Here is a 72,089-nt window from a genome sequence, read left to right on the forward strand (position 1 = left end):
GATTTTTGAATCGCCTAAGGGGGAAGATGCTCACGAAGGGAACTGAATTTTCTGAGGGCAGTACAGTTCCATTTCTAAATTTTTCTTCTTTTTGACGTTGGTTCCTAGAAAATGTAAAAGTGGAACGTGATTGGGCACAACAGTGTGTAGCCACTGCATGTGATTTTTCAATCGATTGAAAAATCGCTGTGTAGCCAGGCACTATTGTTATAAGAGTTCTTAACTCACTCTTAGTAGGAGTTTTGAGGAATTTTTTAAGTTGAGAGAGGAAATGAAAGTTTTGAGGGTTTTCAGTTTTTAGTCTCGTCTAGAGATGAGCAAAAAATCACGACCTGTGATTTTTAACCTGTGATTGACAAATCACAATCACTACCTGTGAACAGTTCTCAAATAACCTGTGATTTCCTTAACCGTGAATTGTATATTTACTTTTCATTTTACTACACTTCGCTCAAATAGAGAATTCACCCTGAATGTCATTTTCGACAAGTTCGTTTAGGATATGGCGTGATCTCATAGATCAATCATAAAAAAGATCTCTATGTTTTAAGTTTACACTTTACACTAGAAGTGAGGCAAAAATGTTTGTCAAAAGTAGATGTCACAGGTCAAAAGTCATTTTCAATGCGTTTTCGTGAATTCCGGGAAAAATAATTCACGTTTACACTTGACCTGTAGCAAAAAGTTATTTTTTCCAAAATCACAGGTCAAAAGTAATTTTTAATGCGTTTTCTTGAATTCCGCGGAAAATAAATCACGTTTACACTTGACCTGTAGCAAAAATTTATTTTTTCCAAAATCACAGCTCAAAAGTCATTTTTAATGCGTTTTCGTGAATTTCGCGGAAAATAATTCACGTTTACACCTGACCTGTAGCAAAAAGTTATTTTTTCCAAAATCACAGGTCAAAAGTTAATAATTCACGTTTACACTTGACCTGTAGCAAAAAAATATTTTTTCCAAAATCACAGGTCAAAAGTCATTTTCAATGCGTTTTCGTGAATTCCGCGGAAAATACCTAATTCACGTTTACACTTGACCTGTAGCAAAAAGTTATTTTTTCCAAAATCACAGGTCAAAAGTCATTTTCAATGCGTTTTCGTGAATTCCGCGGAAAACACCTAATTCACGTTTACACTTGACCTGTAGCAAAAAGTTATTTTTTACAAAATCACAGGTCAAAAGTCATTTTCAATGCGTTTTCGTGAATTCCGCGGAAAATACCTAATTCACGTTTACAATTGACCTGTAGCAAAAAGTTATTTTTTCCAAAATCACAGGTCAAAAGTCATTTTCAATGCGTTTTCGTGAATTCCGCGGAAAATACCTAATTCACGTTTACACTTGACCTGTAGCAAAAAGTTATTTTTTCCAAAATCACAGGTCAAAAGTCATTTTCAATGCGTTTTCGTGAATTCCGCGGAAAACACCTAATTCACGTTTACACTTGACCTGTAGCAAAAAGTTATTTTTTCCAAAATCACAGGTCAAAAGTCATTTTCAATGCGTTTTCGTGAATTCCGCGGAAAACACCTAATTCACGTTTACACTTGACCTGTAGCAAAAAGTTATTTTTTCCAAAATCACAGGTCAAAAGTCATTTTCAATGCGTTTTCGTGAATTCCGCGGAAAATACCTAATTCACGTTTACACTTGACCTGTAGCAAAAAGTTATTTTTTCCAAAATCACAGGTCAAAAGTCATTTTCAATGCGTTTTCGTGAATTCCGCGGAAAACACCTAAGTCACGTTTACACTTGACCTGTAGCAAAAAGTTATTTTTTACAAAATCACAGGTCAAAAGTCATTTTCAATGCGTTTTCGTGAATTCCGCGGAAAACACCTAATTCACGTTTACACTTGACCTGTAGCAAAAAGTTATTTTTTACAAAATCACAAGTCAAAAGTCATTTTCAATGCGTTTTCGTGAATTCCGCGGAAAATAATTCACGTTTACACTTGACCTGTAGCAAAAAGTTATATTTTCCAAAATCACAGGTCAAAAGTCATTTTCAATGCGTTTTCGTGAATTCCGCGGAAAATACCTAATTCACGTTTACACTTGACCTGTAGCAAAAAGTTATTTTTTCCAAAATCACAGGTCAAAAGTCATTTTCAATGCGTTTTCGTGAATTCCGCGGAAAACACCTAATTCACGTTTACACTTGACCTGTAGCAAAAAGTTATTTTTTACAAAATCACAGGTCAAAAGTCATTTTCAATGCGTTTTCGTGAATTCCGCGGAAAATACCTAATTCACGTTTACAATTGACCTGTAGCAAAAAGCTATTTTTTCCAAAATCACAGCTCAAAAGTCATTTTCAACGCGTTTTCGTGAATTCCGCGGAAAATAAATCACGTTTACACTTGACCTGTAGCAAAAAGTTATTTTTTCCAAAATCACAGGTCAAAAGTCATTTTCAATGCGTTTTCGTGAATTCCGCGGAAAATACCTAATTCACGTTTACACTTGACCTGTAGCAAAAAGTTATTTTTTCCAAAATCACAGCTCAAAAGTCATTTTCAACGCGTTTTCGTGAATTCCGCGGAAAATAATTCACGTTTACACTTGACCTGTAGCAAAAAGTTATTTTTTCCAAAATCACAGGTCAAAAGTCATTTTCAATGCGTTTTCGTGAATTCCGTGGAAAATAATTCACGTTTACACCTGACCTGTAGCAAAAAGTTATTTTTTCCAAAATCACAGGTCAAAAGTCATTTTCAATGCGTTTTCGTGAATTCCGCGGAAAATAATTCACGTTTACACTTGACCTGTAGCAAAAAAATATTTTTTAGAAAATCACAGGTCAAAAGTCATTTTCAATGCGTTTTCGTGAATTCCGCTTAAAATAATGCAAGTTAAAAAATAATTCTTTAAATATTTATGTGTTTTCTTTAATCAAATAAATATACCCAGAAATTTAGTCTTGGAAAAATATTATTGTGGTCCGCAAATGCTTTGCAATTTTTGTAACCTGTGATTTTTCAAAACAACTTTTGCAACAGTTCTTTTGTAAACGTGAAATGTACTGACAGAATTTGCGCAAATGCTTTGGGTTTTTTTTAACCTGTGATTTTTCCCAAAACAACTTTTGCAATAGTTCTTTTGTGAACGTGAATTGTTTTGACCGGAATTCACACATTGTTAAGGATTTTTTTAAACCCCTGATTTTGTTCAAAATAACTTTTGCACCAATTCTTATGTATAAGTAAATTATTTAAAGCAGAATTCACAAAAATGCATTGAATATTACTTTTGATCTTTGATTTTGGAAAAAAATAGCTTTTGCAACAGTTCTTCGGTAAGTGCATTGGAAATTATAACCTCCCATTTTTCCCAAAACAACTTTTGCAACAGTTCTTGTTCTTGTGTAAACGTGAATTCACTTCAAAAATGCTTTGGAATTATTTTTAACCTGTGATTTTTCCCAAAACAACTTTTCAACCGTTCTTGTTCTTGTGTAAACGTGAATTCACTTCACAAATGCTTTGGAATTATTTTTAACCTGTGATTTTCCCAAAACAACTTTTGCAATAGTTCTTTTGTAAACGTGAATTGTTTTGACCGGAATTCACGCAAATGTTTAGAATTTTTTTTAAACCCGTGATTTTGTTCAAAATAATTTTTGCACCAATTCTTATGTAAACGTGAATTATTTAAAGCGGAATTCATGAAAATGCATTGAAAATGACTTTTATTTTGGCCAAAACAACATTTTGCAACAGTGTAAAAGTGAATTATTTTAACCGGAATTCACGCAGATGCATTGAAAATGACTTTTAAGCCATAACTACAATACCTAAAAAGTGAAAAAGTGGGAAATTTACAAAAGTAAATTTTTTTTATTTCTTTCTAGCGCTATTTGTTTTTGGAAAAAACTACGAAAATTGTTTTTTAAACCAAAAAATAAGCTTTCTGCATCATTATTTTTAATTTTGTGGTCAGAAAAACTGTCAAAAAATGAGTTTGAAAATTTTCACTTTTTGACTTTTTCCAAAAAGTGGCCGTTGTAGTTATGCCTTTAACCTGTGATTTTGGATAAAACAATTTTTTTTGCAACAGTTTAATTGTAAACGTGAATTGTTTTTACCGAAATTCACGCACGTTCGGTAAAATTAATGTTTTGTTTACCCCTTACAATAACGTATGGCTCCAGAAGAATCACGGTTTGCACCCGAATATTTGCTGTGAAATCGCAGGTTGCCCTGACTAGAATAAGGGGTTTCAAAGTTACTTTTCCCGTGAAATAATAAATTTCAATTTCCGTAAAATCAAGAGTCGCTTACACAAAATAATGTTTTCCCCAGTATAATCAGGGATGGCTTTGGTAAATCGCGGATCTATTTGCTTAAAACAGTTTTCCTTGTAAAATCAGCTCCATTGTTTCAAATATACTCGTATTTGAGCTTCATTAGTACTTTCTACGTATGTAAGTATCATACAGAAGGTGTATTTTGGAAAGTACAAACGTTAAAAATGCTACCTGTAATGTTTGCTTTTTTTTTTTTTTTTTTTTGGGATTTTCATAAAAAAAATTGAAATCACGGTTAAAAATCACAGGTTAGAATCACCGTGAATTAAAAATCACAGTCACAGGTATACCTGTGATTGAAAAATCACGACTTAGCTCATCTCTGGTCTCGTCGGATCTTTTTTGTTCGACGTTTTTTTTTCACTCGGTTTTTTTTTTCACTCGGTTTTTTTTCGGTTGCTCGGTTTTTTTGCAAAAACCGGTTTAAACCGGGAGAACAAAAAAACCGAAAAAAACCGGTTGACCGAATCAAAAAAACCGAAATCGGTTTAAACCGGCTGGTTTTTGGATTTGATGAAATCCAGATGCCAAATCTAATGTTGTGAAATATTTCGCATGACTCAGTTGGTCAAGGATTTCACTTATGTTTGGTAGTGGATACGAATCTCCTACCGTGACATTATTGAGTTTTCGGTAGTCTATGACTACTCTCCATTTTTTCTCACCTGAAGCACTGGGCTTCTTGGGGACATCCATAAAGGAGCCGACCATGGTGATACTGAAGGTCTAATGATACCTTGTTTAAGCATTTTAGAAATTTGACATTTCACTTTATTTTTGTGAACTTCTGGATACCTGTATGTCTTTGCGGAAATAGGCACATTATTTCCAGTATTTATTGAATGCGTAGTAGCATCAGTACATGTTAAGAATTCACCATCTAAGTGAAAGATGTCATTGAATTCTTCGCATAACGCGTTAACTGAATCTTTTTCTTCTTTATTAAGATGTGAAACACGTAAATTGCTTCTTAATGTTTCTAATCGTTTCGAATACGAGGGTTTATTGTTATTTAGACTTAAAGCGAATGCAGATTTAGGTAGAGGTTCAAGATTTAGAGATAATTGCTTAACTGCACATATTTTATTAGTTTTATTAAGAATTGAGGCATAAGCTTTATTGAATTTGTTTACTTTTGTAATGGCTTTAGATAAATAAACACAAACACAAATTTCCGTTTCAGGTAATATTCCTTCAAATATATGAGGGTTAGCTATATCAATTTCTACTAGGGTTTCACTTCTAGGACTTAAAAAATACATTGAACTTGGATATATTTCTAAGCAGTTGGTTTCTCTGAAACATAAGGTATTATTATTGTAATAAATTTTTGCATGATTTCCTCTTAAGAAATCGTTACCGAGAATACCGTCATGTGGTATGTTCGAACTTTGATTTAAGATATGGAAATTATGTCTTATTTGAATTGGAAGTGGATCACTAATATCTAAGATACAAGATCCGATCGTGTATATTGTATTTCCTATGCTAATACCATTGAGATTTAATTTATTATTATTATCGATATTTACATTTGGTTTAAGAACGTTATTTTTTAAAATTGAGACACTAGCACCAGTGTCTAATAAAAGATTTAAGTATTTCTTATTTGCCTGAGGGCAACTTATTTTCACTATTGGTAACTTATGCAAATTAGATGAAAAGAAAATATTTCTTTTTAAATATACGTTGCCATTTGGGGATCCTCCAGCAAGGCAACTTTTACTGGAGTATTCAGTTGGTTTTTTTGAAAGTTATTCGGATTCTGGTGATTATTGTAACCACTTTGATTTCGGTTATTATTGAACTGTCGCTTATGACATTCTTCTATATTGTGACCAATTTTCTTGCAATACTTGCAACACTTAATTTCTTTGGAGTTTGGAGAAGATTTTTGAATATTCGTCGAAAAAGCAACGTTCACACTTCGTTTTTGGTTCCTGCAATTAATAGTATTATGCGTATTGGTTTTACATGTAGAACAATACAAACGTTTATTATTACACATATTATTAATTCGTTCTTCTGTCAGAGCAGAAGTTATGGCTTTATTTAAATTTTTTGGTTCCTTCATTCTTAATGACTGCGAGGTATTTGGACTTGAAAAATATACTAACCTATTAAGAGCTATCTCTTGAAGCATTTCAATTTTACCTGCCAATTTAATTTGATCTGAAGTTGAAGAGTTTGTAGAGTTTATGCATCGTTTAAGAGCACTTTCTCTTGGTGCTTGTTTACAATTAATTAATTCAAAAATTAATTCCGAATGATGTTTTGAGTCTTGATATAAATCTTTAAGAAAATTTTTTAAATCGTCCCAATTTAAAAACACTCTATTAACACAAGCAGTTTTTGCTTTCCCAGTAATTTGGGTTTGGATGTAGTCGAGGAGTATGTATTTTTGCGTGGCTGTAGCCAGTGCGAAAGCACGGTTACAATCGCTTATGAATAATGACAGTTCTTCGCGATTGCCATCGAAGGGTTTTATAAATTTTATCAAAATATTAATTGGGATATCTGGGTCTTTAGGAGGGGTTAGGGAAGATTCTTCTTTTGAATCTATTAATTCTTTTGAATCTTTTGATTCTTTTGAATCTTTTTTATCTATGTTGTCGCCCGTCATTGTTAGGTATTTTTTTTTTTACAATATAAAAATATAAATTTTAGGATTTTTTTTATGGCTACGATTACAAATATTAGTATTTAAACACTAGTTACGTTTGTACTTATAATTACGTTAAAACGTTCTGGAGATAGAAATTTAACTTCTGACACCAATGTTATATTATGACTTTGATTGAAATTAAAGAGAGATGATCTTGTTTGGTTTACGTTCAGCACAAGACTGACTCTTTATTGAAACTTTTATTATTGAAAGAAATAATAGAGATAGGAAGTCTGTTCACTGACGCTGTGCTGGACTGTTCTAGGCAGAAAAGTACAGCTTTTTGCTGTTCATTGAGATTTTTTCTGTGCTGAACTGTTCTAGTTTCCTGTTCATTGACAAAACTAGAACAGTTTAGAACAGGATTTTCTGTTCTTGGTTTTGAGTCAGATCAGGTTAGAACAGACTCGTGAGAAGTGTCAAAAGCAAAGCTGTCATTTTTTTCTTTTTGTTTTGATTTAATTGTGCGAATATTTCTCGGGTGCTCGTGGTTTTTCTAACTAAAAACAATTTTTAATTATATTTTCCGCAGTAAAAACTCAAAAAATAGATAAAACTAACGAGAACCGATAAGCAAAAAATTCATATAATTTACAATTTGTTTTTTTTTTTTTTTATTTTGACAACTGACGTTTAAATGACTGCTCTAACTTGATCTGACGTTTCTCACGAAACTGTGCTGTCCTGTCCTGTTCTGATCTAGAAAAATCCTCGCTGAACAGACTTAGGAAGTGGGAAGAAAAGTGCAGATTTATGCATTTAGTGAAGATTGTTGTTGCTTGTGTGGGATGTGGAATTTAATGTGTGAAATGAAATAAGATAAGGATGGTAATTTAATGTGGAGTGAAGACCACACGTAAGTGTTATTATAAGATAAGGGTATAGAGGATAGTATAGAGGATGTGTACATAACATTAACATTAAGACAATTATTTAAACGAGACCCGTCAATTTGTGACAACAATGAATTTAGTTTTATAAAATCAGTCTTTTTAAAATTGAAGGAGTAATAAAATTATTATTGTCAGATATTTTATTATTTGAACGTTGAAAGTTATTATGAAGTGAACAGATTAATGATGGGTGATGTGATGGTCATCTTCAGGAACCAAAGGCTCAGTTGACTTTTTTAGCGTAATATCTTCTTCAAAAGTAGTAAAAACGAGATCAAGCATTTTTCCATTTGAATTTAGAACATCGTTCAATTGAAAAAGTCCAAGTGAAGTAATATCGTCAATTAGTTTGGCGTCATTAGATCGAAGATTTACAGTTGGTAGCATAAAGTTTGTGTCTTGAGAGCTTAACCAAGCGATATTTGGAAGGTTAAAATCTCCAAGACATAAGATTTCATCGTGATAATCCAATAACTCATATATAAAATTGAGAAATTCAAAAGCTTTAGAATAAACCTCTCGTGAGCTACCAGGAACAATGTATAATCACAGACAATTATATACAGATATCGCATTCCATAGAAAAAAATTGTCATCAACATTTTTTCCAGCCGACACGTTTCAGCCGACAAGAGCTTTTTAAATCGGAATCAAAAAGGAGAAGAGAATTTTTCAGCCGACAAAAAAGCTTTTTTTTTTAATTTAAAAAGAGAACAATAAAAAGGATCTCTTACGACCATGATATTACTCACTCTCCCGCGAAAATAAAAAAAGGAGTGCAAGTGGGTAGATAGACGTGATTTCAATTCGTCTTTGACTTTCTAAGCAATCAGCTGCTGTGAAATATTTCAAATAGGTATATATCGTCGGCGTAAAGCAAAATTGTTCTAAGTACATAGGATTCCTTAAGGACTAAGAACAATTTTGCTTTACGCCGACGATATGTACATAAACTGTATGTAATTGAAAACATTTTATAAGAGAGTGTCGGCTGATTTTGAGACATATAGACATTAGACATACATATGAGGTGCAGAGTGTTGGTGAAATATGAACATGAGCATAGTGTGCGTATCTGATTATACATTAAGCCGATGTCGTAGGGCGAAATGACGTCTGCGTGCATAAGGCGGCCCATAGACAAGATACTTGTGTGTTCGCTCCGGTGTGCACACAAGTGTGGTGTCTGGTGTGTATGCGTCGCTTAAATCTGTGAAAATTTTGGTAGATGGATAGGTAGGTAAGTTCTTAGATGAACTTTATTTTTTTGATGGAAGCAAGAAAAAAAAGCAGGGTTGTAAAAAATCTTTTTTAAAACAAATATTTACTGCAACTTGATATTGTTTCGCATTAAAAAAATACTATCTTTATTGACAAAAACAATATTTTGCCTTAAAAAAAATTGTACCTACTGCAAATAAAAAAAAAATTCTCCATACAAAAAACAAATCAATGCAAAGTGTGGGGGTGTGGGCAATAAATAGTTTATTTTTAATATTCGTCGAACTTCTCACAATTTTAGTTGCAATAATTATTTTTTTTAATGAAAATATTTTTCTGTTGTACCTTATACAATTTTTTTTATTGATGCAATTTTTTTCAGTTGCAATAAACGTTTTTTTTTCAATTAATTTTTTTTTCCAAAAAATATTCTTTTAAATTTAAATTCATTTTCTTACTTGCGGTTTACGATTTACGGAAAAGTTAAGAATTCGTAAAAAAATCGAACTCGAGATAACAAAAAGCGAAGATTGGGTCTCGCAATAATTTTGACTGTCTGCCTCTATCTCGATCTGTAGCGATTTTCCTACTTGAAAATTGGTAACTAAGAGTGATTCCATAGAGGGAAAATTTGCTTTAGGACCAAAATAAACCTTTTATAGAAAAGGTCGGGTTTCTGAAAAATTTTTGAATTTTTTTCAAACTTTTTTTTTATTCATATTCAACTATACAGGGTGATTCAGGAGTAATGTGCCAAAAAGCTAGAGCGTGTAGGTTAGGTCGAGACAAGAAAAAAATCGTATGGGAGGGGGGGGGGGTGTAACACAATAACGTGTTACACCTTTTTGTAAAGATAAAAAAAGAAAGCCATTTTATGGCACAGTTTTTGAAAAATTAATTTTTAAAATAAAAATTTCGGGACCAGTTTGTCAATTTGTTAGAAAATTGCTTCTGCCGCTTTGATAATGTATTCAAACAACTCAGGCAATCTTTTCATATCATTTAGGAATTTTTTTTTGAAAAAAAAATAACCAACAAAACACAAATTAAAGTCTTAAGTAATTAAAAGTTTTTGAAAAATTAATTTTTAAAATAAAAATTTGGGGACCAGTTTGTCAATTTGTTAGAAAATTGCTTCTGCCGCTTTAATAATGTCTTCAAACAACTCAGGCAATCTTTTCATATCATTGAGGAACTTTTTTTTTTTGAAAAAAAAAAAAATAACCAACAAAACACAAATTAAAGTCTTAAGTAATTTAAATTTTAAAAGCAAAACGGAAGCAGTGCAATTTTTCAAGCAATTTTTCATAGAGACAATAGTATTTTTAAATAACCGACGTTTGTAAGAAAAGATCATGAATAGGTATCGGATCTGTTTCCGCCCTTTACAACATTTTTTAAATTCAGTTACTCCACTAAATAATTTTATTGTTAAATTAGTAATTTTCTTAACTCTACACAAACGAAACAACAACAAAATTAGAATGTGTAATTCCTTTCGTTTATCTACAAGACATGAAAAATAAAAGAACTAAATAAAGGAGGAATTTATTTCCTTTTTTTCCATTTTAGTAGGTAGTAAGGTATTTAATTTGGTTCTGCAATATGGATCAAAGACAAACCAGACATTTGAATGTTCTCCGTTTCCGCTGTTCTTGATTTATAGATAACACTGGTCAACATGTTACAGACACCAAGATATACTTTTCTATAGGTTTTTTGGGTGCTGAGTTCGAATCCGAAGTCAAAAAAAATTTTATCACATCACGTTTTTGAGATAATCCCGTTAGAATATCGAAAATGCCGCTTTTTATCAGTTTTCGAGGTTATTTCTTAGCATTTGTTTATTTGTTATAAATAAATTTGTAACGGTTTCTAAAATAACTAAATTTTGTCTTTCTAAATCCGTTAAACCTCTTATATATCTCTTTTCTTCTTCGAAAAATGTTTGTAGTATTGTAATTTTTTTGTATGCAGCGGTGCCCCTTTTTCATTTTGCCACCCGGGCCCTTTTGCCCCAGTCCTACTTGTTTCACCTACCTAATTAGATACTCATGATTTCATACCCCAGTTCAACAAGACAAAAAAAACACAAACCAAATCAATGCGCAAACAAATAAAACTGTGCATGCATTCTTTTTTCCTTGATTTCCAAAAAATATCCCAAAACCAGATCTCATTTGTATATTCCTAACCCTAATAGCCTTTTCACACCAAACCCAAAAACGCGGTTTATGGTAAAAAGTTTTCAAAAACCTGAAAAGCGTTCACACCACAAGTTTACAGGTTTTTGTTTGACGTTTAAAATATTTTGACATCCAAATGTCAAGTTTTCGATGAGATTTAATTTTTGTTGTTTAAATCAGCTTAAGTGTTACACATGCCTCCAATAAAAATATCATTTAATAAACAAGTTCATTGCACTTTGCAACGAACTACATAATAATGTTACAAATATCAATTATTCCTAGAATTTTGCATTTTATTTTCCATTCACACAATTTATAATAATTATTCTAAGAAATATTTTATTTCAACATGTGAATGCAATCTTGCACATTGTTAATGCAAGCTTGCATATCACACGTTGAAAACCGTAGTATAACGAACAATAAAATTAAATACAAATGTTAGTCTTAAGATAGATTCCGAATTGAACAAATAAAAATTATTTTTTAAATTTCAATTTTGATAAAATTATTACTGGCGCAGTCGGTGACGGATTGTGGTATATTGTTTTTTTTTAAGAAAAAAGAAACAATAGTTCGTTTTTACGTTTGAACCGCAAAACCTACAAAACAATTAGTGTGAAATGAAATGATAAAGATACATTTCTAAGAAACAAAAATACCTGTCAATAAATTGTTCCGTGAAAACATATTAAAATCTAAAGTCAAAAGAAAAAAAAAAAAAAAAAAAAAAAGACATAAAACTGTCTACATTTACCCACATTGAACCTATATCATAAAAAAAAAAAAAATTGAAAATTGAAGTTTTTAAATTAAATATAAAAAAATAAAAAGAATCATAAACTAAGACTTTTGAAAAACAATCAAAGGAAAGAAGAAAAATAAAAGTGGATTCAGTGAATTAACCCACCAACAATCATCTCAACAAAATCAGCTCATCTCTAAATCAACAATCATCTCAACAAAATCAGCTCATCTCTAAATCAACAATCATCTCAACAAAATCAGCTCATCTCTAAATCAACAATCATCTCAACAAAATCAGATCATCTCTAAATCAACAATCATCAAAACAAAATCACCTCACCTCTTAAGCAACAATCAACTAAATTTTCAACAACAAGGTTTAACTTTGATTATTATTATTTTTATTATTTTTATCATTATTATTACTATTTCTATTATTATTAATCCATTTGATTTTTTTTTTATATATAATTATGACCTATATTAAATATTCTTTTACTATTCAAATAACATGTCTAATACAGGAAATTTAGATGAAAATATTTTAGAAGAAAATAACGAGATAGCAAAACACATAGAAGATTTAAGAGAAAGAAGTAGTCAAATTTCCGATATATTAGGAAATTTTTTCTCAGAAAGAACAGATAATAATAAAGAAAAAATGCTAACATTAAATATAGATCCATTAAAATACATCTCAAAACTCCCTGATTTCAACGGAGATTATAGAGAACTACAAAATTTTATAGATTTGGTAGACAAGATCCACCCTGTTTTGGTCAAATATGATCAACTCTCTCAAAGTATCTTTTCTGATTACTTAAAATCAAAAGTAAAAGGTAAAGCGAGGGAAGTACTAGAGATAAACTCTCATATAACTTCATGGCCTGACATAAAGGCAACACTTATTAGCAACTTCGGTGACAGACTTACACTCGAGGAGCTATTTGACGAACTTAGGTCCGTCCAATTTAAAACAAACAGCGTAGACTTCTTTAATGAAATAAAAACTACTTTGAGACGATTAAATATAAAAACAAAACTTATTTTTGAAAAAGAAGATCATACAATAATCGAAACAAACATAGAAAATAATAAACATTCCGCTCTAGTTATTTTTAGAAATAAAATTCCCGAACCAATGCGTTCACTGATATGTTGCAGGAATCCGCAAAGCTTAGAAAGTGCAATCACTATTCTACATGAGTGTGGATACGCACATTATAATCCTTATAATAAATCCCTTACTCCTAAACTTAATACACAACAACATAAAGACACTGACACTGCTATACAAAAGAAAAGACCAATGAACCCAAACACATCTTGGCAACCTAGATCATTTAACCACCAATACATGAACCCATCATTTGAGTCTTATAGACCAAACAATTTTAATACATCGTGGCAACCTAGAACAACAAATAATAATTATATAAAGCCCCCATTCGATCACTATCGATCAAATAATACTAGTTATAATGCAAATAGGCAACCTAATAATAATAACTACATAAAACCACCGTTTGAGCATAATCGACCCCATCCAAATAACTATAATAATACCCAGCACTACAACAGTAACAATCAGAATCAAAACCCTTTCAGGAATTCTAACAATTCTAATAATCGTAACACTCAAGAACCTATGGAAATAGGACTTGCTCAAAGAAGGCAAGATACTAATCAAAAAAATCAAAACTATAATATAGAACCCTCAAATTTTCACTTACTAGCCTCGGATACAACCTACCCTATATAATAGTGTCATCTAAAACTAGACCATTAAAGTTTATAATCGATACTGGAGCCACCCATTCAATTATAAACCCAGAAATATGCCACCCTAAATGGCATATTGATTTAGAAGAACCACTTAATCTTAAGACACTCAGTCACAATATTAAAATAAATAAAAAGGCACAGATTCCTCTATTTAGCGAATTAGGTGACAGCAACATAAGAACAGAATTCTTAATTTGTCAATTCCATACCGAATTTGACGGATTAATAGGAAATAACATATTGACACCTTTAGAAGTAAATATAGACTATAAAAATAAATTGATAAAAACAAAAGACAAAATCATAGAATTGCATTTTAATAATAAAGTCCCTACATCAGTTAAACTTACCGAAATAGATGTACCTGTTAAACAAGAAAAAGGACTGGGATATATAAATGAAACCATATTAGGAGATAACTTAATAATAAAAGAAGGAATTTATAATATAGACAATTATGTCATGATTGCAAATGCAGAGGTAATTGGAAGTAACACAGATTTGATCCCTTTTGAAGATAAAATGGACATTGAAAGTGTGGATTCCAAAAATTTCAAAATTATAGACGAAGATTCAGAAAATTTATCTTTCTTAAAACAAATAAGAATAAGTCATTTAAATAGTGAAGAGAAAAGAGAGATATTAAAATTAACCAAACAATATAATGATATTTTCTATGAAGAAAATACTAAACTATCGTTTACAAATGCTATTAAACATAGAATAAGAACGACAGATAACATTCCTATCCAGAGTAGAACATATCGCTACCCCTATATACATAAAGAAGAAGTTAATAGGCAAATCCAAGAAATGTTGGATAGCAAAATAATTAGGCACAGTAATTCTCCATATTCAGCCCCCATTTGGATCGTCCCTAAGAAGGTTGACGCCAGCGGAAAATCAAAGTGGAGAATGGTGATCGATTACAGAAAACTTAATCAAGTAACTGTAGATGACAAATATCCGATCCCGAATATTGACGAAATTTTAGAAAAACTTGGCAGAAGTCAATACTTCACCACACTGGATCTTGCAAAGGGATTTCATCAGATTGAAATTCACGAAGATGATATTCATAAAACTGCTTTTAGCGTCGAAAATGGCCACTATGAGTTTCTCCGTATGCCATTCGGATTAAAAACAGCTCCAGCCACGTTTCAGAGGCTGATGAATGAAGCGTTAGGTGATTATATAAATAAAATCTGTCTCGTGTATATGGATGATGTAATTGTGTTCTCTACTTCATTACAAGAACACATTGATTCATTAAAGAAAATATTCAAACGCTTAAGAGAAGTAAATTTAAAAGTACAAATGGACAAATCGGAATTTCTTAAGAAAGAAACCGAATTTCTTGGCCATGTTGTTACCCCTGAAGGCATAAAACCCAATCCAAAAAAGATTGAGTGCATAAAGAAATATCCCATACCAAAAACCGCTAAAGAAATTAAACAATTTCTAGGTTTAACCGGTTACTACCGGAAATTTATTAAAGATTATTCTAAGATTGCTAAACCTATGACATTATATTTAAAAAATGATGCTAAGATAAATATTTTAAATCCAGAATACATTAAGGCCTTTGAAACACTTAAAACTCTCATTACTAACGATCCAATTTTAGTTTATCCGGATTTTTCCAAACCCTTTACTTTGACCACTGATGCTAGCAATTTTGCTATAGGCGCTGTCCTATCGCAAGACGACCGTCCCGTTTCATTTGGTAGCCGTACTTTAAACGAACACGAGATAAATTATAGTACGATAGAAAAAGAATTGTTAGCTATCGTATGGGCCACTAAGTATTATAGACCTTACTTATTTGGTAGAAAATTTATAATCGAAACCGACCATAAACCTCTAACATGGCTCTTCTCAATAAAAGAACCTAATTCTAAACTTATAAGATGGAGATTGAGACTATCTGAATTCGATTTCAAAATAATATATAAAAAGGGAACTCTTAACAGCAATGCTGATTAGCAACTCGAATTAAACATTTAAAAGTATTTGATAGGAATCGATGTACGATACATTTAAAAAACTTGGATGAACAATATGCCATAATATTGTTAAAAAATCATTTTAAACCTAATGGTTTAAATGCAATTCTCATTGAAGATGATCAATTTTATAATATCTTTGAAAAAGCTTTTCAAGATAACTTCTCAAACAATGATAAATTTAAAATTATTCGGTGTTTTCAACTGTTAGAAGATGTAACAGATGAAAATAAACTAGCAGAAATAATAGAGAAAGAACATTTAAGAAATAATCATAGAGGTATAACAGAAGTATACAAAGAAATAAAATTAAGTTATTTCAACCCAAAACTGCTTAAAAGAATAACACAATATATAAACAACTGCGATGTGTGTAATATTGAAAAATACGTAAGAAACCCTCCTAAGCCGTTATTTAAAATTACGGAAACTCCAGAAAAACCGCATGAAATAATCCATATAGACGTATTCTATACCTTAGAAAAGTCACTATTTTTAACTATAATAGACAAATTCACAAAGCACGCTTGTGCAATCAAAATTTCTAGTAGAACGTGGATAGAATTTAAAAGAGCTCTTTCTTACTATTTTAGCCAATTCGGAAAAGTAAGAACAATTATAGTAGATAATGAACTGGGATTTAAAGCAATTCCCATGAAAGAATATCTAGAACATTGTAACGTAGAAATCCATTATACATCCAACAGCAACCACACATCAAACTCTGACGTTGAAAGATTACACAATACTATTAACGAACATATCCGACTTCTTAAACATGATGACAGAACGGAAGACGATACAACCGAAGACAAAATCTTAAAGATTATAACATATTACAATAATTCAATTCATTCTACAACAAATCGAAAACCCATAGACTTTGTTAATGGACAAATACACCAGGACGAATATAAAGACATTCATGACACCATTCTAAAGAAAAAACAAAAAGTCATAGACAAACTAAACGAAAACCGACAAGACGAAACTCTAGAAAGTGGAGAGAACTTTATAAAGGAAATTAGAGGAGGAAAAAACCATACAAAATACAGAAAACTTAATACGCAAAAGATAGATGAAGACCATGTTATTGATTTAAAAAATCAAAATAAGTATTATAGAACTCATATTAAATCAAGAAAAAAATATCAAACATAGACGAACCAACAACGAAATATAACTCATAATTTATTTACAGGAAATAAAGATGACTGCACTAAAATGGAATTCAATACCCATATTGCTCATGATATTGACCATATTTTGTTATGGTCAAGACATACAAATTACTGACCTCAACAACAACAACGGACATATAACAATAAATCTGGGAGAAATTAAAATATTTAAAAATTACGTAAAGGTACTTCATATAATTAATATTACAGAATTCGAGACTACTAAGGAACATATACATAACAACATTTTAAAACTAGAAGACAAAACAGAATTATTAGGACCTATGTTCATGACATTAAAACAAAATCTTTTACTTCTAACTGCAAAAATTCAAAATATTAAACCGCATTTCAAAACCAAGAGAGCACTCGTAAATATTTTAGGCACAGGACTAAAATATATTGCAGGCACGATGGACCAAGAAGATGAGGTCCAAATTAAAGAGAAACTTAATCAATTAAATTCCGAAAATAAGAAACTTATTAATGAAAATAATAAACAAGTTATCATAAATAAGTTGCTGACAGAACAAATTACTAATGTTACGAACCACATTAATAAACAACAAAAATCAATAGAAACTTACCTAAACACATACAACCAAAAACTAATAGGAACAATACAAACAATCGAAACCGAACTTGAAATAATGCAATACTTATATCAGATAAACAACAACATTTTACTCCTCAGAAACCACATTGACGACATAGAGCAAATTTTATTTTCAAGTAAACTAGGAATCTTAACTAGAAACATTTTGAGTCCAGAAGAACTAGCTTTAGTTCCGGACATAGAAAACTTAGCAGAAATCAAGCTAACCGTTGCAACATATCAAGACCAAATTATTATCATATTACTACTTCCACAAATATCTGATCATAGATTTTCTCAAATAGCTATAGAACCACTTTCGGATAAAGAGAACATGGCGGTGATGTTCAAATTTAAGAAGGTCCTGTTAGATGAAGATAACAATATTTTTGAATTTCCTGTAAAAGACAATATAAAAAGAAATCTCGTCGAAATTTCGGATGAATATTGTATTCATCAAATATTTAAACCTAGAAAAATAATTGAAACATGTAATAAAATGAAATCAAACACATCAGAAATTAAAGAAATAACAACAGGTATAATACTGTTAAAAAATATAAAAGAAACACAAATTATTCAAAACTGTAATAAACAAAATATAATATTGAAAGGAAATTATCTAATAAAATTTCAAAATTGTAAGTTGAACATTAAAAATGTAACTTATCAAAACTTTATTAAATCTATTCATGACAAATTTGTTTTGCCAAATTTCTTCATTAAAGTTAGTAAAAATAAAACTATACCTCAATTAAATATTGAAGAATTATATCTCAAACATATTCAAAATAGAGAAATAATACAAGAAATAAAAAAAAATAATGTAACTTTTAACATCACATCATTAGCTTCAAATATTTTCATGATATTGTTTTTTTGTATTGTAATTAGTCTTTTAATAAAACACAAAATGCAAAATAAATCAAAAGTAAAAATTTCGTCGGAGCCTCAATCTGACGGTGGGGGTGTTACACATGCCTCCAATAAAAATATCATTTAATAAACAAGTTCATTGCACTTTGCAACGAACTACATATTAATGTTACAAATATCAATTATTCCTAGAATTTTGCATTTTATTTTCCATTCACACAATTTATAATAATTATTCTAAGAAATATTTTATTTCAACATGTGAATGCAATCTTGCACATTGTTAATGCAAGCTTGCATATCACACGTTGAAAACCGAAGTATAACGAACAATAAAATTAAATACAAATGTTAGTCTTAAGATAGATTCCGAATTGAACAAATAAAAATTATTTTTTTAAATTTCAATTTTGATAAAATTATTACTCTTAAGCTCACAAAATTGATCAAATAAAATGAACTCTGACAATTTAAATATAATTTTAATTCATAAACAAAAAACAGAGTAATATATAAAAGTTTTACAAAGCTTCTTCCTCTTTGAGACACCAAATACAAGAAAAAAACGACTTCGAAGCATCCAGATAGCTAAATTGGTAAAGATGAGAAAAGAGATTTTTGATGAAATAGAAAAACTCAACTCCCAGAGGACCATTTGGACAAAGGTTAGCTTTTTGTAATTAAAAAATACGAAACAAATATTGATAAACATAAATATATTATGCAGATACGTACCAGCACATTCTGGGAAGAAGAAGTTATGCAAAACAATAATGAACATTTTAAGCAACACTTTAGAATGTCTCGGGATACCTTCGAAGTTCTATGCAATGAAGTCAGAAACTTAGAGAAGCACGACACACGTTACAGGAAGTCTATTCCACTGAGAAAAAGAGTAGCCATAGCTATCTATACTCTTGGCTCATCTGCGGAGTATAGAACCATTTCGGCTCTTTTTGGTGTAGGCATATCGACAGTTTATATTATCTTAAAAACTTTTTGTAAAGAAGCCTGGCGTGTCCTTCACCCTAAATATCTATGTGCTTATCCACTCACTTCAGACATTATAAAAGAAAATGTAGATGGCTTTCAAAAGCTTGGTTTCCCCCAATGTTTTGGAGCTATAGGTAAAGAAAAACATGTTTTATATGTACCTACTCAATTATTTATTAACACTATTGTTTTTCCAGATGGTTGTCATATAGAGATTCAACCCCCTTCACAAGATGCTGTCGATTATTATAATTATAAAGGATGGTACTCGATGGTTTTATTGGCTATAGTTGATTATCGGTTAGAATGATTGTACACAATGGTTATGATTTTTTTTAATAGATCTCATTATAGCTATAGATTCCTTTACATAAACGTTGGAAGTCCGGGCCGCTGCAATGATTCTCAAATTTTTGAAAATTCATATGTTAAAGAACAGCACCAACAACCAATTCTTAAAGAAATGTCGAAGAATCTTTGCGGTGTAGATATTCCTGTTTTACTTCTCGGAGATTCAGCATTCAGGTTATCTGAATATTTAATGAAGCCGTATCCTTTTAATACCACAGCAACAGAAGCAGAAAAAAATTTTAACTATGTTCTTTCGAAATGCCGAAGAGTAGTTGAAAATTCTTTTGGTCATCTTAAAGCAAGGTTTAGAAGATTAGGAAAAGGTCTCGATAACCGCATCGACAACAGTACATTGATAATCAAAACAGCTTGTGTTTTACACAATTTCTTGAACGTTTTTAATGACGACATAAATATTCAGTGGTTGCAAAATGCAAATAATACTCTAGAGAGAGAACAACCTGAAAATATTACCCAAAGAGATGACTTTCTACCAACGCCTTCAATTATACGAAACGCTATCACCATGCATTTAGGTAACAATACTCATAGTTATTTTTCGCCTCAAACATGTGTAGGTATATCTTCACTCACTTCCACAATGTCTTTCTTAATTCTTAAGGCTTAACTACATACACCACTTTTTGAAAAAGTACAAAAGTGAAAATATTTTTTTTCTCGCTAGCGCAATTGTTTTGTGAAAAAGAGTATACAAATTGTTTTTTAGACCAAAAAATAAGCTTTCTACATCATTAGTTTTAATTTTCCAGCCCGAAAAACTACACAAAAATGCATTTGAAAATTTTCACTTTTGTACTTTTTGAGCCAATGTAGTTATACCTTTATTTAAATCCTGAAAACAAATCCTGAAAACCACATTCAATTCAAACTAACACAATCAAAGATTATGAAACCATTATTTTTAGTTACTATAATTATTTATTTTTTCGTAAAATGTCAAGTACAGATGCATTGAACTTTTTTGCATCAGCAACAAACTCTTTAAAGCATGCAAGTTTTTCTTCTTCAATTCTTAATGATTTTTGTGATTCCTCTTTACTGTGTTTTAGAAGCTCTTCATCAATAGCCTTTAGTTTTTCACCACATATTTTTCTTTTTTTTGCTTTAGATGTGGATGCACCCTCATCAGGCGATGGAGATAATGGGTTTTCTTTGTTGGAGCATTCTGAATACTCATGGTCCTCTATCACCGTGATAATGATGAAACTGCAGCCGTAGACCCACTTGAATTGGAAATGGACTCTGAAAGAATATAAAATAGAGTGTGTAATGTATTTACATACATGAATTTTGTTAAAATTATAATTTTACCTGAAGGACGACTGTCTTCCACAACAAACTCTAAATTGTGTATCCGGTGTCCTCCAAGAATGCTGTGTACTTTATTGTATAAAGCCCATTCGGATGGGGAACCTCCGGATGGACCAATGATTTGTTTTTCCTTCCTGGAAATTAAAGATTAATAGGCTATTGATTATGTCGAAAAAAACAGGGTAATAAGGAACTAAGACGTTCACGGGTTTTTATTGCAGGAATCGTTCAATGGGTTATAAAAGAAGATAAAACCGCGGAGTGCTATTAAATGAGAGGGTGGAAACTGAAGATAGGGGTGCAAAAGCCCCCTTTTTGGTTTTTTCAATATACCTCGTAAACCAAGCAAAATTTTGATATATTGTCTACACAACTTTTAGTAGAGAATTAAATTTCAAATTGGAATAATGTTTTTTAAAAATATCAAAAAAAATTTCCATACCAAAATAGTCGAAACAATCATAAAAAAAATATCAAAAAAATCGATTTTTTGAGATTTTTTGCTTTTTTAGTTGTACATTTTTTTTGGGTTGAGATAGACATAAGCATTGTTCTAAAGAAAAAAAGAAGATTAAATTTCCTTCAAAATGCTGTACTCACTAAATTTTTTCATTGAAATTGACCAAAGTATGGCCATTTTAATATATCGTTTTTCGCATTTTTAGTTTTACTTAAGTAAAACAGAAACATTTGAGGGGAAAGTACGATTACTTAAGCACCAAGAACTGATAATGAGACTTTGTAGAAGGGTTAAATACAATCATTGTTTACTATGGGAGGGAGGGTCAATGTCCCCCCGTTTTGGAGGGAGGGGCAATTTTCTAAAAAAAATACTTAAAATTAAAAAAAATTATTAAAAAACAACGGCAACACTTACAGTTTTGATTGATACTTTTTTCAAAAGCTAGAATTATAATCTTAATATTAATTTTAAAATTAAGTTATTTTAATCAATTCTTTTTGAAATAAACGAGTGATTCCGATAAAGAAAGTATTTTGTCTATTTTTCAATTTTCTCAAAAAGTAGAAGGCATAGGAACATTATGATTTTCATGATTTGATAAGAAATCAATTAAGGCAGTTTACTTTGTCGTATTGAAGTCCACAGTCTTTGTGAAAATTGTACTCAATGTGCTTTTTAAACATTTTTTTTACAAGTTTTGACTTTGAAATCGGGTATTTCAAAAAGAATTGATTAAAATAACTTCATTTTAAAGTTAATATAAATTTTATAATTCTAGCTTTTGAAAAAAGTATCAATCAAAACTGTAAGTGTTGCCGTTGTTTTTTAATAATTTTTTTTAATTTTAAGTATTTTTTTTAGAAAATTGCCCCTCCCTCCAAAACGGGGGGACATTGACCCTCTCTCAAATAGTAAACAATGATTGTATTTAACCCCTCTACAAAATCTCATTATCAGTTCTTAGTGCTTAAGTAATCGTACTTTCCCTCAAATGTTTCTGTTTTACTTAAGTAAAACTAAAAATACGAAAAAAAGATAGATTAAAATGGCCATATTTCGGTCAATTTTCAATGAAAAAATTTAGTGAGTACAGCATTTTGAAGGAAATTTAATCTTATTTTTTTCTTTAGAACAATGTTTATGTCTATCTCAACCCAAAAAAAATGTACAACTAAAAAAGCAAAAAATCTCAAAAAATCGATTTTTTTGATATTTTTTTTATGATTGTTTCGACTATTTTGGTATGGAAATTTTTTTTCAATTTTTAGAAAACATTATTCCAATTGGAAATTTAATTCTCTACAAAAAAATGTATAGACAATATATCAAAATTTTGCTTGGTTTACGAGGTATATTGAAAAAACCAAAAAGGGGGCTTTTGCACCCCTATCTTCAGTTTCCACCCTCTCATTTAATAGCACTCCGCGGTTTTATGTTCTTTTATAACCCATTGAACGATTCCTGCAATAAAAACTCGTGAACGTCTTAGTTCCTTTCTAAACTACATAATCAATAGCCTATAACAAACAATTTTGTATGTACATAGATATATCAAGAAAATAATGAATTTGTTCCTACTTGTATTTGGTCGTTAAATTATGGAGTTTCATTTTTATTTCCTCCGCAGAATAAGACATTGGCCGCCCCTCAAATTCCTTGGACATTTCCTTGTATATATGTCCGTTTTTTCGGCTGCCTCTGAGCTGTGGCTCAGAGGCAGCCCAAAGTTCCAACAGGAACTCTTCGTCATCAGTTCCCCACATCTTTTTTTTATGTTTTTTTTTTCTGCTCAGCCATTTTCTATAATTAAAAAGAAAAGAAATTTGATTAATTATAAAGAATATTTTGTTAATGAATAAAAAAATATTTCTTACCAGATACAAAAATCAACAAACTGCAACTGTAAAACAACTGTTATTTTTGCCTGTCAGTTCTTTTTTTTTTTTTTTGTCTGCTGTCAGTTTTTTTTTGTCTGCTGAATTTGTGCTGAATTCTTCAAAAGGTTTGTTTGGTTATTTCGTTCGGAGTTGAATGTTTTCATTTTCAGGTTTTTGGCGAGTTTAATCAAAAACTTGTGTTTTACGAAAACTTGTGGTTTATGAAAAATGTATGGAAAAACTTGTGTTTTTGATATAGGTTTTTGGGTTTTTTCACAAAAACCGCGTTTTTGGCTTGGTGTGAAAAGGCTATAACCTATCCTATGAAAAAATATTAAAGAACAAAATTTCATTCATTGATCAGGTAGGTAGTACTATGTACCTACCTTCTTTCTTAAAATGCATTCACAATCCTTTTGCATACCTACACACAATTACTCAATCGCGCCATCCAAGGAAACAAAAACAAAACTAAATTGCAAAAAAAAAACAAACAAACAAAAACAAAAAACCAATCCAAATATGTATGTAGATACTAGTACATATTCCTTATTCTTTCTTTCTCTTCTAATAGATCTTTTGTGAGTAGGTACTGAACTACTGAGTAAGTTTTTTGTGTTGTTTTTTTAATGAATCGTTCTCGTTGAGGCAGACTGACCAGCGTCAACCGTATATTCTTTTGATAGAAAGAAACAAAAAACGTGCGCCAGGAAGACTCGATACTCGAGCTACAAGGTCTACTTCTATGGACAGAAAAAAAAACACATATGTGCACAACGGGCTTGAGTTGTAATCGTATCTGAGTACTATTTTCTTTTGTGCTCTTATACTTCAAATACGACGATTTTCTGTTTGCCTTTCCATTTTTTTAATTGACAAACAATATTGCAACACCACAGATCACCTCATATTTTTATTCCTCATCTCAACCTGAACCTAGCTTATGAAAAAAATATTAGAGAAAAAAATGCATTTATTGCTCAGGTTTTTATTTTTAAATACGTCCACAATCCATCTGCACACACAAAGCTCTATTTTTCTTCCAAAAATCCCGCCTTAAAAAAGAAACAGTTAAAGCGCGATTTTGCAATGCAAAAACACAACAAGAATACAAGAACAAATTTCAGAGATACAGAAAAATAACGATTCCAACTCAAGAGTCAAGACCGATATGCCCATAATTTTTTTTCTTTTCTATCCATACAAAAAGATCTTCTCGCTCTGTCTCAGGCAGAGCCGTGAAAACACATGATACTCATGGTATAAAAAGACAAGGTATGATCATTAGAGCCGCCATCTTACAAAATGGGGTAATAAGGTTTTGACGTTTGGCATGTGGCAAAGTCAAAAGCAACAACAATTTCCAAGATAAATTTGTTTACAACAACAATTTCAATGGGCTGGGCTGTCAAAACCTTAAGTAGCCATAAGTTTTGACAGTTCTCGATACTGAGTTCTTTCTAATGATCATACCTTCTCTTTTTATACCATGCATGATACTCACTCTCAAAGACCACGTAAAAGAGAATCAGAGAATAAATAATCAAAATTCCAAAGAGAAATAAAAGCATTTTAAAATTTTTAATTGAAAAGAGCTTTTTTAAAAGCTCTTCATAGTGGTGATCATAAACAAAAAATACCAAGACTGGAAACTCGGCGGTCAACTGACGTTTGCCTACAAGCTGCGAGGTGTGGTGAATTTCGTGAACTTATCGTTGTGTTCGTGTCCGATGTGTGGTGGTGTGGTCGTGAATCTATAAATGTGTGCGTGTTAACGTCATTTACCAACGTGGTGGCTTTCACATATATTCACAGACAACACTGTACACAAAAGGGTTTTGGGGGGAAAGACGTACGAAAGTTTCCAGTCTTGGTATTTTTTGTTTATGCTTGAGAGTCTTATAGCCCTTCAAGCAAACAGGTCCGACCTCGGTCCGAATCCGCTCCGCCTGAGGCGGAGCTGAGTCCGACTTCGGATCAGAAACTGGTCCGAAGGCGGCTCAAATTAGTATGGAAATTATAATCACCGCGAAGTCGATTGCATATGTATTGGTGTGGTGAAAATCTCCATTCCGAGAAAACGGAGCCGAAGGCGGACCTGAGCCGGAGCAGCGAAAACCTACCAGAAAGAGGAATAAGAAAGGGATGACATTTCGCATTTGCGACCAAAAAAAGAACAAGATTTATTTTTTTTTTTCATTGAAACTGTTTTATTTTTTATTTTATTTTGGCAAACGAAATTTTCACAATAAATACAATATAAAATACAATACATTTTTTTTCATTTTATTTCATTTGATGCTGCTGCTGTTGTTGGTGTTTTTTTAGATACCCAATCGCATGTTTCACCTTCTAGATTCTTCTTCATTAGAGATTACATCTACAACACAAGAAGAAACAACATTTTAACCCAAACACTTTGAGCGATATATACAACATACCTTTTTTTGTTTCCATATTGTTTATAATTTGATATTGTTTATAATTATACTAATATTATAATAACAACGACACGAGACACGACGCGACGCGACTATACACTTCAACGAAACATAACAAAATGACGCTTTTGTTCTTGTTGGCTATGTCTGTTTCACTTTTTTTTCCATTTCTCACTTTCCACCACGATTCTCGTTCGACTTTGTGTTCATACACAAAAAGTTGCAAGTGTGTGAGTGCAACCCCGCTTTTCTCGGTCGGAGGTCGGACTGTCTTTTCTGGACTCCGTTTTCTTGCTTGAAGGGAGATGACGAACATGACGATGAAGTTGTTGATGTTGATGATGTTGGTGTTGTTGATGTTGATGATTTTGGTGTTGTTGATGTTGCAATAGCTGAAGATTTTGATGGTGGATTAATAGCATAAGTTGATGTTTTAATGGGCGATTCTGAAGGTGATGTTAGTTTCTTTGTCTGTTTATGTAAAGGTGTGAGAGCGCCATTTGCTCTTTTTAAAAAATTTCATCTTCGGAGATGATAATGACCCAGTTTTCCTAATGTTGTCATTTTTGGATTTGGGTGGAATATCCTTAGTTGTAGATAAAGCGATAGGTGCTCTTTAATATAAGCAACCGCGTCAATAAGTTTATCAATTTTTATTTCCAAGCAATTAATATCTGCTCTCAAAATTTCCATATTGAAAGTTTATGTTTTTGGATTATAAAAATAATTTCTTGAAATTTTTTTTTTTTATGTTTCTGTACAGGTATTTTTGATCCAGACTGTACGTTTACAAGTTGGTTGTGTTATTCGTTGATGTGGTGAAGTTGAAATAACAAAAGTTAAATTGGTTTGTGTATTTGGTAAAGGTGAAATTCGTTATGTGATGAAACGTCGGTAGAGTAAAGCAGCTTTCCACAGATGATCGTATCAAAGTAGTTGTAAACAAAAAAGAAACAAGAAGGTGCCGTTTGTATAGTCTCTGTATTGAAGAACGGCAGAAAATACACTAAAATTGTACTCACCGGGAGGGGAGACAAGAAATATGTTGAATAAAAAATATCCGTTGAGAGAGAATTATAAAATTTTTATGATGATGATTATTTTAATAAAAACTTGGTAACAATTAGATATCTAGAAGTTAGATTAATAAGATAGCACGGATTTATTTAAAATCAAAAATTTTTTTTACATTAAAATAAATAAAAGAAAGCAGAGCAAAACAATAACACAACCAGGCAGTGCCGGATTAGCCTCAAGGCAAACTAGGCAGCTGCCTAGGGGCCCCACTTCAGCTAGGGGCCCCTCACCCTGACAACGAACAAACAAAATTTCTTGGAAAAGTATCTTCAATAAAAAACAGCATTACATTGTATTTGAAAAAATAAGAAAAAAGAACAACAAAAAAAAAAAGAAGAATAAAAAAACTTTTGCAAATCATAAAAACATTAGCCCCGTTCCATTGGAGGTGGTTAGTCATGAGTAGATCTAGTACCTACTATAAATAACACAATCTTCTACTCGCGGAGATAGGAATGTGTAGTTGTTGAACTAGATTTCTACTCACGAGTAAACTACCACCTTCAATATAATATGTATGCATGTGTTTATAATGAATTATGACTCCCATCCCATCCTGAAGGGCCCAACCCAGCGATGCCGGATTGAGGGATTTTTTTTCGGGATTTTTGATTAGGGAAAACGGAAAAATCAACCCAGAAAATGGGAATACAGTCAGCTCAAAATATATCACGTTTTAATAAAAAAGTTCTTTTTACAAAATCAAAATTCATCATATTCATATAACAAATTAAAAAAAAATACTTCTTCCCATGTGCTCCAACCTTAATATTTAAACTGTAAATCTCTTCTTAAAAAAAAAAATATTAATATTACTTGTGTATTCGAATATAATTCCAACGACATCGAACCACAGTTTAGTAACGAGGTGGTGCCATTCAAAATCTTCATGTTGCAATCAGATACGTCAGAAAATGTGAGACTGTGCACGCAGAGAAGTTACTCAAATTGATATTAGATTTAATCAAATCACGGAATTGGTTTGTATATCATTTTTTAGATAACTTTATTGTTAATAAATCTTACCTATGTCATTTTTTGTTTATTTGAACAACAATGTAGCTATTCAATAAAAACGATACCAATCTCTTTTCCAAGATGGCGGCTGCTCCCGACCTCCTATCATCCAAACAAATTAACTTTTATGATAAGGACAACCTGTGTTTCGCATGAAAAAAATATTGTAACGTGAAAAAATCTGATTTCATGCCCATATTTTGACTAATTTGCCTGGGCTATAATAATAGTATCAAAATTAAAACTTTTTGGTATGATTTCTCTCTCCAGTTTTATAATGAAACCGTAATGCCGACTTATCACGAGTCGATTTTCGCCGTGCGGCGAAGCTTTTCGGCGTCAGTCGAGTCGTGTGAAGGTAAGCCGCACGCGACTAAAGTGATAATCCCCATACTACTTTAGCCGTGGCTAAAACCGACTCGTGAAAAATCATCATATTAATATTTTCTAATAACTTATCGTTAATCGAAGTTATCTGTGAAGCATCAAGTTGCTTTAATGTTGAAATATCGCTGCAATATTTATTATAGTTATTACAAAACTTTTAGTTTACGTTTATAAAATGACATGATAGGACACAGATTATAGCCGATTAGTCTTTAGTAAGTTACCTACACAAATTTCTAACTTAACTTAAAAAGAGCTTATGATATTGAAAAACCATCGGAAAAGGGCCCAAAAATTACTGTGCCTAGGGGCCCATGACATGGTTAATCCGGCACTGCAACCAGGCACTTAAAGGGCAGCGTTGTTAATTTGAAATAAACATGGATCGCGATTGCAAATTTTGCAAAAAAAAAAACTACTCGAAAGTTAGCAACAATTCAATGCAGCGGGTCATGTGGTCGTTTTTTTCATGCAAGCTGTGTTGGTGACAAACACGTATTGAATAAAGTTGAAACAAAGAGTTTAATATGTGTAATATGTATTGATTGTAAAAATGCACTAATATCATTAAATGAAAGTTTGAAAGTAGTAAAAGAAAGTGTAAGAGAGATAAATGATGAGCTAAAAAAATCAAAGTGTCAAAAAAGAAGAAGTGAAACATTCTATTAAAAATGTAAACAAATGTGAGCAACATGTTGCTAGTGAAAATAAAAAATTAGGGCGTTATGCCGAAAAATTAAAAGAAATACAAAATCATGATCCTTTTATAGTTCTTAAACCAAAAACGGGTAATCAAGATGCAAACACTACAAGAATTGCAATGATGAATAAAATTGATCCAAAAGGCAATCAAGTGTCGCAAGTCAAAAATCGAAATAATGGGGCAGTGGTGGTGGTATGTGATGATAATCAATCGGTTCAAAAGCTTAAAAGTGATTTAGAAAAAGAAATGGGTGATAATTACCAAGTTGAAATTCCAAAAGTGCGTGATTTTAAAGTAAAAATATTTGGTTTACCTAAAATATTTACAGCAGAAGAATTAATTAAGCAAATTGAAGTAAAAAATGAATATTTACAATTCGAAGATGTTATTTTTAAAGTAATTTATCAAAGCAAGGGCAGAAACATAAACATTTACTGTGCCATTATTGAAGTGAAATTCGAAGCTTTCAAGAAAATTATGCAAGAAGGCAGATTACGTATATAGTTGGGTAAATTAAGAGTGCTTGAATCGTTATATGTAAAAAGATGCTACAAGTGTTTGGGTTTTAACCATCGTTCTACTAGTTTAAATTTGGACATAAACCATAACACTTTTAGCCATAGCTGTGTATTGTATCAGCGAAAAATCGAAAACGAAAAAAGAAAATTCTTTTAGCAACCAAAAAAAGCAATAAATTGCATATATCTAAATTCACAAAGTGTTTTAAAAAATCTTGCCGAAATTGAAGTGTTAGTGTCGAGAAATAAACCCGATATAATTGTACTGTCAGAGACTTGTATAACCTGTGATATAGATAAATCTGAATATTCATTGCAAAATTATAATATAATACAGTAAAATAAGGAGAAAAAAGGGGTAAATCTCGGAATGAATGTAAGTAGAAATTTTTTTTGCTCAATATCTTCCTTTTGCCATTCTATAACATATCTCAAAAGTCTAGAAAAACCTCATGTCCACTTGTCGCGATTTCAAGGTCAAATCGCGAAATGGAGATTTTCAAAATTAGCAAAAATAGGCTATGGTATTATATACACATATGATACATGATTTCAATGTATTTTTTAATGCTGATTCCAAAAAATCTAAAATCAAGAAAATCTGACGTCTCTGGAAAAAGTTATACCTGTTTTTCATCTGTCAACTCATATTATTATAATAGTTGCAAACTTACTGCCGAAAAACCCTTAAAAGTTATGGTAGATGAACCAAATTTTGCATGAAGATTTAAGAATCCATCATTATTAAAAATCAAAACAATCCATTACAAAAAGTATATAGATATAAATACGAAATAATGGTATTTTTTGATGGAGGGGCAAATTTTTGGATATGCACTAAAGAAGATACTTGTTCATCTTAGGAATAAGTGCTAATAGGTTATATTTTTTGTTTCTATGTTTGTTTGGATATTCTATAACTTATGTCAAAAATCTAAAAAAATCTCATGTCCGCAAGTCCTAATTTTCCTGGCTTGAAGATAAGATGCAGATTTTAAAAAAATTGAAAAACTACACTTCAGATATTTGTGTTAGATCAACATGAATGAGGTGCATTGCTTTTCAGGGATTGTCAGATTGATTTGTTTATGGATTTTGTTTGAATCGGCGTTAAAAAATACCTTGAAATCATATGGGTTATGTTGGTATACATATAAGAATCTAAAGTTTTCTTATTATTTTTTTAAATCTTCACCTAACTTTAGTTTAACCTGGAAAATTAGGACTTGCGGAAATGAGATTTTTTTAGATTTTTGAGGGTAGTTAAAGAATATCCAAACAAAGATTAAAATGAAAAAATTAGCCTATTGGCACTTATTCCTAAGATGAACAAGAATCTTCTTTAGTGCATATCCTAAAATTTGCCCCTCCATCAAATAATACCATTATTTCGTAGGTATATATATTTTTTGTAATGGATTGTTTTGATATTTAATAATGATGGATTCTAAAATCTTCATGCAAAATTTGGTTCATCTACCATAACTTTTAAGGGTTTATCGGCGGCCACTGCAGAAACGCTCAACTCATCGAGCTAAAGAAAATTTCAAATGGGAAGTGGAAGAGGGCTATTAGTAGTTACGAAAACCACAGGTCTTCCCGTTCGCATCCTGGCACGATTGGCGTGGTAAAGTGCATTGTGCATCTCATAGAGTTAAAAGACAATATTGGTGTCAAATTAAAGGTGATATTGTCAGCTATCAAAATTCAGAGGTCTTCCGGGCGAAAGTCTGGCAGTTTTGTCATGCAGCCCGTTTTAAGGTTAGAAGCGATGAAAGTGAGTTTTTTCATAAAGTCTTGTTTTTTGGTATTTTGGTTTATGAGTTAAGGAGTTTTTTCACTATAAAATAAAAATAAGAGTTATTAGCATTTAAATATAAAACGATGTTTTGGAAAAAGCTTGATAGATTATTAACAATGACCCAAAGTATATGCAAAACTACGAATAATTCACGAAAAAGTCTCAAATAATACGCTGCGCCCCTTACAACTTACCGAATTAAAAGGCGAATTTAATGTCAAATTAAAGCTAATAATGTCTTTTTTTGAAAACCGGAGGTCTTCCAAGCCACATCTTGACATTTCACCACCAAACCTGGGTGAACGTTTTAAGTGAAAAACGCTCCTAACCTTAAAACAAGCTGCGTGACCCAACTTCCAATTTTTGGCTTGGAAGACCTCTGGTTTTCAAAAAAGGGCATTATTAGCTTTAATTTGAAATTAAATTCGCCTTTTAATTCGGTAAGTTGTAAGGGGCGCAGCGTTTTATTTGAGACTTTTTCGTGAATTATTCGTAGTTTTGCATATACTTTGGGTCATTGTTAATAATCTATCAAGGTTTTTCCAAAACATCGTTTTATATTTAAATGCTAATAACTCTTATTTTTATTTTATAGTGAAAAAACTCCTTAACTCATAAAACAAAATACCAAAAAACAAGACTTTATGAAAAAACGCACTTTCATCGCTTCTAACCTTAAAACGGGCTGCATGACAAAACTGCCAGACTTTCGCCCGGAAGACCTCTGAATTTTGATAGCTGACAATATCACCTTTAATTTGACACCAATATTGTCTTTTAACTCTATGAGATGCACAATGCACTTTACGACGCCAATCGTGCCAGGATGCGAATGGGAAGACCTGTGGTTTTCGTAACTACTAATAGCCCTCTTTCACTTCCCATTTGAAATTTTCTTTAGCTCAATGAGTTGAGCGTTTCTGCAGTGGCCGCCCGCTCTATTTGCAACTATTATAATAATATGAGTTGACAGATGAAAAACAGGTATAACTTTTGTCAGATTGTCTTGATTTTAGATTTTTTGGAATCAGCATTAAAAAATACATTGAAATCATGTATCATATGTGTATATAATACCATAGCCTATTTTTGCTAATTTTGAAAATCTCCATTTCGCGATTTGACCTTGAAATCGCGACAAGCGGACATGAGATTTTTCTAGACTTTTGAGATATATTATAGAATGGCAAATAGAAGATATTGAGCAAAAAAAATTTCTACTAACATTCATTCCGAGGTTAAACCCTTATTTGACTGGATAATATGATTGTTTGTGATTCAAACTCAAGACACACTGGTGGAGTATTAGTTTATTATAGGTAATTGTGAATTACAATTTGAGTCAGTCAGCACTAGGGTTCCCAACATTTTTGGTGCCGATTATAGATAGTATTTTGAGGAAAAACCGTAAAAAAATATAGTAGGGGAAAGTGGGGCACTTTTGAGCACGGGGCACATTTGAACACTGCATATAAAATTTTAGTATATCAATCTTTTTTAGAAGTAATTTGATATTTGACCCCGTCAACACGATATCCATAAATGTCAATGACTTTCCATCGTTATCTCGGCTGGCTTTCAGATTTATATGTGGAAGGTGATTTTTATAGTGGTTTTGCATTATTTCAGTTGTAAGAGTTTAAAAAAAAAAATTGGTACGTGATTTTAAAACGCAATTTAATTTTTGGTAATGGTTAATGAATTTTAAACTAAATGACAGTGAATTTTTGAATAAACATATTAATGTTAAATATTTATTCAACATTGTGTGTCGTTGACACAGTTGGGGCAGCTTTGAACAAGTATGATGGGGCACTTTTGAACATGTTCAAAACCGCCCGAGCAGTTTGTATCAGACATTTAAAGGTTTTTATTATTTGTTGGTTAATTGAATATGATATACCTAATAATCAATTTGGAGCTTTTGTATGTTCTTATTAAAAAACTAATAGTCCGGTCAATTTAGACATCCGAGGTTACATTAATTCCCAGCAAGCTGAAAATTGGTAGGATTGTTGGAAACACCATCATAAATTAAATCTAAAAAGTCCTCATCGATCCGAGGTGTGGAAAAAAATTTACGGGGGGTCAAAGGTCAAAAAAATGGGTTTTTCACGATTTTAAGCAAAACGGTAAGTCTTATCAAAAAATTTTCAATGCAAGAATTGTAGACCAGATTATTATATATAAAAAAGGTCATGACACTTTTTTTCCTAAGACCCACCGTTTCTTAGGTATAACGATTCAAAAAGTTGAAGTTGAGTTGTAATCGTCCTAATCAGGCCTATTCTGAAAAAAAACTCCTAACTGAAAAGTTCCTGAAATTTCATTATTTTTTTAGCTTGAATTTCGTTCTTCAATGGTTAAGAATATGGGGAAAGCAAAAAAAAATGGAAATTTTCGCCATTTTTCAAAATGGGGGCCCTTCTCCCGAAACCATTTCCTTGGGAATTTTTGTTTAGAATATGTCTGAATATATACAGGGTGTGCAATAGAGAATGGCTGATAGCTAGACTTATGACTGTTCTAAAAACAGATAGAAAAATGTTCTATCGCAACCAGTTCATAAAATATTGGCTTTTTTTCGTTCAGTGTATTTTAAATTTTATCATCTTATGTTTTCGTTCACTACAACCACGAATGAATGAATTTTATTTATTTCTTTTTTTTATAATTTTCTACAATAATTGTATGAGTACATTAACGCTTTAAAAACTGCAAAGCTATTGCACATTTTCGTAAAAAAAATTTTGAAATCTGTGTTTTGATGCAAAATGTAAAAAAAGTATTTTATGAAAAATTTTAAACACCTGTGGTATAAAATAAATCTATGGAAACCTAAGTGGCCAACTTTCTTAAAAATATTCTGGTCTAAGGGGAATATTTTTAAGAAAGTTGGCCACTTAGGTTTCTATAGATTTATTTTATACCACAGGTGTTTAAAATTTTTCATAAAATACTTTTTTTACATTTTGCATCAAAAAACAGATTTCAAAATTTTTTTTACGAAAATGTGCAATAGCTTTGCAGTTTTTAAAGCGTTTATGTACTCATACAATTATTGTAGAAAATTATAAAAAAAAGAAATAAATAAAATTCATTCATTCGTGGTTGTAGTGAACAAAAACATAAGATGATAAAATTTAAAATACACTGAACGAAAAAAAGCCAATATTTTATGAACTGGTTGCGATAGAACATTTTTCTATCTGTTTTTAGAACAGTCATAAGTCTAGCTATCAGCCAATTTAGGGTTGTCCATTCTCTATTGCACACCCTGTATATATTCAGACATATTCTAAACAAAAATTCCCAAGGAAATGGTTTCGGGAGAAGGGCCCCCATTTTGAAAAATGGCGAAAATTTCCATTTTTTTTTGCTTTCCCCATATTCTTAACCATTGAAGAACGAAATTCAAGCTAAAAAAATAATGAAATTTCAGGAACTTTTCAGTTAGGAGTTTTTTTTCAGAATAGGCCTGATTAGGACGATTACAACTCAACTTCAACTTTTTGAATCGTTATACCTAAGAAACGGTGGGTCTTAGGAAAAAAAGTGTCATGACCTTTTTTATATATAATAATCTGGTCTACAATTCTTGCATTGAAAATTTTTTGATAAGACTTACCGTTTTGCTTAAAATCGTGAAAAACCCATTTTTTTGACCTTTGACCCCCCGTAAATTTTTTTCCACACCTCGGATCGATGAGGACTTTTTAGATTTAATTTATGATGGTATTTCCAACAATCCTACCAATTTTCAGCTTGCTGGGAATTAATGTAACCTGACCCCCTTATTTTAGTCTAATTTGACCGGACTATAATAAAAAGTTAAGTATTATTATTTATTCATTACAACGAAACTAATACTGCTGTTCAAAAATCAAAAGTGCCCCTTCTATGTTCAAAACAGCCCCATACATGGGGCACTTTTGAACAGAAGAGCCTATATTTTTAAAACATCAAAATTCAATATAAATTATTTGTTAAACTAACCAAATGTTCTTTGAAATCGAAGTCCAATGTTACTGTTCAATGTTAGTAAACTTTACAGATCAAGAAAACGAACATATTTCGTTCAAGCAGTGGCGAAAGCAAAAAGTGTTCAAATGTGCCCCACTCTCCCCTACTTTCCAAGCAAATATAGTATTTATAAGAACATAAAGAAGTCAAGGAATTTTTGCTTAAGTTGTTGCATATTAATGTTTGTAAAACCTGTACTTTTTGCACTTATTGCATTATTCAAAAGTTTTTTGTAGACAAAAAATTATCATAATGTTTTTCACATTCAATATTTCAATTTCAATTTTAGCAGAAATGGAATATCTGATCACAGTACACATAATAATGGTAATTACAAACATTGTCAAAATTTGTTTGTCAGGTCGGCGTTTAATTTTTATATATCAATCGGAGTAACAGGAAATTTGTTTTTGTTTTTGATTATAAAATGTCATTTGAAAAAATTATAAATTGGAAAGTAACAAATTTTCCTTGTGTTTCCTGTAGAAAAAGGGTCAATAATTGTTAAAAAATTAGTTATGTGCGTTTCATCGGTAAGTTAAAACAATAACATGGTGAATAACGGTAGCTGTCACTTTTATTCAAACTGACATTGGTCGCCAAATTGTCAAAGCATAAGCTCGGAAGATATTACCTTTTTATGTGAACTGTGATATCTTAAAAAAAATTTGGGAGGTGTTTTAATTGCGTTAAAATTTAGGTTACAATTTTAACCTTGGTTAAATTTTGACACTAGCATGGTGAATAAAACAGGTTTACATGTATTCTCCTGTAGAGAAGGCTTAAATTTAACGAAGATAAAAACTTTAACCCAAATACTAACTTAATCGACACACGGCTTTAGTAGGCTAGGCTCATGGTATAAAAAGACAAGGTATGATTATTAGAGCCGCCATCTTACAAAATGGGGTAATAAGGTTTTGACGTTTGCATTTGGCAAAGTCAAAAGCAACAACAATTTCCAAGACAAATTTGTTTACAACAACAATTTCAATGGGCTGGGCTGTCAAAACCTTAAGTAGCCATAAGTTTTGACAGTTCTCGATACTGAGTTTTTTCTAATGATCATACCTTCTTTTTTTATACCATGGGCTAGGCTTAGGAGAGTTCAGATACATGGAAAATATAAAGCGATAAAGTTCAATCAACATAAGAAATATTTTTGTTATTGATTTTGTTCACCTCATTAAAATATAGTATTTTTGCGTACTATATATTTCTTTAACAGTATATGTACTATATACTATTTATAAAGCTCAAATATAGTACAATACTATACCTATATTATATTACGGTTGGGAACCCTAGTCAGCACATTTAGTATAGATTACTGTATGCGGCTAGCAACTACTGTTAAGGTATGTGTACGATAACTCGTAATGCCAGTCAGAGCGATTCACCCTGATGGCAAGAGATAACTCTGGTGCATGTACCAGAATATCTCCAAGTTATGTTTCAATTGCTCTTGTGTCTCACAAGAAGTATTATTACTGATTTGTTTTTGACCCCTTACCTCTGGTGGGGGGAAGTCGTAATAAATCGATAATACCTTTTTGACGTTGAGAATTCAAGTCTCTTTATTATAAAATTAAAATTCCTTATATACTAACAGTAATTCGATTAAACCTATAAAAATGAAATTCAGCAATAAAATATAAAATTTTAAAGTGTGTCATTTAACCAAGCGCAGTGTAATTGTGTAATACCTAAAGTGCAAGTGTGCAAAATATACATTTAATAATAATAAAAGGTGAATGACATGAAAGTGCAGTGTCAGTAAAATGAGTTTAGTGTGCTTAAAAATAATTGTGTAATTTGCAGTGTTTTGTGTTTTGTGATTGCACTAGGTCAGTTGTGTTTTGTGTATGGAATATAAACATACTCCTTGCCTGGAACTATTGTTTCTCGATATCTCTTTGCAATAATTGTAGTTCATTTGAGTTCCCTTCAAACGATGTTACATAGTGTATGGGTTGAGCTGGATTTTTGTTCGTGTTTATTATTTCTGTTAAGTTGGTTGTTGGGATATAGGATACTCGTGTGAGACTGGTGTAGACATCATGTCCCTGAATAGTAAGATGGTCTTGTTTTAAGGAACAGCCAGCTGGGATTGTTATGATGCCCGAATTGTTAAGGTGAATTTGGGTGAGGTTTTCTTGACACACGATGTTGACTAAAATTGGAGTTCGCAATGAATATACCCAGTGATTCGATTGGTGCAATTGCCTCCAATACCAATACTGTTCATCGGTAAAAGCTGCGAGTTGGCACGAAGAATGATCAAAAATTTGATTCATTAAGTTGAATTCACATCGGCTGATATTGGATCCCTTTTGAGAAATTGGGTGCTTTTGTTGGCACATAATTTAATTTTCAACAATTTTGGTACATGAATTAAGTTCTGACTCACTCTTTGTATAGTATTGTGTTCTATGCAGGTTTATCATCATGTAGTCGATTGAAGGTATTATTCCAATGAATGATGTATTCATTACTACAGGAACTGGTATCATCTTGTATAATTGGTAGTGCTCGGATGTGATCAGCGGTAGTGATAATCTGAAGATTATATGTGACCCTATGATTCGTCCTTCAGCAGTTATTAACTTGTAGAGTAAGCCTAAATTTTAGCTTGTTTCTGGAAGTTGGAGTGTTGATGGGAGGTTAGATTTGATGTTCGCTATTTCTTGTTCTAGTTGGCTAGGACGTATTAAGTTGGCTCTTATTTTTCCATCGTGAACATCTGTTAATAGGTCCAAGAGTAGTATTTGTGTTTTTTGAAGACTTGTTGCACCTAACAGCATTTGGAAACAATGGGAAAGCACCAGTTTTGTTAATGTCAATTGAACTTCTTTATTGTTTGTTTCATTGAGTTGATCAACTATCGTGCTTTTCAATCCGCCCTTCGTTGAGGCGGATTATATTTGCGGTTGAGTTTATTAAAGACGTTTGGTTTTTTACCAGATGCAGGAAGTGGTCTTCGTTGATATGTATTGTCGATATTATTTCTGACATATCGTCGCCCTAGTATTGAAGTGCCGTATACGCCATTTTTACATTTTTGGGAAATCGCATTTAAATGTTCGGAAGATAATTGCGAAAGAACTAACAGCTGGTATTTTTTGATATTTTAGTATGATATATAATTAAAATGTGTCTTTTATACATATACATGTTATTGGACATCTGCAATTCGTTTAGTTTTCAAAATATTTAAATTTTTGTCCAAAATGAGTTTGCCGTATACACCAAGAAAATCAGAAGTTTCTTTTATTCATATACACGTACGTCAAAACAAAACATAACGTACGTCAAAACAATTCTCAAAATGTTCTTACATTGCATGAAAAATTTGACGTAAATGCCAACATTTCTTGTTTTCGTCAAAACAATAGTGAATATCTAGGCAACGAAAAAAGATAGAAAAAAACGGATAGCTGATTTGAAAAGAGCAACCGTTGCTAAATAGGTGTTTTGGATTTTTTCTTTAGACGCTTGTGTATGTATGTGTTCAATCATTTCTTGTAATTGATTGTTAGCGCCAACGAAGCTCATTGAGCTTCAACAAAGGCACAAATGGCAGCGCAAACATGAAAACTTGCGTCCTGGAACATTGGTCATCATCAAAGAAGACAATTGCCCTGTCATGAAATGGCCATTAGGAAGAGTCATGCAAACCTTTCCTGGGGCAGATGGCGTGGTAAAATAGCTGAAATCCAGACTGCTACGAGGATCCTCCGAAGACCAATTCACCGACTAGCGCCATTACCAGTCCAAACAGAAGACGACATTACAAGTCCATCATCAGAAGCCTCAGAACAACAGTCATCATCTTTTATGGCAACATCCTCTGAAATAATGCAAACGATTGAAGACGGCGAAATAACCGAAGATAACATTACAATCCCACTTTTGAGAAAAAGAACTCAAGATGGCGAAGTCAATGAAGACAATATTACAAACCCACCTCCAAAAAATTAAACAATAAGCTTTGCAGATAATATAGTTATTACTGGTGATATAAATATAGATTTTCTTCAAAACTCAAATGATAAAAATAAAATTTGTGAAATTATAAACGACAATGCTTTAAAACAATTAGTTACAGAGCCAACAAGAACAACAGCAAATTCTGAAACGCTAATCGTGTTGCGAGGCAAGAGGAGCGGAGGAGGTTTAGGTAGGTTGGTAAGGTAGGAAATAGGATGAGGTAGGAAATCGGAAAAGGAAGTGTTTGGAAAGGAAAGGAAGGAATGTCAGGTTCCGGAGGACGTGGCCTGCTTGCGATGCACGGCATAAGCTCGCCGGATGGGGGGGATCTTGCCCCCGAAACTTAACCTCACCTGCAAACAAAAACATAGATCAGGCCGAGAACAAAAATCGAAAAAAAACCGTTTTTTAAAGATGTGACTGCAGACGGACTATCATCATCTCAAGGGCACTGCGGATGTTGGTGCAGTGTGGCCTATACCCTCCCAACCATGGAAATCCGCGGCCATGTTTGGATTCCTGCAAGAAGGTGGATGATCGGTTTCAGATCATACCATCTTCACTGAAACTCCGCTACCGTGGCACCCCTGAAAATTGTCTTCAAATACACATGTTCACACTTTCGGAAAAAAGAAACAAAATCATTTCAACTTTTAGGCGGTTTGAAGTTTATTTAGGTAACAATATAATTTATAAGGCAAATGTATCTTAAATTTGATGTTATTTCTTCCAATTTAAAATTAGGATTCATAATAATTAATTTAAGCAAGAAATTAAACAAAAAAAAAAAAACAAAAGATTTAACAAAAGGTATGAACATACAAAAAAACTATAGTATACATTTTAGCCAGCGACTTGAAACTTTTCTCAAAAATGTCGAAAAATTTATCAAAAAAAAATTTTACCACCCTTTAGAGCCCTTCAACACCACAAAAAAAACTGAACGAAATAAAAAGAAAAAAGGCAAAAATTCACCCTACCCCTATAGAGCTCTTTGGAGGTAGCTGGAAAAATGCACTAAAAAAAAACAATTTATGGGACCCCGTCGACACAGAGAAACTTTCCAACAACACTTTTTAAACCAAAATTTAAAAAAACTAATAAAGCAAAATTATCAAAAAAAAAATAATGAATGATTAAATTCTTCAACTACACGCAACAAAATTAATATATATTTAAAGGACAAACACAAACAAAAAAAAAATCTCCTTCTCTGATGATTTTATAGGGTGTTGCGGGTGTCTGTTATGGGGCTGTTCTGCTTGGCTCATCCAATAATGAATTTGAGTCTGTAGGGAAAAAGAAAAAAAAATAATGTAAACAAATGTTTGCAAATACATAGGCAGAGTACTCACTTGAATGCTAATGAATATTTGGGCCTTTTGTCCGATGCGGGCAATCTGAAAATATAAGAAAAACTTAATATAAGTATTCATTAACATTTTAGAACAATAAAAACAGATATGGATATAAAAGTAATTATGAAAATTAAAATATTAAATTTTTGTACTTACCCAGTCGTTCCGCCATTCTACGTGTTTTTCGATCGTTTGTTGTTGTTTATCTGTGGCTGTCATCTTCTTCGTTTGAGTCAAATTATAGTCTGTGGCTAAGACTCTCCAGCGTATGTCAGTTACTGGGTGAAAATGTATAAACGTGAGATAGAAGATTATTAATGAGTTGATATGATTAGAGAAGTATTCTAAAGTTATTAAATTAAGGAAAATGTTAGGTAAAAACGCATAGTAAGGAAAATAGGAAACAAACATAATATTTTCACATTCAAAACAGAGAAAAGTTTAGAAATGTTTTTTTTATTTCATGTTTTTATGACTAGTACCACGTTTACACGAAGCCTAATGCTATATTTCACGTCTATTTTATATTTTGTATCGTTCGTAATGGTGTAGATGGTCTTTTTTGTTCCGAAATCAACCAGTGTTAAGGTTATATGTTAGATTTGTTTAAACGTGGATTTCCTAAAGTTTTGTTTCACCATGCAAATCTTTTAAAGATGTCCAAGTTTTCATCCGTCTTCATGTCCTGTGTAAATCTGCATTATGGTCAGTTCAGAAAATCCATATCGTGATTCGTGAGAGCACCTCGTTGAATTGGAGAGTTAGATTGTCAAAAGCCAGCTTAACCAATACATGTGTTGAGGAATGTGAATACCCTTGTACATACACGGAAGTGATTAAGTAGAGGTGTGAATCGGGTCATAAACCAAATATACCAAGACTGGAAACTCGGCGGTCAACTGACGTTTGCCTACAAGCTGCGAGGTGTGGTGAATGTCGTGAACTTATCGTTGTGTTCGTGTCCGATTTGTGGTGAATGTCGTGAATCTATAAATGTGTGCGTGTTAACGTCATTTACCAACGTGGTGGCTTTCACATATATTCACAGACAACACTGTACACAAAAGGGTTTTGGGGGGAAAGACTTACGAAAGTTTCCAGTCTTGGTATTTTTTGTTTATGAATCGGGTGATGTTTATCCAGTTATGGTGATCATGCGATACGAATTTTTGGAGTTTCTCCAGCAAATGTCAAAGTTATTCTTCTTTCTTTTCCTCATTTAAAATGGGGCTTTTGACTTCTCACCGAAATCTTGTCATTCTAAAGTTATTCAAGAAACAGATCGGTTGAGCTATTGCTGCCAAAGTTAACTTTCGAAGAAAAAAAAAAAAAGAAAATCAGTAGACCGACATATTGTTTAAAATAAAATTTATTTGTTTAAAATAAAACGGAAAATTAAACTGTGTTAAAAGTTCCTCTCGGTAAATTTAAACATAAAACCAAGTGTTTAGACAATATTAAATTTTTGTTGCCATATTTTTTTTTAGAACCCTTTAATAAAGTAAAAACTTTACAACATTTTTTTATACTTTTGTGTGGTGAACCTTACAACTTACAAAAAAAAAAAGAATAAAAGTGGTGAGTTTGTTAGAACTTCTAATTTTTTTATTGAAAGGTGTGACAAAAAGAATATAATTTTTAGGTTGACTTTCGGCGGTCCCAGATTATAATACAAGGACTGGGCCGCCGCACCATAAAAATAAAATAAAATAAAATTATTTTTGATGCTGTTTTTTTAAATATTCCTGGCTCACGGAATTTCGACGTGGAATTATTGAAGCCTAATTATCTTCTGGCGAACCCAAGACTACGGGCAATATTAGATTGGTTTCGCAACTGTCAGTTCAGCGGGAACAAGCAAAAACCTCAAAGGCACAGGGCCCCAACCGCCCAAAAATCTGGGGCTCCGCCACCTATAAAAGAAGCTGAAAAGAAACAGTATCAGTGAGTGCTAGACAATAAGAAATAAGAGTAAAATTTCAAAAGATAGAACCACGATTATAATTCCAACAAGACCAAAGAAAACAAAGTGGAAATTGAAACAAGAACAGAAAAAGAAAGAAACAAAAAATGAAATTAGGTGTTAGTGATTGTCCGTTATTTATTGAAAACTATATTACTTATTAAAGCGTCAAAGTTTAGCTAATTAATTATTATTTATTTTATTTTTAAATCTATATTTATTAATTTCATTAAATTTATATCTTTGTAAGTGATAGAAAATAATTCCTCAGAGGTCGGCACGTTGTCTGAAATTTTTTGTTGTTTTTCCTAGGGGTAAAAACCAACCTCCAAAGAGCTCTCTAGGGGTAGGGAATCCTGGGACGTTTTTTTTTGTTGTTGTTAAGTTAGTGTTGGTACCGCAAAGGGTATCCTAGTTTTTTTTTGTTGTTGTTCTGTGACTCAAAGGAATCATTTTTTTGTCGCGTTTTGCATTTTTTTCGTAGTGTTAATTTTTTTTGTTAATTTATTTTTCTTTGTTAAATTAAACTATGTTACAAATTATTTCTTACCAACTAAAATTTATTTTCATAAAGAATAAAACTTGAAAGACGCCCATGTTTTTTTTGGAAAAAAAGAGAAACTTTTTAGTTGTTTTGTTTCTGTTTCACTTGGGTGAAACCATGATCCTTTAAAGAAATTTTCAGGGGTGCAGACGGTAGCTGAGTTTCAACGATGGTAAGGACCTGATTTCCCGTGGAACGACAACGTATTTGGGAGAATCCCAAAATGGCCGAGGATTCTCATGGTTGGGTGGGTAAAAGGCCACACTGCAATAACACCGGCAGTGCCCTTGGGGTGGTGAACGTCCGTCCGCGTCAACTTTTGAGTTTAGTTGTTAGTACACCGGCCTGATTTATGTTTTTGGCTGCTGGTGAAGTTTACTTCCGGGAACAAGATCCCCCCCACATCCGACGAGCTGAAGCTGCGCACAGCAAGCAGGCCAAGTTCTCGGGAGTAGACACTCTTACCCTTTTTCACTGTGTTCCTCTTTCCTTTCCAGATGTTCCTGCCACGGTATGGTAGTTTCACTGCCTTATCGACTCTTCCTTATCCACGCTCCTCTCCCCTCCACTAACCAGCAACAAGGGGTTGATTTGTTTCGAACTTTTCCGAATAATTCTTTTTTATTTCGAAACAAAAAGGTCGCCTGGGGATTAGATTTCTATAGGATTTTTCCGTACTAAAGGTAAGAACAATGGAATTAGTAGTTCAATGTTTATTTTTTTGTTTAATTGGATAATTTTTCTAATTGGATTTACAGCATAACATTAACTGGTTTCTCATGGACTCATAGAGCACGTGGTTGTAGATTGCAGGTGGAAGTTCTTAATACTACACTCGGGGATGCTCATCGTGGTGAACATTCTTACCCGGTAAAACGTAGAAGAAAAAAATTCTTGCCCGGTGAAAAATGATTTTTGCTCAAATAGAACTCAAATCCATGCGGAATGGTTTTGGGTGCCAAAAAAAAATTGTTTAGCTTAGGGATGGCGGTTGTTAGTACAAAAACCGGTTTTCGGTTTTTCCGGTTTTTTTCTCTCGATTAAACAGGCCGGTTTTGAACCGGGCCAAAAAACCGGTTTTTGGAAAAACCGTGGCTACACGGTGATTTTTGAATCGCCTAAGGGGGAAGATGCTCACGAAGGGAACTGAATTTTCGGAGGGCAGTACAGTTCCATTTCTAAATTTTTCTTCTTTTTGACGTTTGTTCCTAGAAAATGTAAAAGTGGAACGTGATTGGGCACAACAGTGTGTAGCCACTGCATGTGATTTTTCAATCGATTGAAAAATCGCTGTGTAGCCAGGCACTATTGTTATAAGAGTTCTTAACTCACTCTTAGTAGGAGTTTTGAGGAATTGTTTAAGCTAAATATGAATGAAAATTTATGATTATATGTTATAGTTAGTTGAGAGAGGAAATGAAAGTTTTGAGGGTTTTCAGTTTTTTGTCTCGTCGGATCTTTTTTTGTTCGACGTTTTTTTTCACTCGGTTTATTTTCGGTTGCTCGGTTTTTTTGCAAAAACCGGTTTAAACCGGGAGAACAAAAAAACCAAAAAAAACCGGTTGACCGAATCAAAAAAACCGAAATCGGTTCAAACCGGCTGGTTTTTCCCATCCCTAGTTTAGCTACCATTTTGAACTTGGTTGAACAAATTTTCGTCCGTAGGGAGCAATCCATGTTATAAGCCGGGCTTAATTTAGGCTTGGCAGTTTCATTCAGAAAAAAAAATCTCAATTGACGCAGACATAACTGTTCAGGTAAGTGCTGTTATTTCTTTCTATTAGCTTTAATTATAATAATTTTTCTATTTGCAGACAACTTATTACGGGATCAAGAATTCAAGGTTAACTTATTTCAACTTTAGACATCATAATTCCAGGACAAGAAACTATCCCATATCTACGTTGCAGAAGTGGAGAGAAAAACCGGTGAGTGATTATAAGTTTTATTTTAATTAATTATAAGAACTAGCCTGACATTTAAAGGTCATGTATTTGATACATAAATTAAGGTTCAAAAGAAGCTAACAAAAAAAATTTAAAAACAATTAACACAAATCATGCTTAAATACAATGGTAACAGAAAATAATTAATAAAAATACAGTGTACTTGTACCATAGAAAAAAAAAAACAAATAAATTAAATAAATAAGTAAAAATCTCAAAGTATGAATAAATTAACTAAAAGTAAATATCACAGATTTTTATTATTCTAAAGAATTAATCTAAACTTAAACTAATTATCACAGATTATACTATTTTTATAAAACTATTAAAATCAATTATACTAATTAAGATAAAAAAATTAAAAAAATATCACAGTATGTAAGTTAGTACCTAAGCTATCAGTCAATTATAAAAAAAATTTAAAAATATCACAGGGCAAGTGGTTAGTAACTTATATCTAGAAATCACAGATGCTCAATGCTCATACTAATTACTATTACTAAGTTATTATCACAGTTAGTTAAAAATAAGTTAAAAATTAATAAATAAATAACATTCAATAGTAAACATAAAATAACACATAACATATAAAATAAATTAAAGGCATGGAAAAAACATATAAATTTAATGCAGCAAACATTTTTTTAATCTTTTATATCAACATCGTTGGGAAATTATTTCGACACAGGGTGTTTCGAACCCGAGCTCGGCCGAGGTTTAATTTGTTTTGTTTTATTTTTGCTTCTCTTATTACCAAGTTGTTTAGGATTCGCGGTAACTTTTTTCGGGTATTTTAAACGACATTTGCGGAAATATATAAAACTGTCTATTGTTTGAGGTCTTTCGCGTGGAATATACCGATTCGTTTACCATTAAGATTTTCAAGTTCGTACATGTGATTGCCAACTTGTTTTACTACTCGGCACTTTATGTATTTTGGTGACAGTTTCACCGAAAGATATTTTGACGAGTCACTTTGTACAAAATTCCTCCGGTACACCTCTTGTCCAGGGATATAACGAACATTCTTAGTTCGGACATTATATATGTTCTCGCGGATTTGTCATTAGCCTTCATAATGTTTTCTCGAATCTGATTCCTTATACACTGCAATCGATTTTGTCGGGGAAGAGTTAACAACTCATTGTCGTCTACCGCGTTCAACTTTCTTGCAAGCTCATAACTACTACAGTGCATCATCATATTAGTACCAAATAAAGCATAATAAGGTGATACACCAATAGAGCTATGAACTGCACTCCTTAATGCACAAGCAATATCTCCAAGGTGGGAATCCCAATCTTTTTGATCATTTTTGAGGTACGATCGGATAGCTGCTAGCAATGAGCGGTTAACCCTCTCTGACGCATTCGATTGCGGTGCATAGTTCGCAGTTCTGAAATGTCTAATGCCATATTTTGAAACTCTTTGGCCGCAAATTGTTTCCCGTTATCAGAGTGTATTATGTTTGGAACTCCAAACATATTGATCACTTCTTCTTTTAAAAATTTCAAAACACTCATATTATCTGCTTTTCTTAACGCTTTCAATAAAACAAATTTGGACAAATGGTCTAAAACCACAAACACATACACATTTCCTAATTTTGACCTCGGATAAGGTCCTAAAAAGTCTATATATAGTTTTTCAAATGGACGATTACTACAATACGAGGTCACGATCGGGGGACGAGATACTTGGTTAGACGCTTTACATTGTTTACACACACTACAATTAGAAACATAATCACGCACATGCACAGTCATATTAGGCCAGTAGAAGAACTGCATAATACGGTTTAAAGTTTTCGAAATTCCACCATATGCGGATTTTGGTGGATCATGGGCCCTATACAAATATAACATTTCTTCTTCGCCGAACTTTCTTAAAGCTTTCTTATAGACATATCCGTCTTCAATTTTTAAATCGGGAAGTTCATTTTTACGCTCGTTTATAGTATCAATAAGCTTCAAGTATTCTTCCGACTGAAATTCTTCGGACTCTTAGTCAATCCACGGGGCAACATCTTCCAAGTCCAGAGAATCTACATGTACCCGAGAAAGAGTATCCGGTTCTACATTCTGGCTACCTTGACGGTGCTGTATGTCGAAGACATAGGTCTGCAATGACAAACTCCACCTTGCGAGTTTTCCACTCAAATCCTTCATGCTCATCAGCCATTGAAGGCTGGAGTGGTGAGTAATGACAGTGAAGTCTATGCCTTGGACATACGGCCTGAATTTCTTCACAGCCATCACCGCGGCCATACACTCCTTCTCGGTCATACTGTAGTTTCTCTGGCTTTTATTAAATTTCTGAGACATGTAAGCTATAGGGACTTCACCGTCCTCCTTGTCTCTTTGGAACAGTACGGCCACGATCCCCGCATCCGAAGCATCACATTGGATATAAAATCTCTTTGTGATGTCCGGGTGCGAAAGAACTGGAGCCGAAGTCAAAGCACTTTTCAATTCCTCAAACGCCTTCAGTGCTTCCTCCGTCATTTTGAATTTTACGTTTTTCTTGCCCAGCAGATCCGTCAGGGGTGCAGTCAGGCTAGAGAAATTCTTTATGAACTTCCGATACCAGCCTGCTAAACCAAGCAACCGCCGAACCTGTTTTTGGGTTTTGGGAAGTGGAAAATCCACTATCGCCTCCACCTTGCCAGGATCGGTTTTAAGCCGTCCACCACCAACTATGAAGCCCAAGTACTTCAACTCCTTGAAGCAAAACTTGGATTTCTTCATGTTGATGGTTAGATTCGCTTTGCGTAAGCAGTCGGCTACTTCGCTCAACAGGGCGATATGCGTCTCGAAATCCGGCGCACAGTGGATCGAAACTATGAAAAAGTGGTCATGGGACTGTAACTTCTGATCTAATGAACGGATCCTAAAACGGTTTTCGCTATATTGCTTCTTGAAAATCGCAGAATTGAATCCAATAAAAAATCACAAAAAATGTTTAGTTCTTTAATTTTTTTTTACTTAAAATAGCTGTTAACATACAAAAACTACTAAATCCTTATTTTACTACACATAAAATTAATATTTTACGTTATTGTCTTATTTATTAAGTAAAAAAAAGCGTTTACATATTTTGTTAACAGTCTTTTAAAATACCGATTATTTGCAAAAAAATTATTATGAATAAAAAATAGCTTAAAAAGGATTATCTTATGTAAATATGTGTTATTTAAAAATGAATTGGTATTATTATGAAAATACCAACATAAACATAAAAAATATGATAAAATATAGATATTGTCAACTTAATAATGAAATTAATTTAAAAGATATTGATGGATTCATTAAAAAAAAAACAACAAAAAAGCAAACAAAATACGATATACATACCTACTTATACACTAAAATTATTTATCAAAAAATCATTAAGCTATGTACAGCTAAATATGAAAGACAAGTAGCTAAAATTGCAAATTAAAATGTACAATGTACATAAGAGCGACCAACGAATGATCAAATGAACGAACAAATGAAATTGTACATATTTTTAGAACAAATTTCTTAACAAAAAACTGGAGTTTAAATTTTTCAAAAAACCAAAAAAAAAAAAAAAAACACATTTTATTTTCTTAAATAAGAAACAATTCCGAGAACAAATTGTTTTGTAAGACAAATTTTATTTCGAAGCCATAACATTATTTTAAGCTAACCTAGTACGCTGCTGAAGCGAAAAGCCTCCAAAGTCAGCAACGAAAGTCAAAATTAAATAATGTCAATAAATTAAAACTTGAAAAAATTTTGAAGAAATTAAAATTCACAAAGTGCAAAATTCTTTTGGACCAAGGAATTATTTTACCTGAAAAAACATTATTGAAAACTTTCCAAGTATTTAAGTACAGGTACCTAATAATATCGTTTGTCAATCTCGTGTGCTGTGAAACGAAAAGCATAACAAAATTTTTCGTTGTGCTGTTTTTTTATACAAATTTCCGTTTCGCTTCAGCAGGATACTGGGCTTTAGAAATTGAAATATATATATATTTTTTTTTTTTTAATTTAAATTTTAGTTAGATTGCTACTTTATTATCCAGATTTTGTTAGAAAATACATAAGCATAAAAAATTACAGTTCGTTCATTCGTTGATCACTCTGACAGTGCTTTACTCTTAAAAAAACCTTAAAAATTAATTGTTTTTACTCACTCTTTCTTTATTTTTTGGTCAATCTGCCTTACGTTATGTATTCAGTAGTTACATTCTTGGTTTTAACTACCCCATGTCACTCTAAGCTAGCCAAATAACACCAACCCTCCCCTTTACAGATAGGAAAAAATAAAAAAATAAATAAAAAAATACTACCTAAATGGTTAAATTTATAAAGATGGTGCTCTAAAAAACGGGGTCGGATTCGGTCGGATCCAAATTTTTTAAAATATTATACACGAACTATTAAGCTTTCATTCTAGACTACTAAGAGAGTGGGCATATGTGAGCATTTTTTTAAAAGCCTTTTCAAAGTTGAAGAGAAATTTTCAAAAAGGGTTATAGAAAAACTTGTTTTAGAATTATTAAGAAATAAAATTTTAAGATTTTTTCTTAAATATATATTTTAGATATCAGTATCTTATCAACAAAATTTATTTCAAGAAGATATCTTAAAAAATGAGCCAGATATAAGAGTATGAAAATTTCTAAGAAAAACATAATTTTTTTTCTTGTGAAATAGTCCCGACTTGAGACTCTGTATCTTGGAAACCAAAACATTTTGATAAAAATAACTTGTGGATTATGAAAGAAGGGACAATTTTCTATGATTAACAAACAAAAAATATGTACAAGAATGAAAAAAAAAATTTCACCCAATGTCCGTAATTTTGTACTAGACGTTCCACTGTGCGGCGCCATGATAAGCAAATCGTCCACATACACGAAAACACGATCCCTAAGTCGTGCAGGAATCAACTTGTCCATCAACTGGCATAACCTTTGAGCTGCATTACACAGTCCAAAGGGCATAACAGTAAATTGGTACAAGGGTCTTCCCGGTACCGCAAAGGGAGTCTTTTCCCTTCTCTGTTTCTCCAACGGTATTCGCCAAAATGCTTCCTTTAGATCAATACTTCTAATGTAGTATGTATCCGGTAGTCGGCTGAGAAAACCCTCGATATGTGGAAGTGGATTCGCATTTTTCTTTGTCAGTGAGTTCACCTTACGAGAATCCAGGCAAAGTCTATTTTTGCCTGGTTTCCGCAAGAGAACCACTGGCGAGCACCATGGGATTTCACTCACTTCAATAACGCCGAGACTTAACATCCGATCTAACTCCTCATACAAAATGGCTTGTATCGCTGGAGAGACAGGGTAGTGACACTGCTTCACAGGGAGCGCATCACCAGTATCTATGACGTGCTCCATCAACGTCGTCTTTTCAAGACCATCCCGGTCGAAACATAAAAACTTCTGCCTGACTGTATCCAATATGGCCTGCTGATCGATGCTCAACTGGTGAGCGTTCAGCACTTCAGAATTTTCTTCGAGAGAGACACTACTAACTATTCCTGGGGCTAACTTGAACGCTCTCCAAAAGTCAACCCCTAGGTAGATCTCTTGATCCAAGTTAGGAACGAGGAAGAATGTAAGCTCTTCTTCCTTGTCATTATGACGAACTTTAATCTCAATCTTGCCCTCTATGGACTGACTTTTACCGTCAGCCGTTTTTACTCCGAATTTAAAGGGAGTTACTCGACAACCGAGCTCTTCGACAAGCTGCATACAATTTTTCCCTAATATGCTTACGCTGGCTCCACTGTCGAGCAAACCAAAAACTTCTTTTTCTCCCAATTTAATCCTAGCATAGGGTCGAGGATCTGAGGATAAATTTAAAATCGAAGACATTTTTATTTTATTTGCTCTTCGCGCTCGGTATCTTTCTCTACATTTTAAAATTTCCTTAGATGGTACACTAATCTCACTATTAAAAATTCTCTCTCTGGGGCGTTCGTATTCTTGGAGACGGATATGTAACGGCCTTATTTGGAATACGTTCTTCTCTTTTTCTTCGAAATCTACATTTTTACATTTATCTTCACGTTTTAAAATTTTAATTTTTTGCTCTTCCCCTGGTGGAAGAGTTTTTAAACAAGTTTCTTTTTCATTGCTATTTATTATCGGGGGTTCTATTTTTGGGTCGAACGCGATTCCCCCGAAGCCTTCGAGTCCCTTGCTCGGTTTTCCGAAAGACATCTCGTACAATTAGTCGTATAGAAACCTTCTAGGCCACAGTTATGGCAATGGACTCGTCTTTCGGAAGGGCAGTTGAACCAGGTGTGGCCCTGCTCCTTGCAGTTCCAACAAACGAGAGTGGAAGCATCAGCCTATTTCGGAGAAGGGTTTTTCGGACGTGTCTGACCAAACTGATAAGCCGCTAGTCGTTCCTCCGAAGGCTGGTATTCATCTTCATACTCCAGCTCGTTCACACCATACCTAGCTGAAGGCCTTCCAGTTGGCCTATCCTTCTTCGGAAACGCAGCTTCTACTTCCTTGCAAACATGTCTCAGCTGATCAAGGGAAAAGATTTCTTTGAGGAAAAACCAAATTTCTTCATTTGTCGTTGAGGTTTCGTTTTAATATCTTTACTAGATCCGCTTCTGGAATTGCCATTCGCAACTGGTACCTCATTTTGTTTATCGCCACGAAGAATTCCTCACTACTCTCGTACAGATTTTGTTTCCGTTTTAATATATTCCGTACGATTTCTAAATCCGTAAGGGGGTTTTGGTATCGGCTTAGCAAAGCTTCTTTTAAGGTTGGCCAATCTAAATCTTTGTCTCCTTGGTACTGCCAGAACCAATCATATGCCGGACCCGAGAAGTGCAAGTCTCTCAGTACCTCCCTCCACGGAGACGCATGCCGCTTCTGCTGCTGCTCTACCCTAACCACGAAGTCTTCGACAGTCAGGTGGTCTGACAGGCCGTCGAACTTCCCTATACCCCACTTATCTACCCTTGTTGGAGCTCGATATCCAGAAGTCATATATGGACTTATAACTGGAGGTGGATAAGGAAAAGGTGTAAATGGAGTTTGATAGCTCCCAAAAAGTGGAGGATTGTACTGCGGTTGGAAAGGTATTTCCGGGGGAGTCGACTGAATTGGATTACTTCTACCTTGATGCCCTACTGGTACAAACGCTTTTCTACCTTGATCAGCTAAAGGATTTGCATACACTGGTGGTGGCCCTACAGGAGCAGGGTTATAACTTGCAACTGGTGGTGGAGCTACTTGGAATTGATTTGACGTTGGTGGTCGTACATTGTTAAGAGGTGGTTGACTGGGAGTTGGAACACTAACTGGTGGAACTGGCATCGCCAAAGTTAGCTGTTCTAGAAAACCACTTAATTGACTCTGTATACCTTCGCTAATGGCTCTCTCCACATTCTGCTGCAACACTTCCTGACAGGTAGATATGCTTCTTGCTATTTGTGTTTCTATAAACGAAGTAACATTATTTGGTAAAACTTTCTTTTGTCTTGTTTTCTGCAGGATTTGACTAATGCTATCGAGGATACCTCTCGAACCTTGGTTGTTATGGAACCCTATCAATATCTACTTGACCTTGAGCTTGCCCGACTGTGTTGTCTGCCCCCGCCCCACTAAGATCACTGTAAGTTGGGGTGGTTATCGAGTTGGTATTACGACTAACATTTGGATTGTTGGTACTTTGACCATTTGGATTCGTACCATTTCTATTAAGTACGTTGGGAATTTGAACATTTGGAACTACACCGCCAGCAAGACCTATGTTTTCAGATGAGGAACGAGTTTGCCTATCAGTAGGTGGAGGTGAGTGTTGGACTTTCGGCCTCGCACCTGTATTATTTTTTTGCATTGCCGATCTTGTAATTCTCATCTCTTCTCTTTCAGCCTCTTGGAGCATTCGCTGTATGCGTTCTTCTTCATCTTTATTAGCATGTGCCATTTTGGATTTTTATCAAGACTCAACAAGTAGAACGAAATTCAACAATGGAACAAGAAGAAAAACAACAACAAGTACTTTATGTGGTGAGTTTTTGAAATTAAGGGGTAATATCACCTTGTAAACCATGAAATCGAGCGGCATATTCATCACCGTATAAAAAAAAGAAGAAATATTATTTTCTTTTGGTGTTTGCTTAGTTTAATTAAGTATATAAATAGGTAACAGAATAAGCTAATGTTAAATTTTTTAATGATGTGAAATTTTTTAAATGGCGGTGTAGTTCAGGATGATAGTAAAATCCTGTGCTCCCATCGGGCGACCAACTAACTCCTACAGTTTTTAACCGATTGGGCTGAAATTTTGTGTGGAGCTTAAAAATACTATTCTCTAGTGAAGTACGTAGGATTTTTTTGAAATATTGAAATTTAACGATTTTATGGTCTTTTTTCAACGAATTTTGTTTTTTGGAATGAAATAATTTTTTTCAAACTAATACCATTTCTTTAAAAATTATTATTTCAAAAAAATCCTACGTACTTCACTAGAGAATAGTATTTTTAAGCTCCACACAAAATTTCAGCCCAATCGGTTAAAAACTGTAGGAGTTAGTTGGTCGCCCGATGGGAGCACATGATTTTACTATCATCCTGGACTACACCGCCATTTAAAAAATTTCACATCATTAAAAAATTTAACATTAGCCTATTCTGTTACCCATTAATATACTTAATTAAACTAAACAAACACCAAAAGAAAATAATATTTCTTCTTTGTTTTATACGCTAATGAAAATGACGCTCGATTTCGTGGTTTACAAGGTGATATTACCCCTTAATTAATTCTATCTTCCCTTATTTCTATTTTATTATTTTTGAAAACTGTAAACTGTTTTTTTTTTTTTTTTAAAACGAGTAGGTATATATATATAAATAAATAAAAAAACAATATTGTGACAAAAAAATAAATTAATTAACCAAAAAACTGTAACCTTTACCAAAAAACTTAAATTACGAACAAAAATTTGCTTGCTGTTCAAAAAAAACTTTTTAAAATTTGAAAAATTAACAGAAAAATAAATATATGTAACTGTAACAACAAGGAATTAACAAAAAAAAACTGAATATGTAATAAATTAACAAAAAAATGAACAAAAAAAAAATATTTAACTTAACGAATGAAAATAAATAACAAAAAATGTGGAATTAATAAATATTGAAAACCAATTACTGATTTTTTTTAAGATTGTTTAACTGTAAATAAAGAATGATTGAAAAAAATCAAATGAACAAAAAAAAATTGTATAAATAATGAAAAAAACTTAAACTACAAAAAATTAAAGGTTTTTCAAAACCAAAAATGAAATTTGAAAAAAAAATCAAAGAAAACGATAATTTTTAATAAATAAGTAAGTATTTTCAAAAAAAATTGGAAAACAAACAGAAAATTGGACCTAAAACTAAACAAAAAAATAAATAACAATAATTTCCTAAATTCTTATGTTTTTGAAATCTTAAAGAAACTTTTCCTTAGAAAAAGACTTAAGTTTTCTAAACGAAATAGAAAATTTTAAGTTTCTCCAATTACAAACTTTGAAAATAAAAAAGATTGAATTGAAGAATGACGAATGTATATTAAACTTGATAAATGAAACGAAAACTTAACTTAGTAAACCAAATAAATTATTGAAAACTAAACTTTTAGAAATTTGTTCGAAAACTTCTATTTTCTAAAAAAAATTCAAAATTTCCTTTTTTTTCAAAAAAAAAAAAAACAAAAAAGAAACAATTTCAATTAGAAATGAACGAAAAATAAGTAAATTTCTTAAACTAAGCTTAATATATTTTTCTATTTTCAAAAAAAATACTTAAACTATTAGAAATTTTTTTCTAACAAAACGAATATTCAAACAAGAAAGGAAAACAAAAACAGTAACGAATATCTAATTCCGAATTTTGTATTTTTTTTTGAAAATTGGATTTATATTTTTGTAGTATCATTGTATTATTATATATTTTGTGTTTTTATTGCTTAATATTATTAAGGATATTTTGTATTTTTGTATATTTGTATATTTTGTGTTTGTGTATGTACTATTAGTTTAGGGTTTAATTCACCGTAGACACTTATTTTCAAAACTGTAGTTTTTTTTTTTCTTCAAAGTATTTTTTACTTTTAGAAAACGATATATATTTGACGATGTTATAATTTTCAAAACTACTATTAGAATTTTAGTAATTTTCAAAAAAAAATTGTTAGTTTGTAGGGTTTTGTGTCTTACGAATACGGGGTGCTTCAGGTAGCTTTGTAGCGAATCCGATGATATGATCCTACTTACGACCATAATAAAAAAAAAAGACTTCAGACAGACGAACTAAACTCCCTTGAGATGACAATAATATGGGACCAGAACTCTATCAGAAACACTAACAAATCACATTACAAAGTTTTCCTAATCGTTCCCGCAATCCTAGACGTTCTCAAGGACCTTGTCTAGAAGACATGAAACGACTAGTAAAACTCGACAAACAATGTTGAAAGGATGAAGTCAGACTTCACGTCAAATACAATCATCACTTTCAAGTAGGAACTCACAAGACTATAGGATTAGAAAATTGAAAATTAGAATTTGAAAAGTGAAAATTTATAAGGATAGGATTAGGGAAAAACGATACAAATTACGTTATCTGTTGCTACTGCAAGTTCATGAAAAACAACGTCGCGATACACCTAGGTACATCTCTGGGATCTTCCTGGTGCAGACTTACGTGTTTTCAGAGACTTTACAGCAACAAGAGATAAACGCGAACAAACACTAACCGCAGTCACTGTGAATTTTCAAGTACTCGTCGCGATACACCAAGGTATGTCTCTGGGACTTTCTTGGTGCAGACTTACGAGACTTAAAAATTCACAGTAAGTTTGGTTGAAACTCCTTAACATAAACGAACTGAAACTAAGACTACAAATGCAAAACGTTCGGCCCCATTTTGTTGCGTGGCAAGAGGAGCGGAGGAGGTTTAGGTAGGTCGGTAAGGTAGTAAATAAGATGAGGAAGGAAATCAGAAAAGGAAGTGTTTGGAAAGGAAAGGAAGGAATGTCAGGTTCCGGAGGACGTGGCCTGCTTGCGATGCACGGCATAAGCTCGCCGGATGGGGGGGATCTTGCCCCCGAAACTTAACCTCACCTGCAAACAAAAACATAGATCAGGTCGAGAACAAAAATCGAAAAAAAAAACCGTTTTTCAAAGATGTGACTGCAGACGGACTATCATCATCTCAAGGGCACTGCGGATGTTGGTGCAGTGTGGCCTATACCCTTTCAACCATGGAAATCCGCGGCCATGTTTGGATTCCTGCAAGAAGGTGGATGATCGGTTTCAGATCATACCATCTTCACTGAAACTCCGCTACCGTGGCACCCCTGAAAATTGTCTTCAAATACACATGTTCACTCTTTCGGAACAAAGAAACAAAATCATTTCAACTTTTAGGCGGTTTGAAGTTTATTTAGGTAACAATATAATATATAAGGCAAATGTATCTTTAATTTCACGTTATTTCTTCCAAATTTAACATTAGGATTCATAATAATTTAGGTGTTCAAATTTAAGCAAGAAATTAAACAAAAAAAAAACAAAAGATTTAACAAAAGGTGTTACGGTAAAATTTACCGCAACAATGACTGGTCTTTCTGTCGCTTTCATCCCCTTTGTTTTACAGGTGTTTCCTTGGATTTACTGAGAGAGACAAGGGCAGCCATGGGTCATCAGCCATTGGTAATCTCTTTCAGTAAATTTGTAGAAACAATAAACTTGATCTTAGCACCTAAATTGGATTGGTGTGCGAATCGACGAAGTCCACTCTGCTATTATACCGAGGGAGTGTGAAGTAGTAAAATCGGCCGACAGGTGGTCGAGCCTTAATTATGTAAATATGCCGACAGATGGTCGTGCCTTAACTTCAAAAATCGGCCCAGAGGGGGTCAAACCAAACACATAATTAAAACCGCCAAAAGATGGCCTAACAAAAACTGGTTGATGCAGAAGACTGACCAAAAGGTGGTCGACATAAACGTATATTAGTATACGAGCAAAAGCACGGGTTACATTTGGTTCCCGATTGCTGAAGACACTCAAATTTGAGTATGGCCGAGGGCCCAACATATCTATATATATTTTTGTAAAAGATGGAACGCTAAGGTTATTTTTCTATTCCCCCAAATCTAACAAAAGTCCACTGGTATTAATTTTAGAATCGCGGTGAAAAACAAGTGATCGCCAACTTTCCTACAAAAGAAAAGAAATGAATGGGGATGGGTGCCATCTTTGCCAAGTTTTTCTCATTAGTAATCCTGATGGGGACAAATGCATTTTGTTAGCCGAAATTAGAATGTTTTAACTTTAATTCTTTTCTTTCTTTTTATCTTGGAAAAAAAAATGGGGATGAATGGCTGAATGCGTTCATGGAATTCCCGCCACTGGAAACGATTCAGCTGCCGGCGAATTCCATGATGATAACGCAAAACCATGGGAGAACGAGAGTGCGAGTAGGTAGGACCGTTTGATTCCGACATGGGCGCTCTGCATCCAATGAGCTGAGAGTTGCTGAATGACGTGATCGGAATCTGCTGTTCCGGATTGGCCGAAAGCACTGGGGGTATGAGAGCCAAAAAGGATCGTCCAGGAAGAAAAATTTCTGGCGTTCACTTTTAAACTGGCAAGCTCAGAAGAAAGATTAAAAATTGTGAAAAAGAAAATTGTTAGAAAAATTTTTGTGTGATAAAGTTAGTATTTTTGGAAAATATTTTGGGAGAAAAATTGGCAGAGTGGTCAAGGGTGAAATTGGGGTTGGAAATTGGAAAACAATAGGATCGTTGGCAATCCAGAAAAAAAAAGATAAGTAGTTTCTTTTATATTTCATTGGTATTATAACTCGTTTTATTGTTGGTGAATTTTGATAACCTTTTCATAAAAATCCGTTGGCTTTTGTTCCGATTTATTTTCCCGAAATTGCGGGACACGCGACCCAGTTACTTTAAATTTTTAACAGTTCGAAAAACTGAACTTAGCATTCCATTTTAATACGTTAAAACTCTTTGTTGAATTGGTTGAAAAGATTTTGGGTTTTTGCCCTACTTAATTGCAAGGTTTCCCAAACAAATAAAAGCTTTCAAATCTCCAGTAGAGAAGTTAAATTCGTTCTTTTTTTATTTTTAATTTTCCATCGTCGTTTTTCGCTCCAAAAGGTTTGTAATTTCCTTTCCAAAAAAAATTGCTGGCGCCCTTTTAATTTTTAAATTTCAGCTTGCGACGCTCCTGGTGAAAGTAAGTTGGAATTCAAAAATTTTACTATTACCTTTTTTTTTATTTTAATTCGCTCATTTAATTATAATCATCAAATCATAATATTCGCTGAACCCATCCCTTGCTGATTTAGCCGTGGTGGCAGCATATAAATTTGCTGTGTGTGTTACACTTTTTTTTTTTGTTGCTTCAATTCGCTGAGCAAATTCAGCTCATAGTTATCATACCGTCGTCGTCGTCATCGCCATCATAGTTGTCAGTCGCGATTTTAAAATTTACCTTAATAATAATAATTGTAGTCGTAAAAAGTGTAACAAAGGTATGAACATACAAAAAAAATATAGTATACATTTTAGCCAGCGACTTGAAACTTTTCTCAAAAATGTCGAAAAATTTATCAAAAAAAAATTGGACCACCCTTTAGGGCCCTTCAACACCACAAAAAAAACTGAACGAAATACAAAGAAAAAAGGCAAAAATTCACCCTACCCCTATAAAGCTCTTTGGAGGTAGCTGGAAAAATGCACTAAAAAAAAACAATTTATGGGACCCCGTCGACACAGAGAAAATTTCCAACAACACTTTTTAAACCAAATTTTAAAAAAACTAATAAAGTAAAATTATCAAAAAAAAAAAATGAATGATTAAATTCTTCAACTTCACGCCTGTATTAACACAATTTATATATATTTATAGGACAAACACAAACACAAAAAAAAACTCCTTCTCTGATGATTTTATAGGGGTTGATTTGTTTGAAACTTTTCCAAATAATTCTTTTTTTTTTTCAAAATTTTTATTCTTTTTAAGAAAACTCACTGTGACCTTTTCTTTTTTTTATTGATTTTTTTGGTTTTTTTTCTTTCTTCCAGGATCTTTTAAGGTACCTTATTCGAGTCAGCAAGCCGGCGCTCGAGGAGTAAGAGGTTCTCCGGTGGACGGGCGTCAGAATCCGAGCCTCAAACCTCGCTTTTGTTTTGCCGTATTGGCTCGTCCAGATCCACCACGAACAATCAAATTTGGGCACAGAAGTCACCGTTCGGGCAGTATGGATTATCCAATAGAAATAGTCCACAAAATTTTTATAATAAAATTAAAAAAACGTGCGGCGGCCCAGTTCTGAAACGGGTACCTGGGGCCGCCGAAGATCAACCTATTGATTTTCCTCATTATATTTTTTTGTACATAATAAAAACAACGTTTCAAAAATCTTACCACTGAATTCCTATTGTATTGTATTTATTCAATATAGGCTTAAATCCGTCGTTGAGACTGCTGACCAAATTATGGAGATTCTTCTAAAAGATTTCCAAAATGGACACAAAACTTTAAAAAAAATATTCACAAAAAATATAAAAAAAACGCACCACAATTTTTATAAGAGAAAACTCCAATTTTTTCTATTTTTTTGTTTGGCGATTCTCGCACTTAAATTTCAAAAAAAAAAAACGTCACCACTGATGGGGATAATTATGTAGGGTAGTTTTCTTTGTCCACCAAAAAAAAAGGAAGTAAGAGAGAGATGATTATAGGTTGTATACAAACTATCATTGCAAAAAAAGAAAAAAAAATGAATCGTATGATTTCCTTAACGGCAAAATATCATCCGTTGTCTATATTTTTACATAAACCATACCTATACCATCATACAAAATATAATTTTACGTCGATATATAGCTGTCCCTCTCTGTTTTAATTTTAATTCGTTTGTCTATTCAGCCGGGGTGTGTTCCGAAATACTGACGGTGTAGTTCAGGCGATGGATTTATTTTTACTCTCATGTGAAGATGGCGCTAGGATCGAACAAATATTTTAACCACCAGTATTTTTGGTTAAATACAATTTACTGAACCTAGAGCATTATAAAAACTATTTATTCAACTATTTCTTTTCTCTTTTTTTTTAGATTTTTCAAAACATTTAAAACACGATGGTACTTTGACAGGAACGATAATGGAGACTCGAGATTGCAATTACTATACGAAAAACACCGAAAGAAACGCGAAAACATATAAAACGGAGTTATATTAAGGCAGACAAGACAAAACATCACGTGTAAACAGCAAAAATGACGGGTGTAAACGTATAATGACTTGGACCGAACGATGGAATAGTTTACAAGAAGTACGATAAATAAACAAAACATGACGTACAAAACCGGGTGAGTTAAAAAGTTATAACCAAAATATAACACGTATAACAAACGAATTTTTATTTCACCCTTATTGGTGTAAAAACGGTTCGCATGGTTGATGACTGAAATAGTCGTACCTTTTAATTTAAATGTCGGTTCTACTTTAACCATAGATTTCCTTTTTCATTTTGCTCTAGTACAATTTTCACCGAGTTAGCTTTCCAACCAATCATATTCCAGTACTGGAAAGCCAATTATCTCGGTTATTATTATCTATGGGTAACCAATCTATGTAATAAATTGTCAAAGGTCTATACTTTGACATTCATGATTGACATCCCTTCAAGCAAACAGGTCCGACCTCGGTCCGAATCCGCTCCGCCTGAGGCGGAGCTGAGTCCGACTTCGGATCAGAAACTGGTCCGAAGGCGGCTCAAATTAGTATGGAAATTATAATCACCACGAAGTCGATTGCATATGTATTGGTGTGGTGAAAATCTCCATTCCGAGAAAACGGAGCCGAAGGCGGACCTGAGCCGGAGCAGCGAAAACCTACCAGAAAGAGGAATAAGAAAGGGATGACATTTCGCATTTGCGACCAAAAAAAAACAAGATTTATTTTTTTTTTCACTGAAACTGTTTTATTTTTTATTTTATTTTGGCAAACGAAATTTTCACAATAAATACAATATAAAATACAATACCTACATTTTTTTTCATTTTATTTCATTTGATGCTGCTGCTGTTGTTGGTGTTTTTTTAGATACCCAATCGCATGTTTCACCTTCTAGATTTTTCTTCATCATTAGAGATTACATCTACAACACAAGAAGAAACAACATTTTAACCCAAACACTTTGAGCGATATATAAGACATACCTGTTTGTTTTCCATATTGTTTATAATTTAATAAAATTGTTTATAATTAATAAACTAACATTATACAAACAACGACACGAGACACGATGCGACCAAACACTTCAACAAAAAATAACAAAATGACGCTTTGGCTCTTGTTGGCCTTGTCTTTCTTTTCCTTTTCTCATTTTTCACCACGATTCTCGTTCGACTTTGTGTTCATACACAAAAAGTTGCAAGTGTGTGAGTGCAAGCCCGATTTTCGCGGTCTGAGGTCGGAGTTTCTTTGTTGAACTCAGTTTTCTTGCTTGAAGGGATTCTGAAAACAACACCCTTCAAGCAAGAAAACGGAGTTCAGAAAAGACAGTCCGCCCTCCGACCGAGAAAACCGGGGTTGCACTCACACACTTGCAACTTTTTGTGTATGAACACAAAGTCGAAGGAGAATCGTGGTGAAAAAGTGAGAAAAGGAAAACGAACGTAGGAAAGACAAAGACATCAAGACAAGGTATAATGCGTCATTTTGTTATTATTTGTCGTTTGTTGCAGTATCTCGTCGGTGGTCGGGTCGTGCGTCGTTAAACTAAATACATTGTTTTATTAATATGGAAAATTTTATTTCAAAAAAAGGTATGAATTGCTTAACGTGCTTCTTCGATTTTATAATTAATAATTTATCATTTTGTTGTTTTTCAAGGAGTTCCATAATGAGACGCTAGCTGAGAATTTTCACCCTAACCTAAACTTCCCACAACGCACAACAGCTACAATATTCTTCAATGATGCCAATTCTCCAGCAGCTGTATCAACGAATACCTACAATAAAATAAAATTTTGTGTTAAAAAAAAAAAACAATAAAAAAATTTAAGAAAAAGAAATAAATTTGTGTTTTGTTTTGTTTGCAAATGCTTCCAAATGTCAAGCGCCATTTTTTTTCCATTCCTCCAATGCCGGACGTCATTCATTCCGACTTCGGCTCCGTTTTCTCGGAATGGAGGTTTTCACCTCACCAATACATATGCAATCGACTTCGCGGTGATTATGTATTAGTGTGGTGAAAATCTCCATTCCGAGAAAACGAAGCCAAAGGCGGACCTGAGTCGGAGCAGCGAAAACCTACCAGAAAGAGGAATAAAAAAGGGATGACGTTTCGCATTTGCGACCAAAAAAAGAACAAGATTTATTTTGATGTTGAATGTATGTGGGTGCTGGTGGCGTCAGGCTGCCGAAGAAGATTTCCTAAGAAAAACACATAATGATTAGTTTATTATTTAAAAAATCACTGCGCGAGCACACTCACCCATATTTTATCGATAAATTCTTTTTTTGCCTTAAAGTGATCCCATATTATTTAATATTTATTTAATTTAATATTAAACAAGGCGAGATACGACACGCCACAAACACTGCAAGAAAAAAAATAAAATGAAGTTGACGCTTTGTTTTTCTGTTCCCTTTGTCTTTCCTTCGTCAATTTTCCTTTTCGCACTTTTTCACCACGATTCTCGTTCGACTTTTGTGTTCATACACAAAAAGTTGCAAGTGTGTGAGTGAAAGCCCGATTTTCGCGGTCTGAGGTCGGAGTTTCTTTGTTGAACTCAGTTTTCTTGCTTGAAGGGCACGAACGGAGAAGGCTATTTGGTAAGTATTATTTTTTTTTTTTTATTATTTTCAGAGAATTTTCCCTTTTTTTTTCTTTTATATTTCTTTCAGCTACTTCCAACAGAAGAACCGGAAAAATTTTTTGAGGTAGGTTTGTTTAGTTTTTCTGTAGCTTGGTGCTTAATTAAGGTTTGTTTACATTAGGTGTGTTTTTTATTACCACCGGTCTTAACTGGACAAAAATAAACGCCTCGGGGCTTAACCTAAAAACTTGGCAGCACTGCGTATTAAATGTTCCGAAATCAGCTGACTAGACAAATATGCAGTTGTAAAGGAATTGTCAAACGTCAAACATAAAAATTTACATCAGAAACAAATTAAAAAAAGAACAAATTCCGAAAATTCAACAATTAATTAGCAACTATTTTATTATTATATATTTATATCCAAACAACTGACTAGAATGAATCACGTGTTGCTGCCCAGATCTTTGTTGCAATCATACCTAAATCGTATGGTGTACCTACTTAATCTTTTATGATTCTTCTTCTAAATCTCTACTATTCTCTAGCACCACAATTCTTTACTACTTATTGAAACCAAATTCAAACTCCTGATGGATACTGGTAGTTGATTATTCTAATAGTGTTTTAATATGCGGCTTCTGCCACACTAAGGAACTATATATTGTTTGTATGATCGGTCACTTATGTAAGTCAGAAGAAACTGTAGGAAAAATTGTGGTAAGTTTATTATTTTCTACGTAACTTTTGTTACTAAATGTAACTTTTGTAAATTTGTAGGAAATTCCCACTACCAGAACAGAAAAAGCTTCGAAACAAACAACGTGAAACCTCCAGCCGCCCTCAAACGCGAACAACATCAAAAGTCTAAACACCAAAACGCTAGAGGCCGATTCGGCTTTGCAGTTAGACGAATTGAAAAGCTTGCACTTCCAGACAATCTCTTGAAAAAGCAATAGATTCCCCTACAAATCGTGTGCGGAAAGCAAAATCGTTCAAAGTCTTTCACAAATCCTATGGAGTTAGAACATTTTTCGAGATTTACCGCTTACCGGTAATCTCTTATAATTTATCATTTTTAGACACTTAAATAGTTTTGTTTTTCTCAGGTTAGCACAACAAAATCGACAAGCGAAAAATAGCCTCCAGTTGAGAACAAGATATGAATGATGTCAATTTTTTCAATCATTCTGGCCTTAAAATAAGAAGCCACAGCTGCTGGTACCTGAAATTATTACATTGTTACGGTTTCTAGTTAAAATTCAATGTATAATCTATCCTTTGCAATGTATAATCTATCCTTTAGTTTGAACTAAAATTTAATGTGTATTTAAAAATCATCCTTCTTAAAGATTATTATCTTTATTAGAATAACTCGTGGTTCACAACCTCATATTAATGTCTCACAAATCGCAAGAAATGCAAATCCTGCTTCAATCTTCATTTCCAAAATTAAATAAAACAACTCGAAAAGTATTTACATACATATTTACAATATAATATTTTTCAATTTTAATTAGTATAGATGTTTGTGTGGTAACAAAAATAATGCAAAAAAATAAATGACAAAATACTCATATATCAAGGATTTAAAAGTATTATTATTACAATTTTATTCACTTTTTATTAAGTTTTGAACTTTTATTTTTTGTTAATCTTAAAGAAGGGTATAGGTACTTTAAAATTACTTCTAGCATACAAAAAAAAAGGAAACATACAATATTACATAATTTTAATCTTACAAATTACATTGACGAGGGAGAGATTACCAAAATTATATTTATAAAAAAAAAATAAAGAAAGAAATTAATTTCAAACGACACGATTTACTTTCAGTTTAACATTTCGTTGCGCATGAGATTAAAAATTAAATGATCACTCGATAATATGAATTACTGATGCTGTACAAGGCCACAATGGGAGTGTTATTTTTTTCAGACAATACATCAATTATTTCATCAAAAATCGTTGATATATCGTCGCACAGTGGTTCCCTTCTATGGAGTAAGTGGAAAAAACCTTGTGTGTCGTGCTTTAAAATTACTCATTTTTTTAAAAGTTGTATTGATTAATATATTTATTCTTTTTATTTCCTTTTTTTGTTCTTTTTTTTTCTTAAAAATGTAAATGTCTCTTACACTTTAAGGCAAATTAAAACTGAATACAGAGAAGGTTTTTCAGAAAGCAAAAAATTAAAAAGTTTCATAACCATTATAGCACCTTAAATTTATACTTACTAAACTAGCCCAAAAAATTAAGGGAACAAAAAAAAATTGTGATTTTTTTAGTGATTTTCGATAGATAGTATAAAAATGATCGTATCATGACAAAACAAAAAGCATTGAAAGCTACATTCCTCTATTTTTAAACTAAATATTTTATTTCTAATGGTAAAATAGCTAAATCTTTGGAATTATTCAAATACCAAAATTTTCCAATTTTTTTTTGTTTTTACTTTTCTCTAAAAAAAGCGAAAAAATGATTTTTATTTTTAGAACTATTTGGCCTTAAGATTCTTTTTGTTTCAAACTTCTACGATTTACGATTTAGATTGCAATATCAGTCATCACACCAAAAACCATACTTTTGACTTTGACTATCAATATCTCAACAACGGATCTTTTTAAAGAGAATTTAAGGATACATTTGAAAATTTCATTTAATTCTCTACAAATAAATTAAGTTTAATTTGTTAAAAAAATGTTTTCTTGCATTTGAGATCATTTTAGAAAAGCTATCAAAAAAGGCCTTTTTATGGGTTTTTAGAAAATGTGCCGCTGTTTTATAACTATGGGTGATTATGAGCAAAATCAAATTCTTTTGAGTTTATTTGAACATTTTATTATTAAACACCGTTTAAATTTTAGATAAACCAAAGAAAATTACAATTTTTCAAAAAAAAGTTAAATTTTGAAAAAAAAATTCATATCGTTTTTGGATTTTTTTCCTTTTTTGGAAAATTTTTGATTTTTCTTTATTTTTTGGTTTATCAGTGATGACTACATAGACCTCTTAACCTATTATAATGTAAAAAAATTTATTTTATCAAAAAAGCCGTTAAATTAGAAACGATAATACCGATTTCAAGTGCTGTTTGAGTGACACGCATTGCTACACCCAAGAAGCTCTTACGGGAGAATGGGTCAAAATGGGTCATTTGTTTTAACACCATAAATAGTATATATCATAAGCTTTAAATTAATACTAAAATGAACGTGGAGCATCGTGGAGCTTTTTTTTTATAGGCTGACAAAGAGTAAAAACTACTCGCTCTAGAGGTGTCTTTATATAATATTCTGGTTTTTCTGATTCAAAAGCAAATTCAACAAACGGTAAATGTAGACTTAAGGACAAATATACCATTAACAACACTACATACTTTTTTTTTTAAAAAAAAAAGCTCTATTCCTTAAAAAAAAATCGTCAAAAGTTGCAAAAAAAAAGAATGAAATTTCGAAAATCTTAAAGAATCTAGTTTGACCTAAGTATACTCGGGACCAGGGCTATGCAAAAAATTAAAATTGATTGCATTCTGTATTTAAATATATATTGTTAATCGAAAAACCAAATCAAAAAAATTGAGAAAATTGTTTCACTTTTTTGGGTTTTTTCCATGAGGGAACCACTGTGCGTCGCCCTAGTATTGAAGTGCCGTATACGCCATTTTTACATTTTTGGGAAATCGCATTTAAATGTTCGGAAGATAATTGCGAAAGAACTAACCGCTAGTATTTTTTGATATTTTAGTATGATATATAATTAAAATGTGTCTTTTATATACATGTTATTGGACATCTGCAATTCGTTTAGTTTTCAAAATATTTAAATTTTTGTCCAAAATGAGTTTGCCGTATACGCCATGAAAATCAGAAGTTTCTTTTATTCACATACACGTACGTCAAAAAAAACATAACGTACGTCAAAACAATTCTCAAAATTTTCTTGCATTGCATGAAAAATTTGACGTAAGTGCCAAAATTTCTTGTTTTTGTCAAAACAGTAGTGAATATCTCGGCAACGAAAAAAGATAGAAAAAAAAGGATAGCAGATTTGAAAAGAGCAACTTCGAAAACATACGACTGCATACCTAGTTCAAAAAATGCAATTTGGCGTATACGGCACTCCAATACTAGGGCGACGATATAGCGTCTATGTTTAGGAAATCTATAAAAAAGATTAAGAAAATTTGTAAATAAACAAAAAGAATTTTTTTAAAATCGAACCTTTCTACCACAATATTCAGTTCTAATTCAGTCTCTTTCTTTGTGACTTCTCGTGGATTTATAACACCGACGATGGCATATTTTATAGCTGTTGTTGTTATTTCCACAACAAGGACGGTAAAATCTTCATTTTTTCCAAATTGCAAAAGTGTCGTTGTCATTTGTTGAGTTACCTTTAAGAAAACAAACAAACTTAGTGTAAAAAAACTTTAAAAAAACTGAGACCAGAGAAATTCTGAGTCGTATAGTCTAAAGAGTTATTATCGTAACGCAGGAGTTTTTGTATATATTCAACCAGTTCAACATGGGTTTCATGACGTTCTTGGAAACGTTCACGATCCCATTAACGCACTCGTAGGGAACCATTCTCTGCTACCAGAATAACATGAACTGCACCAAGTTCTTTTGCAAGATCTTGAGCTTCTTCTGGAACAGTTGCCTCTACAATTCCACTTCGAATGCCAGCAAACCATAAGACTCGCATAATATAAGTGACATCCTTCAGAGGTGGCCTAGAGCCAGTTACACAAACTCCAACATCAATAGCTCGACGTTCTTCATCAAACTCAGAACCAACTGCAGCGACCTACTTGTCCCGAGAGAACGATAGACCTGCGCCACTTATTCAACGATCAGGGATATTAACATTGAAGCTTTGGGCTTGTTTTTGGAACTCAATCAACATTGTGTCATAGCGTTCACCCACCGCTAGGACAGATGGGCGGGCAGATCGATTTGGTTTTAAATCAGCAATCATTTGCCAAACAACCCCTCCTGAAGATGCTCTCTCAAAACTTATTGGCAGCCCGGCACACACATGAATGGGACACTGTAAGAAGATATTGGATGAGAAATGGTTTAAATACCCTTCCTTAAAACTTACTGTGACACCAAGACTCTTTGCAAGCATAACAATAGCTTCTATGTCTCGTATGGCTCCTCCTTTAGCCAAGGAAGATGCTTTTCCTTTCCCACGAACTAAGGATTACAAAGCTGATTCATCAGCATTATTTCTCTGCCCATTCACAATAAAGTCTGCCAACAACAGATCTATAAGTGCACTAGCACTTGTATTCGATTTCTCCATAATGGCAGTAACGGCTGAGTGAAAATGGAACTTTGACAAACGCCCTTCAATATAATCAAGTATATTGCCAAATAACTCCGAGTATATAGATTTTGGCACATTGCAAAAAATCAAAATGGATCGCAACAAACTTGTATGATTCATTCGTATGCAAATGTTCTTTTCCCTAAGGCGGGGAATCTCATTTGTAATTTCATAGGCAACGGAAATAATTTCCGCATCGATTAGATGATTTCCAGGCATTGGCGTAATGATATCGAATGCACACTCGTAATTCTGTTTGGGATGGAAATTGAAGACTTTCCTTTCACGATAGACCCTGTCGACTGAGTATCGTCGGATCATATTTACTCCGCTCATGGCAATGTGTCGGGCGAAGGGGACACGCAAATCGCTTGGCAATACAACAACTCCACCAGAATGTGTCATAAGTTTGACTGGATTTAACAAAACGCTGGTGTTTTTGGAGAATGGCGAGAGAAGTGGTGTGTCAACTTCGATGGCTCCGTGTTATCGAAATAGATTAACAACTTTTGACTAAAGAAGGATTGGAAAATAGATCTTTATCAAATTAAAGGAATATCTTATTCGTCTCTACCTTAACAAATTCAATTGCTGGATTAAGTCACACCAATCCCAGATGATAGGTATGCTCCAATACTTCGTCACTCTCTGGTTGTAAACAACGTGCAACTAAATGCTTATAGGCTTTACTTTGAGGATTGGCGAGAGCATGTCGCAGCATTTCTTGAAGTTCATTTGCCTCTAATTGGGCTGGTGGTACAAGATCTGAGGCCAATAGCTCTTCGGCGGTGGGTCGTTGACATGGTTCATGGGTAAGCAGCCATCGAATTATCTAAATTTGAATTCTTATAGAAATTAACCTTAATTTTGTTTGCAAATCAATCTTTACCTGTATGGTCTTCTCGTATTTTGGATCCTTGAGCATACTTTCTGGGATGATGATGCTTGGAGTGAAAAGTGATAGAATTGTCTTAGCACGTTCCATGCCAGTTTCAAATGACTCATTTCGAAGAGAATGATACCCAAAGTATACATATCTACTTTTTGGCCATAGGTAGATTTGGAAGCATTTCCTGTTAGCTCTGGAGCAACGTAGAGAGTTGTACCTACTTTTCCGATGCCTGTTCCTTGAAGCTCAAAATGCCAAACTTTTCATTGACACACTGCTTTCTTCATCTAAAAGTGCATTGACCTTATTCTCCTCAAAAGAGGTTCCAAAGCAGCACATGTTTTCACTGACATTCAGCTGCTTTGCAACAATAGAGTACCTACGTAATATAACTCTTTTACCAAGCTCATCTGATGGAATCTCAATCCGTAAACTTCTGTTTCATAACTGTTGGGTACTGCCAAAATAATGAATATCTGGCATAACTAAAACGTTTTTCTTCTTCTTTCTATTTTACTTCCTCTTCTTTATCCATCTTGTATAAAATGAAATAAACCATTCTTTTGTAATCACTTATTGAAACCACACGTGTTTTACTTTCTTTGGTTAAGCCTAGCTTTGACAAATATATTACAAATAATTGGCGACGAGTGGTCTTTATTAAAAATTATTTTGTTTAAAATAATCTTTATTTCGTATTACGAAACAAGGAGTTCGGTTAAATATTTTTTAACGAATTTCGTTTACGCACAAAAAAATATAACTTCATTGAACAATGACGCCACCAGTACCAGTCACTGTATTCCAAACTACAGCAATTCCAGAATTTTCACCCAGTAATGAAAGTTTTTCAATATGGAAAGAAAAATTAGACATTCATTTTTGCGAAATAAACTGCACTGAGGACAATCAAAGAAAGGCAGTCTTATCGTACAGTGTTTTACACAGTCTATGCAGTCCAGAAGCACCTGTCACAAAAACGTATAAACATTTGTGTGCAACCCTTACATATCATTATACTCCACCTACGATCGTATTCCGAGGACGAAAAAAGTTTCATTCTTCTGCCAAAACCGATGGAGAAACAGTTGCAGATTGGTACGCTCGAGTAAAACAACTGGCATTAAATTGCAAATTTGGTACAGATCTAGATTCCTTCGTCTTGAACCAATTTATCATGACCTTGCCGAGAGGTTATGTGAAGAAGATGAAAAGCTAACTCTTCCTGACGCATTAAAAAAAGCAATGATTATGGAAACAAAAATCTGAAAAAAAGTCGTCAACGAAGAAGCAGTTAATTACATTGTGACGAAGCGTCACAATTCCTAAAATAATATCTATTAAAATAATATTAAGTAACAAGTTAACATTAAGAAATAATACTTAATTATTTAGAAAAAAAAAATAACAAACAAATCAAAACAAAGAAAGCATCAATAATGAAGAATAAACGTATGCAATATCATACATACGAATGCAGCATACCCACAAGACGATGAGTGATCGCTAAGCGACGACACAACAAAAAAATAAAACAAAAACAAAAGAAACAAAGTCGTCTCGAGTGTGTAGTGCACGACATCAACGTCATCCTACAAGAAAAAAAGTTTTTTTAGTTTTCATGAAATTTTAACGTTTAACTGTGTTACACTTCACAGTGAGTTTCACCCGCCGATATCATATGAGGAAGCAAAAATTATCACAAAGTCGTCGATCTTGCGCATCTCTGATATCAAGTACCTATTCATTTAGAGTATAGACACAGAGGCAAGTAGACCCGGAAAAGACTTGGTAATTTAACTGTCCTTTCTTGAATTTTTGGTCCTAAATAGTAAATAAGTAGCTAGTTGTATTAGGGAAAATCAGAAATCAACACAGGTAGTTTACGATAGAAATCAGAACAGAAAATTATTATTATTATTATTATACTAACAAATTATACCGGAATTATCTCCACATATTGGGGACATAAGGGTTTCCATTGGGATTCCCACAGACTACTCCATCGAGCTTCTCTTTGGACAAAGGTTCTCCTAGTGAGTTCTGACCAGAATTATCTCCACATTTTGGGGACATAAGGGTTTCCATTGGGATTCCCACAGACTACTCCATCGAGCTTCTCTTTGGACAAAGGTTCTCCTAGTGAGTTCCGACCAGAATTATCTTCACATTTTGGGGACATAAGGGTTTCCATTGGGATTCCCACAGACTACTCCTTCGAGCTTCTCGTTGGACATAGGTTCTCCTGCCGAGTTCCGACCAGACTTCTCTCCGTATTATGGGGACATAGGATTCCATTTGGATTCCAAAGACTTCTCCTTTGAGTTTCCTAGCTCATTGGACATAGGTTCTCCTAGCGAGTTCCGTCCAGAATCCTCTCCAGGTTGTGTACTGGGGACATAAGGGTTTCCATTAGGATCCCATAGACTACTCCTTCGAGCTTCTCGTTGGACATAGGTTCTCCTGCCGAGTTCCGACCAGACTTTTCTCCGTATTGTGGGGACATAGGATTCCATTTGGATTCCAAAGACTTCTCCTTTGAGTTTCCTAGCTCATTGGACATAGGTTCTCCTAGCGAGTTCCGTCCAGAATCCTCTCCAGATTGTGTACTGGGGACATAAGGGTTTCCATTAGGATCCCATTGACTACTTCTTTGAGCTTCTCGTTGGACATAGGTTCTCCTGCCGAGTTCCGACCAGACTTCTCTCCGTATTGTGGGGACATAGGATTCCATTTGGATTCCAAAGACTTCTCC

At 33.0% G+C, this 72,089-nt stretch overlaps 1 protein-coding gene, 2 long non-coding RNA genes and 1 pseudogene across 4 annotated transcripts; 2 read left to right on the forward strand and 2 right to left on the reverse strand.

Annotated features, from left to right (window-relative positions):
* Positions 1-18,951: 18,951 nt before the first annotated feature.
* Positions 18,952-21,161, forward strand: LOC129907133 (uncharacterized). 2 transcript variants are annotated; one of them, XM_055983204.1, is made up of 5 exons: positions 18,952-19,135; positions 19,198-19,597; positions 19,661-19,763; positions 19,818-20,350; positions 20,944-21,161. In XM_055983204.1, exons 1-5 carry the CDS (start codon positions 19,073-19,075, stop codon positions 21,051-21,053), a joined length of 1,209 nt encoding a protein of 402 aa, XP_055839179.1. In that variant the 5' UTR covers positions 18,952-19,072; the 3' UTR covers positions 21,054-21,161. The 2 variants fall into 2 exon arrangements, with proteins under 2 accessions (XP_055839179.1, XP_055839180.1); XM_055983205.1 differs by having other exon boundaries at positions 19,818-19,988.
* Positions 21,162-40,593: 19,432 nt separating this feature from the next.
* On the reverse strand, positions 40,594-41,044 carry LOC129907143 (uncharacterized). Its single transcript, XR_008770977.1, has 3 exons — positions 40,958-41,044; positions 40,799-40,843; positions 40,594-40,732 (listed from the first exon to the last, which is right to left on the reverse strand). It is a non-coding gene; the product is annotated as an uncharacterized LOC129907143 (long non-coding RNA).
* Positions 41,045-41,142: 98 nt separating this feature from the next.
* LOC129907146 (uncharacterized) lies at positions 41,143-45,414 on the forward strand. Its single transcript, XR_008770979.1, has 3 exons — positions 41,143-42,379; positions 42,444-45,065; positions 45,123-45,414. It is a non-coding gene; the product is annotated as an uncharacterized LOC129907146 (long non-coding RNA).
* An 18,049-nt stretch (positions 45,415-63,463) lies between these two features.
* LOC129905275 (eIF-2-alpha kinase GCN2-like) lies at positions 63,464-71,422 on the reverse strand (annotated as a pseudogene).
* Positions 71,423-72,089: the final 667 nt, after the last annotated feature.

Source organism: Episyrphus balteatus, chromosome 1 (assembly GCF_945859705.1).
Source record: "Episyrphus balteatus chromosome 1, idEpiBalt1.1, whole genome shotgun sequence".
In the NCBI taxonomy this organism is placed as follows: domain Eukaryota; kingdom Metazoa; phylum Arthropoda; class Insecta; order Diptera; family Syrphidae; genus Episyrphus; species Episyrphus balteatus.

What these genes read in the sequence shown, in the direction of transcription:
- LOC129907133 (XM_055983204.1), top strand. Translation starts at nt 19,073, where the DNA reads ATGAGAAAAGAGATTTTTGATGAAATAGAAAAACTCAACTCCCAGAGG. An exon ending in AGAGGACCATTTGGACAAAG is followed by an intron (nt 19,136 to 19,197) that starts GTTAGCTTTTTG and finishes TATATTATGCAG; the next exon opens with ATACGTACCAGCACATTCTG. An exon ending in CGCTATCACCATGCATTTAG is followed by an intron (nt 20,351 to 20,943) that starts GTAACAATACTC and finishes TTTTTGCTTTAG; the next exon opens with ATGTGGATGCACCCTCATCA.